The sequence below is a fragment of the Schistocerca cancellata genome, chromosome 3, assembly GCF_023864275.1.
Source record: "Schistocerca cancellata isolate TAMUIC-IGC-003103 chromosome 3, iqSchCanc2.1, whole genome shotgun sequence".
In the NCBI taxonomy this organism is placed as follows: domain Eukaryota; kingdom Metazoa; phylum Arthropoda; class Insecta; order Orthoptera; family Acrididae; genus Schistocerca; species Schistocerca cancellata.
In genome coordinates, this window is record NC_064628.1 from 479,217,334 (window position 1) to 479,289,422 (window position 72,089).

The window sequence follows — 72,089 nt, forward strand, 5'->3', positions numbered from 1 at the left end:
ACTACACGCAGCAAGCGGCTACACGGGTAGCAGGGGTTGTGTGGCATGGACTGGGCGGTTTTTTAGGTTAGATGGCCTCGGGCAAGTACAGAAAGGGCAACAGCCTCAAAGGGTGCGGGGCAAAGTCAGGACATGCGGGGACCAAGCAGCAATCGGTATTGTAACTGTAAACTGTCGAAGCTGCATTGGTAAAGTACCAGAACTTCAAGCGCTGATAGAAAGCACCGAAGCTGAAATTGTTATAGGTACAGAAAGCTGGCTGAAGCCAGAGATAAATTCTGCCGAATTTTTTACAAAGGCACAGACGGTGTTTAGAAAGGATAGATTGCATGCAACCGATGGTGGCGTGTTTGTCGCTGTTAGTAGTAGTTTATCCTGTAGTGAAGTAGAAGTGGATAGTTCCTGTGAATTATTATGGGTGGAGGTTACACTCAACAACCGAGCTAGATTAATAATTGTCTTATTTTACTGACCTCCCGACTCAGCAGCATTAGTGGCAGAACACTGAGAGAAAATTTGGAAAACATTTCACATAAATTTTCTCAGCATGTTATAGTTTCAATTTACCAGATATAGACTGGGACACTCAGATGTTTAGGACGGGTGGTAGGGACAGAGCATCGAGTGACATTATACTGAGTGCACTATCCGAAAATTACCTCGAGCAATTAAACAGAGAACCGACTCGTGGAGATAATATCTTGGACCTACTGATAACAAACAGACCCGAACTTTTCGACTCTGTAAGTGCAGAACAGGGAATCAGTGATCATAAGGCCGTTGCAGCATCCCTGAATATGGAAGTTAATAGGAATATAAAAAAGGTTTATCTGTTTAGCAAGAATAATAGAAGGCAGATTTCAGACTACGTAACAGATCAAAACGAAAATTTCTGTTCCGACACTGACAATGTTGAGTGTTTATGGAAAAAGTTTAAGGCAATCCTAAAATGAGTTTTAGACAGGTACGTGCCGAGTAAAACTGTGAGTGACGGGAAAAACCCACCGTGGTTCAACAACAAAGTTAGGAAACTACTGCGAAAGCAAAGAGAGCTTCACTGCAAGTTTAAACGCAGCCAAAACCTCTCAGACAAACAGAAGCTAAACGATTTCAAAGTTAGCGTAAGGAGGGCTATGCGTGAAGCGTTCAGTGAATTCAAAAGTAAAATTCTATGTACCGACTTGACAGAAAATCCTAGGAAGTTCTGATCTTACGTTAAATCAGTAAGTGGCTCGAAACAGCATATCCAGACACTCCGGAATGATGATGGCATTGAAACAGAGGATGACACGCGTAAAGCTGAAATACTAAACACCTTTTTCCAAACCTGTTTCACAGAGGAAGACCGCTCTGCAGTTCCTTCTCTAAATCCTCGCACAAACGAAAAAATCGCTGACATCGAAATAAGTGTCCAAGGAATAGAAAAGCAACTGGAATCACTCAACAGAGGAAAGTCCACTGGACCTGACGGGATACCAATTTGATTCTACACAGAGTAAGCGAAAGAACTTGCCCCTCTTTTAATAGCCGTGTACCGCAAGTCTATAGAGGAACGGAAGATTCCAAATGATTGGAAAGCAGCACAGGCAGTCCCAGTCTTCAAGAAGGGTCGTCGAGCAGATGCGCAAAACTATAGACCTATATCTCTAACGTCGATCTGTTGTAAAATTTTTTTGCTCGAATATCATGTCGTTCTTGGAAACCCAGAATCTACTCTGTAGGAATCAACACGGATTCCGGAAACAGCGATCGCTTTATTTGTTCATGAGACCCAGAAAATATTAGATACAAGCTCCCAGGTAGATGGTATTTTCCTTGACTTCCGGAAGGCGTTCGATACAGTTCCGCACTGTCGCCTGATAAACAAAGTTAGAGCCTACGGAATATCAGACCAGCTATGTGGGTGGATAGAAGAGTTTGTAGCAAACAGAACACAGCATGTTGTTATCAATGGAGAGACGTCTACAGATATTAAAGTAACCTCTGGCGTGCCACAGGTGAGTGTTATGGGACCATTGCTTTTCACAATATATATAAATGACCTAGTAGATAGTGTCGGAAGTTCCATGCGGCTTTTCGCGGATGATGCTGTAGTATACAGAGAAGTTGCAGCATTAGAAAATTATTGCGAAATGCAGGAAGATCTGCATCGGATAGGCACTTGGTGCAGGGAGTGGCAACTGACCCTTAACATAGACAAATGTAATGTATTGCGAATACATAGAAAGAAGGATCATTTATTGTATGATTATATGATAGCGGAACAAACACTGGTAGCAGTTACTTCTGTAAAATATCTGGGAGTATGCGTGCGGAACGATTTGAGGTGGAATGATCATATAAAATTAATTGTTGGTAAGGCGGGTACCAGGCTGAGATTCATTGGGAGAGTCCTTAGAAAATGTAGTCCATCAACAAAGGAGGTGGCTTGAAAAACACTCGTTCGACCTATACTTGAGTATTGCTCATCAGTGTGGGATCCATACCAGATCGGGTTGACGGAGGAGATAGAGAAGATCCACAGAAGAGCGGCGCGTTTCGTCACAGGGTTATTTGGTAACCGTGATAGCTTTACGGCTATGTTTAGGAAACTCACGTGGCAGACTCTGCAAGGGAGGCGCTCTGCATCGCGGTGTAGCTTGCTCGCCAGGTTTCGAGAGGGTGCGTTTCTGGATGAGGTATCGAATATATTGCCTCCCCCTACTTATACCTCCCGAGGAGATCTCGAATGTAAAATCAGAGAGATTCGAGCGCGCATGGAGGCTTTCAGACAGTCGTTCTTCCCGCGAACCATACGCGACTGGAACAGAAAAGGGATGTAATGACAGCGGCACGTTAAGTGCCCTCCGCTACACACCGCTGGGTGGCTTGCATAGTATAAATGTATATGCAGATGTAGATTAAGAGGGTTTGAAGCTGGATCCTCCATGAGTTATGGCTGGGACAGGGTTCGGCCACCTCCTCTCTGCTGATGGCTATTTCTTACGCTAAGGAACAGTATTTGTGTTATGAGATGGAGGCAGTTTACTGGGTTCATGATCTGTTCACATCTATATACAAAGTAATGGATGGGGTGGCTTAGCAGGAACATGTAAAAGGAGATCATGACGCAATGTGATTGGCTGAGAGCATCATTAGATAGACCTGATGAGAGGTTTTGTTGTTGTGACAATTAGTCTAGAGTGGTGGTTTGGGTAAATTACGTTTAAACTACAGAATACATGGTGAAAATACAGAAGCTAATGGAAAAAATAGGAAATTGAGGTAAATAAGACAAAAATGTGGGTCAGTGATGGTACTTACATGCTTGTCCGGATGTATGAAAATTATTCCATTACTCGATTGGTGCGATTAACAACTAATGGTGTGAACTACCCCTGCTTTATGGATTAAAGTCCTGCAGAATGACTTCTTGTTCCACATTTGGTTATACATTGTAAGCCGTAAAAATGAAAGGCGCAGCGCCCAAAAATTGGAAGATCATTATGACCACCACTTAGGGCACCGAAACAGTGGCCATATACCTCGGTGCAAAACGCATTGCCAATATAAGAAATCATTGGTCTTTGTCTCTCCAAAAATTGAACATCGAGACGTCTGCTACCCCATCACTGTGGAACATGAGTTTAAATGTAGAGGTCATCAGCTTTGAAGAGCTGTTGGAAATGCTCCACAATAACGCAAACTCTTCCAGTTTCCTTATGTTGCGACCTCTATCATATTTTTCTCAAGAAGAAACACTACTTCTGTCATTTATTTCAACCATCCTGTGTGTTATGGAAGCAGCTTACCTTACACAATACTATTTTCACTTTTCTGTGAGAGCCAATAGATTAATATGTGTTAATGCCAGTTTAACATCTGACTCAGACCTCAAAGTCATGGCAGAAAGACAAAATGTATGGCGCTGTACCAAGCTGTAGCTATACGCTGATGGGATGTATATCATAAGAAAAAGAAACAAAAAATAAAAATACTGCTTATGAAAGAACAGTACAGGAACGCTCTCTTATAGTCTGTGGGATATGTTCTTGCTACAGTAAAGGCGAGAAAACTTAAAACAGGGCTCTGGAAGTGACTTCAATCACTGACCTGTTGCTCCAATGGACCAATTTGCTCGATGTGAAGATCGAGAGGGTATTTGTTTTCGACATATTGGAAGAGAGAGATGCAGTAAAATCGTACCTAGTTCTCTACCAGGTAATGTTAGCAAAGATGTTGTATTTGGAAGTTTTAATCAAATGGCTCTGAGCACTATGGGACTTAACATCTGTGGTCATCAGTCCCCTAGAACTTAGAACTACTTAAACCTAACCAACCTAAGGACATCACACACATCCATGCCCGAGGCAGGATTCGAACCTGCGACCGTAGCAGTCGCGCGGTTCCGGACTGCGCGCCTAGAACAGCTAGACCACAACGGCCGGCAAAGTTTTAATCAGTTGGACGTTAGTTAGTTAGTTACGTGTTCCATTGATCAGTAGCACGGAAAAACCGTTATGATGTGGAACAGGTCAAATGTACAAGAAATGCGCATAGGAAACAAGTTTTTTGTTTTTTTCATTGTTTACGTGATAGTGTTATACCTAAATATTTCTATTATCTATGCCATTTCTGTAAATGGCACAAAATGGATATATCATATCTCCAGATTTATTTACTCATATTCAAGAATTAATCTATGGTATAGGAGGAGTTGTCAAAGAAGTATGATTTCAATTTGTTTTTGAAACTATTACTACTGTCTGTCAGACATCTTATTTCATTTGGTAATTTATAAAAAAGTTTTATAGCAGCATATTTTACCCCTTTCTGTGCCAAAGATAGGTGAAGTAAAGGATAGTGTAGGTCTTTCTTTTTTCTGGTATTGTAATCATCAATATCGCTGTTGATTTTAATCTGGTCCATGTTGTTGTGAAAAAATTTCATTACTGAGTAAATGTACTGTGAAGCAGTTGTAAGAATTTCTAAACAGATGCCTACAAGATGTGAAACTATGAGCCCCACACATTATTCTATCTACTTTCTTTTGAGCAGTGAATACCTTTCGCCCAAGTGTTGAGTTGCCCCAGAATGTTATTCCGTATGACATCAGAGAGTGGAAGTATGCAAAGCATGTTAGCTTACTAATTTCTACATCCTCAAAATAGGCAATTATTCCGATTGCAAAAGTTGCTGAACCTAGTCGGTTTAGAAGATCCAAAACATGAATTTTCCAATTAAGATTCTCATCTATATGTACACCCAAAAACTTAGTATGCTCTACCATGTCTACTAACTTATTTTGATGTGTAATGACTATTGAAGGAATTATAGTTTTTGCAGCATAAATTTGGATGTACTGTGTATTTTCAAAGTTTAGAGCAAGCCCATGCGCAGAAAACCAATTAATAACTTTTCAAATGGTTCAAATGGCTCTGAGCACTATGGAACTTAACATCTGAGGTCATCAGTCCCCTAGAACTTAGAACTACTTAAACCTAACTACCTAAGGACATCACACGCAACCATGCCCGTGGCAGGATTGGAACCTGCGACCGTAACGGTCGCGCGGTTCCAGACTGAAGCGCCTAGAATCGCTCGGCCACACCGGCCGGAAATAACTTTTCCAAAGACCTTATTTTGCATCATTTTCTATCGGACTTTCATTTACTGGATTAATAATTATGCTTGTATCATCAGCAAACAGTGTCAGTTCAGCATCTTGTTTAACATAAGAAGGGAGGTCATTCACATATAACAAGAACAGGAGGGAACCCATGATCGAACCTTGTGGAACACCTAGTGTAATTTCACCCCAGTTAGATGAAGTGGCAAACTCCTTTGAATCACCTGAGGCATATAAAGAAATTTTTGCTTCCTGTTCTGTAGATATGACTTAAACCACTCATATGCTGTTCCATTTACACCATAGAACTGTAATTTCTCTAACAATGTCATGGTTCACACAATCAAATGCTTTGGATAAGTCACAGAATATTCCTACTGGTGACATTTTACTATTTAAAGACTCTGTTATGTGGACAGTGAAATTGTATATTGCTGTCTCAATGGAACAGAATTTGTAAAAAGCGAACTGTGGTTTACTAAGTATCCCATTACTGTTCAGATGGCTAACCACTCTTGAGTACATTACTTTCTCAAAGATTTTTGAAAACGCTGTAAGCAAGGACAATGACCGGTAATAATTGACATCTGTGGTTTCCCCCTTTTTGAAAACAGATTTGACAATGGCATATTTTGACCTGTCTGGAAAAAAACCCTGAGTCAGTGATGCATTACATATGTGACTCAAAACATCAGCTGTAATTGCTCCACATTGTTTTAATAACTTGTTAGATATGTCAACTACTCCAACACAACATTTATTTTTCAAAGGTTTAATAATTTTCTTTATTTTACTAGTGGTTGTTAGGTAAAACTTAATCTGGCTAAATTTTTTTCAAAAATGACTCTTCCATGTACTGCCTGGCTTTTTCTTTTGAACTATTCTCACCAATTTTTTCTTCTACACTTAGGAACTGATTGTTAAATACTTTGGCTACCTGTGAACTGTTGGTTAAGATAGTCTCATTCTCTTTAACAGTTATGAAGAATGAGTGGAGGGAAAGAGAGATTGAGAGAAAGAGAGAGACTCTCCTGACAGTGAAGACTCTGACGCCTTTACAGTGTTGTATTTCTAGCGATGTAATCATGGGAACAGGATAAAGGAGATTAAGACGTGTACAGGGGTATATTTATAGAGAGTCATTCGATATCGATGAACTGTAGGTTTCATGCTTTCTTTGTGTGGTCCATGTATACTCTACATGGTTGTGAATTTCTTCCTGTGCGTTTGTGTACTATTTTTCTCATTATGCTAGCTCTCTACCTAGTCAGCGATGGGTGGAGGACTAGACAGCCTTCTAACTAATGAAATAGTGGTGTTGGAAAGTGATGGGATTACGAAAGAATTAGCAGGCATCTGTGAGTTGGCGGGGGACGTCTCTTATTAGTCAAAATCCGATAGATTCTAAAGCTGTATATCGAATACTGGAAGATTCCTGACAATACAGCAGATAAGTGGTATACTGATGAAAGTGTTATGGGCAAACACATTATAACCTCCCAGATACTTCTCATGAAGTAATAGCAATGTCAAAATTAGGGGATAATACAACGGTTTTTACCGAGAAACAATGAGCAGCAGATCTGTCTTTTGTTTTGCGATAAATAAGATACAACATTTCCTGTGAGTTTTGTGTGCCTGTAAACAGTGGTGTGACATCTTAATGGTAGACTAAATTCATATTTACATCCTTATGCTTGCTTTGCAAGCTTTCATATGGCGTGTGACGCAGGGTACGCTGTACCACTGCTAGTCTTTTCTTTCTTATTCCTCCCGCAAATAGAGCAAGAAGAAAAGACTATCTATGTCTCCATACAAGTGCAAATTTGTCGTATCTTATTTCCGTGGTCCTTAAGCGAAATGTATGCCGGCGGCTGCAGAAACCTTCCATTGTCAGTTTCAAATATTGGTTCTGAAAATTTTGTCAGTAGCATTCCTCCAAAAGACTGACGCTTTTTCTCCAGGGATTCCCATTTATCTATGTGCTGAATGTAATCGGACTGCAGGAAAGAACGTACACACCATGCAATGAAACTCTCGTGATCTTTTAAATTGATTGGTAAATCAATTGATGAAATTATCAATTTGATATCAACGACGTGCGACCGCGCGATGCAGAGAACCACAGATATCAATCGTGAACTGAAGTGGTGATCAGGCATTTTTTCGTCGCGATGTGGTCTTTTAACGAAATTTCAGTCTCCCGCCTACTGTTATAGTAAAATCAGCTACATTACAAGTCTAATATTTACAACTACTCTGTGCTGCTACCTTATGAGACTTCATAGGTGACGAGGCATTTGGTTACTTTAAGAGAGTTATAGAGTGAGGAGGCATCCTGTGGCAGAGCTTAGCATTGCGCATTAGGCAAATATGAGTTTAATATTCTAGCCCTGTGCTGCCTGACGTAGGCGATATTAAGCTGATAATCACAGAAATGTTTACGAGAGACCACTTAGAAGAAATATACCCTTCGATATACTATTATACATTATTATCACAACTAACGATACTTTAGCGATACCAAAATGTGTGTATGCTCTTTTTTCTTTTACCTTCACAAATAACTTGTATACAAGGGAGGAATTCACATTTCATACGACGTACATGTACAACAACTTCAATGTCTCAGATTGAATAAAGTGAATTTTTGAAACTCGGGAGACTCTATTTCGGGGTTGAAGTACAGTTAGAACTATACGTCCAAACCGCGACTGCTTATATCACAGTGTTTGTGGCGAGTGACTGACCGTAAGCCAAGGCTTAGCCTGTGGCGATCGTTAGTTACAAAGAATGATGTTCGACCTGTCGGCTCTTGCCTGCTTGCCTGCAACCATGGGGCAAGCCCAGGTGGTAGCGCTCTCTAGATAGTTTTATAGTGAACTAGGCACTACACTGGTAGAGCGGCGACGGAAGCAGATGTGTGTGTAGCGTGACAAGATTCAACATGGTGAGGGTTTGTGCTGTACGATTATTCCCCCACCACCTCCCCCATCTAAATAAATTGGTTGATGGTTGCGCGGCTGTGATGATGGTCTCTCTGCCTCTGAGCGTCTGGTAGGGCTGGAGATGTGTGTGGAAGTGCTGATGTGGCCGGCGAGGGTGCGTGTCTCAAGTTTTCTCACGGCAGGTGCGAGTGTAGCTCCTTGGCGGATGGTGAGCTCTTCGCGATCGCGAGTGTGCGAGATCGGAAGAAATTTTTTGCCATATATGTTAGTGTATATATTTGTGGCGGAAATTTAATTAGTTGTTACCGTAATGTTTGCGTGTGACATATTTTATTATGAAAATATTAATGTGGTTTTGTGTGTTTTAAGCGATCTGTTTTAGTCCCTCAAATTGTTGAACAATTAATTTGTTGTATAGTGGAAATGTAGTATTTTCCGCCAGTTTTTGCACAGTAATTCTGTAATCTTTCCCTTGGTCCCCAACATTAGCCAATAGGAACACACTATTCTGAATGGGGAATGAAAACCTCCGTCTGTGCGTCTGCACACATTGGTTCTCGCAGAAACAGAGAGTAGCCACTTGAGAGAGAGTGGTTTTGGTTTGCTGGGAGTACCCCTTATACCTAAGGGTTGCCGTCATCTGGCGCTTTCTCCAACAGGAAGAGGGGATGATGCACATGCAATCCTCCAGTGTTGTCCCAGTTGGCTACCACTGAATTCGCGATGTGCCGGCTGGCGTGGTCTGCGATGTGTGGCGTGGGTGGTGGTAGTGGTTTTTGTATAGATAACAGCAGGAATCATCACACATCTCGTAGTCTTCAAAGTAACCATTGATGAATCTGGAAAAGATATTTATTATTCGTTCAGAAATCTTTGTATTGTTTCATTCAATAAGGGAAGGATGCCTTCATTTACTTCTAGAAAATATAATATTTTTAATAATATATGTCTCGTTTTGGTTAGAGTTAGCAGAGCTCAGTTCTTACAACAGCAGCAGCAGCTTGAACTCGTTGTAATATTATTTCTGGTTCATTGTAACAGAGAAAATATTCAAGAATCAGTGGGATTCTTACAGGTAGTTTTAACAGTGTAGGCCAAAAAATAAATATGAAAAGGTAAAGAATAAGAATAACATACGACCAACAAGTTGTTTAGACATCATCTGTTGAGCAAGCCATTGACTGTCTCAGTATAGAGATCAGGTAACATTTTTTTACAAAAATTAAATTCCTAATAGTCCTCGTCCTCAAATTCTAAACAAGATGTTTCCCTCTGTCGTACAGCAAATCGCAGAACTGGCAACTCCCTCTAAGTTATTCCCAAATGGGATTCCCTGCCCCACTACCAGTTTTCCTGCTGTTTGACTGAAAAGTCAGTGATTCTTTATCAGTGACATTGAACGTTCATTGTTCGTCTCACTTTACCTGCAGGGGCGTGGAATGAAAATTAATGAGATAAAAATTGAGAAAACAGAGTATAATAAGGATGAAGAAGAAAATTATTGAAACAGGTCCGATACTGATATTTCAGCAACCTTATAAGTGGTACCTGATAATTAATTTGTATACTTACGTGTCTGAAAGAATGGACACAGTTCACGATCCACAGTTGTAGGAAATACTTTGAAATTAATTCTCTGACTGCGAATTACCAGACATCAGCAGTACTAGGTACAAATTGACTACCTAGTAGTGACACTAAAAATTTGGCCTGACCGGGACTCGAGCCCGGATTTCCCCTTTTACCAAGAGCAGTCACCTGTAGACTGTGCGACATATGGAGATTCGGCTTTGTTTGGAAAGCAAGCACGGATAGCCCGAGTAGTGACTGCGAAATTCGAGTTCCACTCCCACTCCGGCAGACCATTTCTAGTGGGATAGTAACTGCAATGTGAAAAGTGCTTCGATGGTGGCCTTTAAGAATAAACAAAAATTGTATAAATAATCTTCATAAAAGATCATTTTAGTAGCAATATGTAATAAGTGAAGTGACATGAAGACGTAGTGTCTGTATTAAATCCGTTTATCTTACAAGGAGTTTACTCCATATAATAAAGCGCTTAAAGATTGAATATAGTTGTGGTTATTTATTTTTGGGAGCAGTTTAAGGTACATTGAGATGGTTTAGAGGAGTCTTTGTGTTATTGCAATGTGATATTATTTTATTTATTACATTGTCGACAACTGATGACCGAGATTAATTTGTTTTAAAATGGAATGCTCGTATTGTATAGTAATAATGTGTTGGCCCATGCGACTGCCAATTTTGAACTACATGCCTAAGGATATTTTTCACATTGCGAAAATCGAAGGGACCAATTATATCACCCAGTTAATGTTTGTCATTTAACTAAAGTAATTATATAAACTTTTGGTGGGCGGTAGCCTAGGTGAATAGTTAAAGGCTACTTCAATGGTCTCTTATCACTGTACTACTGCACGTCACAGTTCCTTGTGTCTATGGCAACTATTACAAACATTGACAGTCACCCAAAATTTTAATTTGTTCTATCGACTCAATAATTTCAGCTCAATTTGTTTTCTTCCAGGTGGGGAAGAATTAACATTCCAGTTATGTACTCTTTTCATTACAGTCCAAAATACAAATATGAAATGTAAAGCCTCAAGCAACGAATCTCACAAACTTTAGGTGAGTGTTGGGAAAAACTCTCTTTTCTTAATAATTGTGAAAAAGGAAATTGTTAAATGTGAATCACAAAGAACATCTGAGGTGCCACTCAGCTTCGCGTTCTGCAGACTGCAGTTGTCAGAAAACTGATATGAACCGGCCGCGGTGGTCTCGCGGTTCTAGGCACTCAGTCCGGAGCCGCGCGACTGCTATGGTCGCAGGTTCGAATCCTGCCTCGGGCATGGATATGTGTGATGTCCTTAGGTTAGTTATTTTTAAGTAGTTCTAAGTTCTAGGGGACTGATGACCACAGATGTTAAGTCCCATAGTGCTCAGAGCGAAACTGATATGAAAATGTTGGAAGGTGCGCGGCAGTGATCTAAGAGGAAAGTGGTCGCAACAAACTATACAGACAGATCTCACGTCGTAATAGTCAGTCCTTGTATTTTATTCATTGTTGACTGACTTGGTTATAGCTCCATCAAGGCCATTGCAGTTATTTTTAGTTTAATGATAGCTCGTTCCGACTTCTGGGGAGAGAATAAGAATTGCTATGGAATGTAAGAACAATGGAGAAAGGAATGTTGCATAACATGTGCTACCAGGAAACGAACTTGCATGGAGGCGACAAGTGCACCGTAGTAGCTGAAGGACTGACTGCTTTTATCGACAAGGGGGGGACAGTTTTTCATGTGATATGTTGCGTTGGTAAAGCCTAATACAAAAATTCAGTAACAAATGTAACAACAAAAATCATTAATCAACTTTTACAAATCTAAGATGCTAGGGTAGGACTACTGCACGTGGCTGTCATGAAGATTTACTTGCACCAGACAGAATATTACGACTGAAGGGGAAATAAATTGGTCCGTAATAGCGCCCCGCAGGATATCGACCGCGTTCATTTTGAATCACCGGTCCAGTCATTTTTTCTAAATGCCTTCAACCACAAAGTACCTAAACCAACGGCCAAGGTGCAATGTGACATGTTCTGGCCGAAGTAACTGCATTATCTCATAGGCCACGCCTACTCTTTGGGTTATCAAGAATGCCAGCTTTGACTGACATGTAATATAAAGCAGTTCGTCGTTCTTGTATAACATTACTAAAAAATTTCTGTTGTACTACATATTGCTTTGAGTGCAAAAAAAAATTCACGTCTCTGTCTCTCTCTCTTTCTCTCTCTCTCTCTCTCTCTCCCTCCCTCCCTCTCTCTCTTTCAGTCTCTATTTCTATCTGTGTATCCCATTTTAAATACTTTTTGTCATACATCACTAATTACATTGGTACGTTTCACCAGCTATTTTTTCGATTTCCATATAAACGAAGGAGTAAATCCTGCTTGTCAAATTAGCCTTTAATGCCAAATTAATTCCGTAGCGCATGCAGTACAAAGGACAGCTGTCAGCGTCACTGATGAGGCATAAGAGGAAACTAGCCAGAAGCCGGGGGATTAACGTGTCACTGGCAACTCAGCCGTTAAAAGTCAGATAATGCTAACCCTGTGAGCCGGAGCGCCTGCGCAAGCGGCTCTAATTAACCAACCGTCTCGCCGTTTCAGCTTTTATAACAATGTGCTTCTGTCGGGGAATCCATTTGCATGAAAGACACCTCTGTTAGCAGCAAAAAAGAGAATATTACACGTTCGTGACTGTCATAATAAGATGTATTCCACTGATGAGCCAAAACATAATGACCACCAACTTAACAGGGGGATGGTCGACCTTTGGAACGCAATACGACAGTCATTCTGCTTCACAAGTATCTGAAATGTCTTTAGTTTCCCAAAGTGGCTCCAGATCTCTATGCAAAGATAACACACATCCCGCAAGTTACAGGCCTATGAGGGCGAATTCATGGCTTCCTATAGCGTCCCTGACGTGTCTCATTGGGTGTAATGCAGACGCATTTGGTGGCCAAGGCAACAATGTCTCACCAACTGCGACATGGTCGCGTATACAAACAGTGATCCAATACTGTCAAATGTTTTTTATTCCAGTCTTTGATCTCAATATGAATTCTTTAGACGATGACCGGTTTCAGTCCGTAATGACGATCCTCAGATCTATAATATACAAATATTATAGATCTGAGGATGGTCATTACGGACTGAAACGGGTCATCGTCTAAAGAATTGATATTGTGATCAGAGACTGGAATAAAAAAACATTTGACAACAATATGTGTTCAGTATCATACTCATAAAAAGCAATGCGCTTCGATCTAGCATTTGTGATACAATGAGTTATCATGCTGGAAGATGCCACCGTCGTCGGAGAAGTCATCGAACATAAAAGCACTGAAGCGACGCAAGAAGTCTGTGATAATTTTTATGTATGGTAGTTCATAGCTGTGATGGTACCTTACATTACAAACACACGTCCCATAGAATGTCTGTGTGAAATCTTACGGGACTTAACTGCTAAGGTGATCAGTCCCTAATCTTACACACTACTTAAACTAAATTATCCTAAGGACAAACACACCCACCCATGCCCAAGGGATGACTCGAACCTCCGCCGGGATCAGCCGCACTGTCCATGACTGCAGCGCCTGAGACCGCTCGGCTAAATCCGCGCGGCCGTCCCATTGAAGCCAGCTGAATATCGACTGTAACATACTACTTACCCACCCCTCTGCGTCCGTGCCATGGTGCAACCTCCAGCATCCTTTCGCCGGGATGTCGACGTTTCCTACAGGACCATGGAACTGAGGAAAAAGTAATGTAAATCATCCGACATAACGACATGTTTCCACTGATATACGGTGCAGTCTCGATGATCCTGTCTCCAATGCGGTCACAACTGAAAATGGTGTTGGGTCGACATGGGAACACGTAGAGGTTGTAACATTTTGGAAAACATTTTACGATATAGAACTACGTTGCAAGTTTGTTCATTCCGTACCGTGTTGACACAGCCATCTTCTGATTCTCCCAATACACGAAATCCGACCAACCGACAAAATGCTGCTCATTCGAAAACCCCACCTTCATTCATGATAACAATTTGATCCTCGATTGCAGTCCCTTTCCCGGCCCCCCTATGTCACCCAACCGAACGGTTGCAGCCGATACCTTTTCTCGGCAGTTCACGTTGTTCCGAAATTTCTCTGTTCAGAACGAACCTTCCTTCATTACAGTGGTTCATACATTGCCCTACCGCATCTCACACATTAGAAATTGCGTATTCCCCGCACGCATTGTTAAAACAGAAAATAATACGAAACAAAAATGTCTATCAATTGTATTTCCAGAAAGACCCAAATATAAAGTATCAGAGAATCAAATGTTGCTTTATATTCGGGTGAAAGTAAAATTCATAAAATAGAATTTGCAATTGTGTTTCATCGATTTTGTTTGTGGGTGGGTAGGCTGCACAACGTCGGCAATTATTTTTCAACAGAGAATGCGAGTCCAGCCGCGAAGATACGAAAACTCTTGTCTGAAGTTAATGTATCTGATTTACTGCACGGCGTTTGCACCGATCGGCTGACCTCAGATTGTAGAAGCATGAGCAGCCAAGAAGTTTACAAATACAAGAAAAGTTGTGTCATGTTATGTGGATACGATATCTGGCACTGGATCGTACTGTAACTTCAGGAAATGGATAAAACGCTTATTTTTATCTCTGAGATATACTGCTAAATTCATGTCTGCTGTGCACATTAAATCTCTCTCAGCGCCAGCGGCAGATGGCCATTAAATCTCTTCGGTTCAGCGATGGCGCGCATTTTATCGTTACCTGTAATCTCCATATGTCCTTGCAAATGAGCTCCGTGTATTACGTTAAGCCATTAAACATCAGTAAGTCTTGTATGCTGTTAACCCCAGCTCTACCATAAATATCCCCTTCCCTAAAATACACACGCAAACCTGCTTCATTTCAAATTGTGACAGTGTATAGCACACTCGGTTTTAGTATTAGTGACGAAGGAAACAACAAGTACGGAAAAATTGTCTCCTTAATTGCTTTCAATGTGCATTTCAATGGTAAAGTGACGATGCTTCTTGTTCGCAATCTATTAATGACAGTGCAGAGAAAATTTTGTAAGCCATTACACATCAGACAAGTGTGATTTTTCGATAACCACATTGAAAGCACTTTAGCATTAATGCCTCTAATATCACACATAAAGTATGTCAATTTTGTTTTACTACAGAACTGCTTGGAACAATCATTCATGGCTACACCGTAATTACAGCACTCAAGGTTTTCGCAAAATAAATCATAATGATATTGTAAAGGTTGGGCGATGTCGCTGTACGCCGAGTGGAATGCGCAGTTGTTAAATGTATGCACTTGTTTTAGGGACGAGTGAAGTTTAAATACCAGCCATCCACCATGATTTAAGTTTCCGTGGCTTTCCTATGGCTCGTTCTCCGATTTCTTTCCTTAGTTGTCTTATCCGAGCTTGCCCACTGTATCCAAATATTACTTCTTCTTGTCACTAAATTCACTTTTTTGTACCCCTCCCCCCGCCCCCCCCCTCGTTCCGAAACTTAACATTTCATCACGCTACAGTTTCAATAACCCATGCGCTCCCCTCCCGACGCATATGCTATCTTCAGAAATAAAACACTCAAAAACTCCGATTTGTTTTACCTGTTCTCTCGTGCATGGTCGCAGTGTCAGTGGTAAATTTTATTTTGTGAAATAGCATTTCCGATCTCATGTTCCAGTACTTTCAGCATCCTTTCGACAGCGTTCCTTGAATCTACCAAATCGCGTGGAAGAGAGCAACTCTTCTTGTGTTTTAAATGAATTTTATTTGCTGTGCATGTTGCAGATCAAACACAGATAACTGATGCTTTATCGACTCCTTTTTAATTTGTGGTTATTACGAAAGTTTAGCCTCAAGAGAATTTCTACAACGGGTTATTTTATGTTGATCGATGATCTGAATATGGTCTTACAGATTAAAATCAGTTGTCACGTAAGTGACGGGCCAACGTTATAACGAATACACTGTTACTAAACATGACAAGACGAGGAGGAGGGTATTAGTGTTTAAGGCCCCATTGTCGTATGAGTTCATTAGGGACGGAGCAAAAGCTCGGTATAGGGAAGGACGGGGAGGAAAATCGGACGTGCCCCTTCACAGGAACCATCCGGCCTTTTGCCTGGAGCGATTTAGGGAAATCACGGAAAACTTAAATAAGGATGGTCAGACAAGAGTTTGAATCGTCGTGCCTCCGAATGCGACTCCAGTGTGCTAACCACTGCGCCACCTTGCTCGGTACTAAACACCAGATGTTGCAGATCTCTTCAGACATGTGACTTCTAGTTATTTTAATTTTGTATTGTGTACCATTCACGATGATAACACTTCCTCCAATTTACAACGTGAGAAGTACTGTAGCAAGGAACATGGGATTGGGACTTCCGCGAGCTGAGCATTTTACGTTACTGTAGTGTTTAAGGGCCATCCTACTAGAGCTTCAGCCGCACGGGGTAGCCGTGCGGTCTAGGCGTCTTGTCACAGTTCGCGCGGCTCCTCCTGTCGGAGGTTCGAGTCATCCCTCGGGCATGGGTGTGTGTGTTGTCCCTAGCGTCAGTTACTTTAAGTTAGATTAAGTAGTGCGTAAGCCTATGGACCGATAACCTCAGCAGTTTTGTTCCATAGTCCTTACCACAAATTTCCAAATTTTCCTACTAGAGATTCGATTAACTTCGGTAGTGTGAACATAGGTCATTCCGAATTTTCATGTGTGAAAATCAAAAAGGCTACCATATTGACAGCAGAATACTAAGAAACCACAACAAAAAGAGTGATTAATTCCTCCTGAAATGGTACTTACTTTGCTACAAGCAAAGTTTGTCCAATTTAAATTATCGACACAGACAGACTGTTTTAATTAAATTCTTATAAAAAGGTTTACTTCTACATCGACAGAATACACAGCAGGTTTCAAGGACTGTGTAAGGTTCATAAGTAACAGTACATCGCATCTCAACAAGTCTGGAGAAGCAGTCTACTTCTTCTCCAAAACGCATGCGTTAACCATGTTAGAAAAAAGTCAACTAACGAAGCAGTAATGTACTCAGACTGTTTTTGCTGTCCTTTAAACCGTGTCGTGAATACGTAAATTTAGCAGCGTCCAACATAAATATTTAGGTATGTCTATAGTTCTAAAATGTCAGTCAATTACTGCATTCCCCGGCTAGAATGTGACATGAGCATGAATGAGAACTAAATTGAAACATACATCATATGTTGTCTGTAAACAAGTGTATGTGTTTAAAATTATTCAATTATCATAGGCGGCAGACTAAAGTGCGTCTTGCTAGCATCATGGCTGCTCGAACAAGAGGAAAGAATGCAACGAAAAATCAGTATAATAGTAATCGTTCTTATAATTAAAAGATATTAGTCAATTTTCTATGGCTTGTGAAGATACTGTTACACTGTCTCTGCACTAGCAAAACCAAACTGTTTCTCTGACAACACACTTGTCTCTCACGATATCACATATTAAAAAGTAAATTAAAAATATTTTTATCGACTCTAAAATAGGGACTTGGATGCTACACTGCCCCCTGGTCTGCTAAAAACGTATTTAGTGACAAAAATTTTTTTTAATAGTCCACAACAGCCACGACATGCACTGGTTTTAGTCATAATTATTCACTGTTCAGATATCTGATAGTCTCATTATACTTAGACTCGTAATAGTTGCGAAGTTGTTATTAATATACATATTAGATGGATCTATACATATAACAACAAGTATTTTTGAAATAGTCAGGTTTACTTCGGTAGTTAAAGATGCCTCGGAAATAGCGGCTTCTCCTCAGCCCCCCAACCTCCCGACAATTCCAGTTCGCTGCATTCGGGAAACTGGGAATAAAACCGTCCAAGGGGCTTCGAGACACCCATATCTACTTACTTTCTGAGTCTGGTATAGAATTTTGTGGTATTAACAAACATTTGTTGACAATAAGTTCATATTACAATTTTATGTGTATTTCTTATGGAAATTTCTGTTACTAGTTCATAGGAACTCATTTCTGCAACAATATTTTAAAAGTTTTGATTGAAGTACCTCATTAAAATCGTCGAGTCTCGAGAACTTCGGCAAGGGGGGGCTGCATCGAAGTTGGATCTGCTGCTGGACCAGATGCTGCACTGGAACAGGTCACGACAGCCGCCTCCCATTTCCCGTTCGTTAACGAAGGGTGCATGAAAGTCGAAAATTATGTGTCATGTATCAGTGGTGCTCTGCAAAAGAACGGTTAAATTTGGATTCGCTTTCACACGCACAGATTCACTCGATATACAGCTCAGTATATGCCCTGGAATCATAACACGGTCCTTACATTTCAATGTACTGATCCACTATTTATTTATAATATTTTGTAAAAGTCACAGCACCGGTTTGTTTTTGTGATGTCCGTCGTGATACTTTGTTTTCATCAGCACTGTTTATCATCAATCTTGCGTGACGCAACGGAGCCAACGACGTAGCCCACATTGTTTGTGCGCCTCAATAGGTACAGTCTGATTCAAAATGTCTTACTCACATAGCATAGACACGACTGCACTACTAAAGGTATTCTGTTTTAAGTTGTTAACTGAAATCAACGTCTTTTATGGTCACAACTAATATCATTTTACTCTATGAGCATCCATAAATCATTTTGAAAGTTATGATATTAATCCACGGTTTATCACATGTCTACCTCATCTTCTTTACACAGTTTTTAGTTAGACATGTTTCACTGTCCAATTCACTGCCGCTGGTTTTACATTTCACACAACAGCTACATCAGTTTCGTTTTGTTATAACATACTTAGCATCCTTCTTATTTGATTACATTTTGTGGCTTATGTCAAAGCATATTGACAAGGATCACGTAAACATTGACATCGTCATCGGACCAGACCGGACCTGTGTTGATCACAGTACATCGTCCCTTCTATATAAATACTTATTACATTCATCAGCATTCATACATGTAACATTACTTATTGAAAGTATACGACAAATGTCCATGTTCAGCATTTCAATCATAAGTGAGTTCGGAAGACTTTAGTAAGAAACACTCCAGTCAGTAATTTATAAAATACGCAGACCCACGTGCAACGTATGCTCAACACGTGTATGCGCTCAAAAGTTATTTATCCCCCGAATTATTCATTTAAAGGAACAGGATTATACATGAATGTGTATATTACGTACAAGGAGTAGAAAACAAAAAAGTCGAAAGGTTTTTCCTAATTTAGCACTAATAATAAAATTCAGTATACAAAATATTGAAATGATATAGAAATTCACTAATCTTAGAATGCGATTCACACATCTCTGGCCTGATTGGCACTAGTTTCTTTGTATATTTTTTTGCATTTTCTGGTCGTGAAATCTGTGGCAATATAACACTTTTATTTTGTCAGTGTTAACTTCTGCTAGTACATAACATACTTCATGTGGGATGGAACTAATTTTGTAGGGACCTGTATATAACAGGTGTTACTTCTTATTCTGCTTCTTTAAAAGTGATGCCTTGGGATGTGCCCGAATCAACACTAACTCATTTACAGCATATTCAAGTCGGTTGGTTAATTTCCTGTCAGACTTCATTTTACGGAGCTCTGCTTGCCTAGTAGTATATCGTAACGCCATATCCACCTTTTCTTTGTGTGACTTATCTTCGATTTGCAACTTAGGTATAGCCTTAGCCCATTCGTTCTTGCCTGACTATTACCCAATAACACATTTGGTGTAAATCCAGTTGATAGGTGTCGCAAATTATTGTATATTTCAACGAAGTTGTTCAGATATTCAATCCATTTTATTTGCACATTAGATGCGTAAGTCCGGATAAATTTGTTTGATTCCCTGAACTTTCGTCTAATGGGTTACTACTACGTGAAAATCTCGATATTAAGACATATCGTATTCCATATTCTTCCATTATATTTTTCCATCTGCGTCAATTAAATTGAAACACACATCCGTTTTCATATGTTTGTAAAAAGTATTCAGTTACATTCGTTGACTACTTTCATACAAACATAGTTCACTGTTGAATATGACTTCACTTTTATAACACGGAGACACACAACACTGGAATCGGCGAATTTTACTGAAAAGATTTCTGATATTTAGCTAAGAAAGTTTTGTGTTCCGACACCTGCAAAGAATGGTAGAAGTTTAAAATAGTTTCGCATAGCATAGATATTGATATACAATCAAGTAACCCCTACGTGGATTCTTTTTACATCGGCAAATACATATGTCTCAATTACTCGGTAATTTAAACTCGCCGCGTAACGCTTTCATGAAATGGCAGCAGATAAATGAAAATCGGTTCATCACGGAATCGATCTGGACCGATTACATGAAAATAACTGACTGAATTCGATTGAAAAAGACATTAATCAGCATTAAGTAATTGTTCTCAGCATTTTCAATCTGAAATAAAACTACAACTCTTGTCAATAAAATCATACAAATATATTACCGCTAATGGCGACGTTACAGCTCGTCCTCAGAAAACAAGAGATACACTTGAATGACATTATTCTCTATTTTCCTCCAATAATTTACAATACTTAGTCTAGGTAATAGTAATACTACCAGACCTTATCATAGGCGGCAGATTAAAGTGCGTCTTACGATTATTATGGCTACTCGAAGAAGAAGAAAGAATACAAGAAAAATCAGTGATAATAATAGTTCTTATAGTTAAAATATATCGTTGTTTTCAGTCAATTTTCTGTGGCTTGTGAAGATACTGTTACACCATCTCTGCACTAGCAAAACCAAACTGTTTCTCTGACAACACACTTGTATCTCACACTATGTCACATAGTAAAAATATAATAATAAATGTTTTTATCGACTGTAAAATAGAGGCGTGGATGCTATGTGTTGTTTTTGTGGTTGAAGTTCGAGGACTGGTTTGATACATTGATGCAGCGCTCAACACTATCCTTTGAAAGACATTTCGTCTCTGATTAACTTCTGCTAACTGCATCACTTTGAATTTTCTCAGTGTGATCAACACTAAGTCTCCTTCTGCAATTAATACCAGTCTTATCCCCCCCCCCCCCACCCCTCACATCTCCCAGAATCCCATGCACACAGCACACATACACACGCAATTTCCTTTATTAGCAAACTGACGATTCCTTGTTCCTTCCAGATGTATCCTATCAACTGAGCTTCTCGTGTTGTCAAGATGTGCCAAAATTTCCTTTTCCCTCTGTTCTATTTGATCTGCCCATCTAACCATTAGCACTCTCCTGCAAAGCCACACAGCTACTATTCCTAAAATTTTAAACATGGCTGTGAGACATAACGGTTCAAGAATATGCTATGTATAAAACAGCCAAGCAGTGGCTACAAAATTTACCTTTTACCAGATTTCGACAACGACTACGGCTGTCTTTATCACAAATTCAACAATTACCTAAAAATGTTATAATTGAACATTAACATAGAGAAAACTGAGGAACAAATAGTTTTTACTCAGAGCAAATGTATAAGAAGATTATACTCACATGTAGCACCTGACGAACAAAATGAAGACTAATAATGCTTTAGTCACATAAAATTGCATGTTTAAGAAGTTAATGTCACAACCACGTAATTCATTAAAACTGGCATAAATCTGGTAACTGACGGTAAAATAATAGGTACAAGATGTGGCATAGTGCACGTCGCTAAGGGCTGCAAGAGGAAACAGTCACTGGAGGTGGCATCAGACAGAGGCTCACATGCCGGAATCACCACAACGTGCAGACGCAGTAACTCGTGTCGTCTACTGACAGTTGAAGACATCAGCTGCTGTATTTACCAAAATAATTTTAAATAGCACACACTAAGGTAAAAAAAGTCGTGAGATGCCTCCTAATACCGTGTCGGACTACCTTTCGCCCGGCATAATACAGCGGCTCGACATGGCCTCGGCTCAATGTGTCTGCGATACATTTTGTGCCATTCAAATAACGTCTGTGATGCATAGATGGCGAACATACGTCGCAGTCCGTGGTCAGATTCTCGCTGTAGGTGCTACACCTCTAGGTGCAAGGAGGTAGTCAAATTGCGCTGATCGTGACTGTGGCCGCACCGCGAACGACGGACAATTGAAAATCGATGCGAAGCGGTTGCGGTTCACTTTACTGCGACATTCGAACCGCAAACGTCTCTTCCTACGTGTGCAACGATGCTGAAGATTACAGAGACAATAGATATCACTGAATCGTGTCTTGCAGCAAATGGCATGTAGGAGACAGTCATCGACAGTGTGCTAATCCGTTCCCTGAGAGGAATGCTCCTTCCGCAAAGGCGTTTTGCAGTATTATCCAACTGTTTCCTGCAACTGGAAGCGTTCAGCCGTCACTAATAATCCATTCACGTCCTGTGGAGAACTAAAATGGAGCAGTAGATGTTTTAGCTGCAACTGGTGCATATCGTCACATTTGTTTGCGGTAAATCGCACGAGGTGCAGGACTTTCGCGAGGAAGTTTCCGGCATATATTGCATGAACACAGATACCACCCATATCATCTGACGTTGCATCAAGCCTTATATGGGTACCTCAGGGTGATTTTCAAAGCCACTTGAACTCAATCGATTGGAACAACTAGAAGCCGAATATGTTTTTCATTCAAAGGTACTTTTCTCTGATGAAGCAACTTTCACGACTCGTGGTCACATGATTCGGCACAATATGCATTATTGGCAAACCGAGCTTCAGTGCCCCTCGAGTGTCAATGTTTGCTGCGATGTACCCGGATAACTGGTCCATACTTCATAGACACTAACGTAAATGGTCGAATGTATGACGACATTTTAGATAATATTTTGTCAATGCTACGAGAACATGCCTGTCTTCAAACAAGAATGGATATATGGTCTGACACAATGGTTGTCCAGAACATTCTTCATGGATATCTCTTGAACCCCTCCATGAACCATGGACCTTGCCGTTGGTGGGGAGGCTTGCGCGCCATAGTGATACAGAAAGTCGTGCCGTAAGTGCTACCACAACGGAGGGTTATCTGTTGAGAGGCCAGACAAACGTGTGGTTCCGGAAGAGGGGCTGCAGCCTTTTCAGTAGTTGCAGGGAAAACAGTCTGGATGATTGACTGATCCGGCCTTGTAACAATAACCAAAACAGCCTTGCTGTACTGGTACTGCGAACGGCTGAAAGCAAGGGGAAATTACAGCAGTAATTTTTCCCGGCGGCATTTAGCTTTACTGTATGGTTACATGATGGTGGCGTCCTCTTGGGTAAAATATTTAGGAGTTAAAATAGTCCACCATTCGGATCTCCTTGGGGGACTACTCAGGAGGACGTCGGTATCAGGAGAAAGAAAACTGGCGTTCTACGGAACGGACCGTGGAATGTCAGATCATTTAATCGGGCAGGTAGCTTAGAAAGTTTAAAAAGGGAAATGGATAGGTTAAAGTTAGACATAGTGGGATTTAGTGAAGTACTGTGCCAGGAGGATCACGACTTCTGGTCGGGTGACTACAGGGTTATAAACACAATATCAAATAGGCGTAATGCAGGAGTAGGTTTAATAATGAATAAAAAAACAGGACTGCGGGTGAGCTACTACGAACAGCATAGTGACCGCATTTTTGTAGCCAAGATATACACGAATCCCACGCCTATCACAACAGTACAAGTTTATATGCCAACTAGCTCCGCAGATGACGAGGAGATTGATGTAATGTATGATGAGATAAAATAAGTTATTCAGATTGTGAAGGGAGACGAAAATTTAATAGTCATGGGTGACTGGAATTAGATAATAGGAAAAGGAAGAGTAGAAAACGTAGCAGGTGAACATGGAATGGGGGTAAGAAATGAAAGAGGAAGCCGCATTGTAGAATTTTGCTCAGAGCATAACTTAATCATAGCTAACACTTTGTTCAAGAATCATGAAAAAAGGTTTGGTACATCGAAAAGGCCAGAGATTTAGGAACCAGGTTTTAAATTATAAGACATTTCCAGGTGCAGATGTGGACTCTGACCACAATCTATTGGCTATGAACTGTAGATTAAAACGGAAGAAACTGCAAAAAGGTGGGAATTTAAGGAGATGGATTCTGGATAAATTGACAGAACCAGATGTTGTGGACAGTTTCAGGGAGAGCATTAGGGAACGTTTGACAAGAATGGGGGAAAGAAATGCAGTAGATGAAGAATGGGTAACTTTGACAGATGGAATAGTGAGGGCTGCAGAGAATCAAGTAAGTAAAAACACGAGAGCTTGTAGAAATCCTTGAGTAACTGAAGAAATATTGAATTTAATTGATTAAAGGAGAAAACATAAAAATGCAGTAAATGAAGTAGGCAAAAAGGGATTCAAACGTCTCAAAAATGCGATCGACAGGAAGTGCAAAATGGCTAAGCAGGGATGGCTAGAGGACAAATGTAAGGATGTAGAGGCATATATCACTAGGGGTAAGATGGAAACTGCCTACAGAAGAATCAAAGAGACCTTTGGAGAAAAGACAACAACTTGTATGAATGTCAAGAGCCCAGAGGTAAATCCAGTTCCAAACAAAGAAGGGAGAGCAGACAGGTGGAAGGAGTATATAGAGGGTCTATGCAAGTGCGATGTACTTAAGGACAATTTTATGGAAATGGAAGAGCTTGTAGATGAAGATGAAATGGGAGATATCATACTGCGTGAAGAGTCTGACAGAACACTGAAACATCTAAGTCGAAAAAAGGCCCCAAAAGTGTTCCATTGGAACTACTGATAAACAAGGGAGAGCCTGCCTGACAAAACTCTACCATCAGGTGATGGAGATGTATGAGACAGGCGAAATAACCTCAAACCTCAAGATGAATATACAATACTAGCCATTAAAATTGCTAGACCAAGAGGGAATGCAGATGATAATCGGGTATTCATTGGACAAATATATTATACTTGAACTGACATGTGATAACGTTTTCACGCAATTTGGGGGCAGAGATCCTGGGACATCAGTACCCAAAACAACCACCTCTGGCCATAATAACGGAGTTGATACGCCTGGGCATTGAGTCAAACAGAGCTTGGACGGCGTGTACAGGTACAGCTGCCCATGCAGCTTCAACACGATACCACAGTTCATCAAGAGTAGTGACTGGCGTATTGTGACGAGCCAGTTGCTTGGCCATCATTGATCAGATGTTTTCTGTTGGTGAGAGATCTGGAGAATGTGCTGGCCTGGGCAGCAGTCGAACATTTTCTGTATCCCGAAAGGCCCGTACAGGACCTGCAACATACGGTCGTGCATTATCCTGCTGCAATGTAGGGTTTCGCAGGGATCGAATGAAGGGTAGAGCCAAGGGTCGTAATACATTTGAAATGTAACGTCCACTGTTCATAGTGCCGTCAATGCGAACAAGAGGTGACCGAGACTTGTAACCAGTGGCACCATATATCATCACGCCGAGTGATACGCCAGTATCGCGAGGACGAATAACGCTTCCAATGTGCGTTCACCCCTATGTCGCCAAACACGAATGCGACCATCATGATACTGTAAACAGAACCTGGATTCATCCGAAAAAATGACGTTCTACCATTCGTGCACCCAGGTTCGTCGTTGAGTACACCATCGCTGACGCTCATGTCTGTGATGCAGCGTCAAGGGTAGTCGCAACCATGGTCTCCGAGCTGATAGTCCATGCTGCTGCAAACGTCGTCGAACTGTTCGTGCAGATGGTTGTTGTCATGCAAACGTCCCCATCTGTTGACTCAGGGTTCGAGACGTGGCTGCGCGATCCGTTACAGCCATGCGGATAAGATGCCTGTCATCTCGACTACTAGTGATACGAGGCGGTTGGGATCTAGCACTGCCTCCCATATTACCCTCCTGAACCCACCGATCCCATATTCTTCTAACAGTCATTGGATCTCAACCAACGCGAGCAGCAATGTCGCTATACGGTAAACCGCAATCGCGATAGGCTACAATCTGACCTTTATCAAAGTCAGAAACGTGATGCTACGCATTTCTCCTCCTTACACGAGGTATCACAACAAGGTTTCACCAGGTAACGCCGTTCAACTAATGTCTGTGTATGAGAAATCGGTTGGAAACTTTCCTCATGTCATCACGTTGTAGGTGTCACCACCGGCGCCAACCTTGTGTGAATGCTCTTAAAAGCTAATCACATGCATATCACAGCATCTTCTTTCTGTCGTTTAAATTTCGCGTCTGTAGCATTGTTAATGTCCAGTAGTGTAATAATTCCAATGTCAAAGAAAGTAGGTGTTGACAGACATGAAAATTACCGAACTATCAGTTTAATAAGTCACGGCTGCAAAATACTAATACGAATTCTTTACAGACGAATGAAAAAACTGGTAGAAGTCGACATCGGGGAAGATCAGTCTGGATTCCGTAGAAATGTTGGAACACGTGAGGTAATACTGACCTTACGACTTATAAGATACATTAAGGAAAGGCAAACCTACGTTTCTAGCATTTGTAGACTTAGAGAAACCATTTGACAATGTTGATTGGAATACTCTTTTTTCAAATTCTGAAGGTGGCAGGCGTCAAATACAGGTAGCGAAAGGCTATTTAAAATTTGAACAGAAACCAGACGGCAGCTATAAGAGTCGAGGGGCATGAAAGGGAAGCTGTGGTTGGGTAGGGAGTGAGACAGGGTTGTATCCTATCCCTGATGTTATTCAATCTGTGTATTGAGCAAGCAGTAAAGGAAAAAAAAGAAAAAAATCGGAGTAGGAATTAAAATCGATGGAGAACAAAAAAAACTTAGAGGTTCGCCGATGACGTTGTAAGTCTATCAGTGACAGCAAATGACTTGGAAGAGCAGTTGAACGGAATGCACAGTGTCTTGAAAGGAGGCTATAAGGTAAACATCAAGAAAAGCAAAACGAGGGTAATGGAATGTAGTCGAATTAAATCGGTTATGCTGAGGGAATTAGATTCATAAATGAGACACTTGAAGTAGTAAATGAATTTTGCTATTTTGGGAGCAAAATAACTGATGATGGTGGAAGTACAGAGGATATAAAATATAGACTGGCAATGGCAAGGTAAGCATTTCTGAAGAAGAGAATTTTGTTAACATCGATTATAGATTTAAATGTCAGGAAGTCGTTTCTGAAAGTATTTGTGTGGAATGTAGCCAAGTTTGGTAGTGAAATATGGAAGATAAATAGTTTAGACAAGAAGAGAATAGAAGCTATCGAAATGTGGTGCTACAGAAGAAGCTTAAGATTAGATGGGTAGACCACATAAGTAATGAGGAGGTATTGAACAGAATTGGGGAAAAGAGAAATTTGTGGCTCAACTTGACTACAGGTAGGACATGTTCTGAGGCGTGGAGGGTAAAAATCGTAGAGGGGGCCAAGAGATGAATACACTAAGCAGATTCAGAAGGATGTAGGTTGCAGTAGGTACTCGGAAATGAAGCTTGCACAGGATAGAGCAGCATGGAGAGATGCATGAAACCAGTCTCTGGACTGAATACTACAACGACAACAAACATCTCTTCAAGTTCGCGATCGACACTATCCTGTTCAGTGGATTGCTCGAGGAGGAATTTATGAGTGATCTGATGCCTCCCGAGTTTTTCCTTTTGGGAACGCTAAATATTACATTTATATACCAAAATATCCTGCAAACATGTGGCAGCTAATTATCACTGAAAAGGCAAACATTAGCGATTGGACACTTGGAGGCGTAGGACAGTCTTTCAGAAATAGGACAGCAATGTGTACTACAGCGGACCGGCAACGTTTCGAGCACTAGCTTCAGTAAAACATGAAAATTAGTGAGAGGCAAGGGGACATATTTATGACTAGAATTTCTATTGTAAGAGGCAAGAAACCTTACTTAAAACGAGCATCCCGGCAGTGAGAGGCGAAAGGACTCACTCTGAAAAAGCACCTAGAAGGGAACTTAACACTACTACGTAATCGCCGTTGATCCTGGGTAACGCTAAACGTATTTGTTACTGCACTGACAAAAAACCAACGACATGTTCCACCCGCTTTCCACTACGACGCCATCTGTGAAGGCAATTGCATCAAAGACGTGGGAACCGTAATGTTTGCTATAAAACACAGGCGTCGCATTGCAGTCTGTAGGAATATCGCCCTTGTACCTTCTTGGGGCCCTAAGGTGTTGGGTAATTTGTTCACATACTGCCATGTTTCAACGGATTGTAACCAATTTTGATTTGAGCAGTTGTAGCGCCATCTATTAGGTAACCATAAAATTTTTTCATTCAAAATTTACGTACATTTTCCACAAAATCCGAATTCTTAGTGAAAATTGGGACGTCCCTATTGAAGATATCAAAGATGATTCACCTCCCACCTCCCTCCCAAGTGTAAGGCAGGGGGTCGAGTGTAGTGGCACTGGATGTCCTCCTTCGACATGAACAACTCACGTTCCAATCCTTTTTGTAATCCGATGCGCGGTTTTTCATGTAATTCCCGAAACAGTTTTAACCGCCCCACCCTGTATAAAAGGAAATTTTTTGGCTGACTGGCTCATCATCTCCCACTCCAAAGTACTAAGGACAGGAACTTGAAATTTGGAGAGGAAGCTAATTTTATAGGCGTTGATTCTATACTGTAGCCATCGTTTAAGAAGGGATTTTTCGAAGATACGCCCTTACGGGGATGAAATAAAGGATGAAAGATTTTTTGAAGGTATGTAGCTATTAAGGTGATTTTGAAACTATGACTATGAAAACTGGTATTTGGTTTTGTCAGTTAGAAATAAGGATATGTGCTTCCCGTATTATTGAAAATTTGACCCGTATGGGGTTGAAACAGTGGGTGAAAGGCTTTTTTAAATAAATTCTTATTAAAGAACTATTAAGGCTTTTTTAAAGCCATATCTACGAAAATTTGCATTGATTCCTCGGCTGTAAATAAAAAATTAAAAAAATACGTGTTACAGTATTAGTTTAAAAAGAACTCCTAGGGGATTAAATAGAAAATGAAATTTTTTTATAAAATATTTCATTATAAAAGGAGTTTTAAAATAAAATCTATGAAAATTTGAAATTTGCTCCTCAGTTGAAATAAAAATTAGGTGTGTCAGTGTATTTGGAAATTCAAATCCTAAGGAGGTAAAATAGGAGATGACTGTTTTATAAAAAGATTTCATTATGAAAATTTGTATCTGCCTTCTCGGTTACAGACTTAAAAAAAGAAAAACGATTGTTTGAATGTTTTTAGATGGGGAAACGGGGTAGGAAAACTATGAAATTATTTCGTTATATTAAAATATTTTTAAAGTTAAATATATGAAAATTTGTATTTGACCTCTAAAGAAACGTGTGTGAGAGGATGAAAGTTTCTCTGGAAATATCACCACAGAAACTCAAAAGGCAGGATTAACAAAGACCTCCGACTCCAGCTACCAGAATCGCTTTTGGTCAGAAGTACATTCTGAGAAAGTGATGCTTCTGTGGACTTAATTAGAATGAAAAGTTTAGAAGATGTTGCAGTTTGTGAACGACATAAATATACGATGAAACAAAAACAAAAATGTTTTCAGATCATACAACCTTTATGGGTCAAGCACCTGGCACTAAGCTACTCTTTAATATTTCGCACAATTAAAGGTTAATGGAACTGAGTAACATGATTGTATGATATTAAAATGCTAATGATATTACAGTGTGCATTTTACTAAAGTTGCTGTCATTAACGTGAATCTATTTTGCAATGTGTTGCACTATATATTTAATTTAATTTATTATTATTTCATTTCCAACCACATATAAATGTTTTTAGGCTTAATTATTTCACCTTTTTAAATTAATTAAGTGACTCTTACGATGTTGGAAGCTGTAGAGTGTTTACTAATTTTTATTGGTTTTTAATTGCCATCAAAAATGTATTTCTGAGATTCTGATACTTCCGGCTGTAGATTGACAGCTGTTGTAGTGAATCGTTATGCTGCCTTCTCACAAAACTGAGATAGCAGCGAAAATGGCGGTGTGTCCAGTTCGTGCATATTAACTCGACTACTCTGAATATGGATACAATAAAGACACGACTCTAAGCAATAGTTCGATGTACATTAAACGTTTTGAATAGGCAGTGGAAAACTTCAAGATATGTTTGTATGAGTCACTGTAGTAAAAACAATAAAGATTTATCTTCTAACAGTAAGTACCTGCAGCATTCTCAGGCAAAATACACGTTTATTTAGCATGAACACTTTTAGCACAGACAGTGTATACGGTGCCTTTACAGGTAATAAGGACAATTGTATTTTGTCTGCCGGTTAGGTAACTCGACGTCATAGTCAGTCATTGATGTACGCAGGTCTTTCATTTGCCACTGCCGGCTTCCACTTTGCTGGCAAAATTTTATTTGTGATTACACTTGTCGTTACAGTCTTCATTTACTTTCTCGTCCAAAGTTATCATTCAAAGTCCAAATAGCTACCCAAAATTCTACCAGTTCGAAATAGCTGACGTCCGCCATTAAAAATATTATTGATATTTCTTCTCTTGTCTCTTGGAATTCTTCATCAGTAGAATTACTCCGATCCTTCCTCCGTCTTTCAATCGGCTTTTCTTCTTTCTTGATATACCTCCACAGTCTTTGAATAATTTACATCGTAATAGTCCAACGAAAATGTCCATCTGTGCATTCTACCACGACATCAATACACAAAAAACACTCTTTGTTATACTCACAGCTTGTCCAGAAAACATTACTTCTGAATCTTCCCATTGCAATATTGCTTCAGCACTCTACTCGGTACTTCACATTCTAAACCTTGTTTCAAAATATTCCTGTTTCTGCTCATTACATAAATCGTTCACCTCTAACATACTTCCACATTCCCACTCTCCTCATCTGCCTCGATTGCCATATGGAGATAAGTGGCATAATATTTCATTACATACATTCAGTATGTTTTCATTACGCTTAGCTGCAATATAGGAATACGTTTAAAAATAAAGTTTCACCCTCTCGGTTATATTCATTGTCAGTTTTATGTTCGTATTAACTAAAATTGGTAAATAAATTACACTGTAAAAAAAAGACAATTGGAAAAACAGATTGAAATTACATAAGACAGAACTCTCCGTCACATATCGTCTGCTGACTCTATGATGGTCCGAAGAGTAGTGGCCTGCATGATAGTGTCGTATCCGTATGTGTTGCACCTCCACAAATTTCCAAACAAAGGCGTCTACCAACAGGACATCCAAGTCAAGGGACTAACTGTGGACAACTGCACGCACGAATCACTCGACGCCGTCTCTATATGCGCCGACGACGTTACTGGGTAACGGCGGAGTACCCGCTGCCTCGTCATCGTATAACGCAGATATCGACGGCGACGGCCATACATCATTTTGCTGTTCGTAATGATAATTCCGGCATGGGTTATGGGCACCAACTACGCGCAATCTTCTATCAAATGCACTATCAGCTGTATCATAAGAATTCGATACACGTATGATAGGTCCATCAAACTTTATCATATGATGTGACTCAAATTTCTCATTAATAGCGAATCACTGCACGAGAATAACGGTCACTGATCAATGAACTTCCAAAGCAATTCTTCCCGCTGGTGTCAACAAATGCTGATGCCGATCACGGTCCTGTCTCAAAGCTATACTTCGGCTAGTTACGCAGGGTATGGAAAACTGTAAAGTATGCAAATTAGAGGAAGGGGTGCGGGGGGAATTAAAGCTGTGAGTGTCGTTTTTGATTTGTGATGGGTCGCTCAATCAGTACAATATTTTCCCTGGAAATTCTTAGGTCTCATGTTCGAGTCCTAGTGCAGGATGTTTCAGATCACTGCACACACTGCTACTAAATGCAGATTCATCCTATAGATTCTGTTACTGTTTAGATAATAGTTTTTGAAGTGCAGGCTTGATGTAGAAACCAATTAATGCACTTATTTAATGTGCCAGTAAGATGATTTACGGACGGAGGAAACTTATCTTTAAGTTAGTGCCCGCCCTTAAATTCTCTCAATATATACACAGCTGTATCGGAGAGGATTGTCTAAATAGCTTTGTACAATCACTCCAATGTGAAACTATTCTCCTTTGCCATACTATACTGTAAAGGTCATGGGGAAAAACTGAATTAATGCTGTATGAGAGGGGAGTACAAATGACCTTCTCGAGTGCAAGCAGACATCTAAGGGCACATGTTGCAGATGAAGAGACCTGGTGTTCGGGCTGTATACCGTAACAGAGAGATGAGAAGAAATTTTACGATGTAGCTACCAGGGAGAATTTTTTAACTCCGTGTGGCTATCAGGTCGTTTGATTAAGGAAATACGCCAATTTGACAGAGAAAAAGTAGAAGGTAAGTTGTGGAGACAAAGTACGTTCAGTGCTGCATCAAAGGTGAGAAGAATTCAGAAAGTTTTATTTTTTGGTACTGGTGGAAGAGTAAATTTTGAATGCTGGTCACTCTAAACGGTAACGTGAGCGAAGATAGGTATTCATGATTTATTCTTCTAGACATCGACTATTGATGGAACATGCTGTAGATGAATTTGTAATGGCTATTTCAAATCTCTTTCTCTCACTTTGACACAAACTTAAGCTAACATTAACGAGATCTCTCTCTCGCTCTGACGCAAACCGAAGAACACATCAATGAGATACTATTGATTATTTTCCCGGTACCAGTACAACAAGCAAAATTACTATGTCTAATTACGTGTTTGACGAAAATGAAATCTGTAGTTTTTCACACAGCTTATTTTCCTCATGAGTCTTTGGTCAGACATTTTTATATGTATGTGAAGATTCAAAACCCTATGCTTCCTACGAATGTCGTAAAAACAACATTACAGTATTAAAGAATTCTTCGAACTTACCAACATTCAAAAGAGCAACGTCTCAGTATCTTTTTCTCGATGATAACGATGTCTTCTTAGAGGAACTTAAGAATCTGTTTACTGACTGGGGGATTACTGATAATGCATTTCTTGGCAATTTCTTTCAATAATAATTGTGTCAAAATGGAATGAAAGTAGATACAAGTGTCGAACGACTTGTTTTGTTGTAGCATCTCTTACGCTGTTACTTATAAAAACTTTACATGTCATGGAAGTGTAAACATACTGTTCACGAAATCTAAAGATCCTCATTTCTCTTTAAGATAGTGGAACTAACCATACGTGACGATGTCTTTTGCTTTCCCTCGGTCGTTTTTGCATGAACAATGTCTGGACGTCGATACACATGATCATAAAACTGAAGCCTCTAGTCGATACTAGCAAAGAAGGACGTACTGAAAGAGATACTGCACCGTGCTTTCCACCAGGCTCGTCATGACAAGGAATCCTTTTAGCAAGGCCTCCTTCACACGAGCTATGCCAACACTTAGGTGAGACAGACGCACTGCGGCGATATAATATTTCCATACATAGTGCTTGGTCAGCGAAGTGGCGTGTTTCTTCTCAAAGACGTAGACAGAGTATCCTCTGAGTTCATGTTGAGTGAGGGAACGCCGTCCATTCCAGATACGAGTAAGCCGAGAACGTGATATACACTCTTTCCCATACTACCATGCCATAAACTGTAGTGGATAACTGTTGTTTATCTGCCACGGATGCTAAAGCGGTTATTCAAAATTTTCTATTGCTGGAATATTTGCCTCTTATACGTATTGGAAGTTTGTGGCAACAACAGGCTTTCTTGTATGACAAGCAACTTATGGTCTCCGATAAACGAAAACATAATGCACTCGCGTTTTATTGAAATAATTTATAAATATTAGACCAGTACTCTCACAGGGCTTTACCTTGTCTATTTGTCAACAATAAAAGCAAATTCCTGGTATGAATAATTCATGAATAAAACCGTCTAGATCGCTAAATGAAGTGTCTTTATTTATTGTGACGTTTGGATTTATTCCATCATGAAATATATTCAGTTAAGATGAAAGGAACAGAAGGGAGAGGTTTTTTTCTATATAAAATCAAGCTCCTAAAGTTTGAAGAGTTAAAAAATGTTTTAAAAGGGCCACTCAGCAGATTCTCTCAAGTTACGAAAAAAGGTTTAGTGTCTGTATTAAACTCTATATCTAATCGAGGAATAAACTAAAATTATCTTTAGAATTTATGCAAATATATTATACGCACTAGCCGACACGTGGAGTTAGTGTGTGGGACTTTGTGTTGGAATTTTACTTTTTCTTGTTCTTCTATTTTCTCCCTTCTTTTTATAATTATAAAAAGACAGACGCACTTTAATTTACAAATACGCGCAATCAAATTAAAAACATGACAAAAATTAGTAAAGCTGGATGTTGTATAACAGACGCCTGTAACTATTTTCTGTTCCTTTCATGTCAGTTGCAAATGCCTAATCATGTCAGATGACTAAACGACGTAATAAATGAAGACATTTTATTTAGCAATCTACACGGTTATATTCATAAAATAGTACTTAGCGTAGTTCGACCATCTACACACTGTGATAAAACATATTCACACACATTCTACTAGACTTATCAGCCAAATTCTGAGCACCTATCTAGTAGCCGTTATGTCCACCTTTGGCACGGATAACAGCGGCGACACGTCATCGCATGGAAGCAATGAACCTTGGTGGTTCACTAGAGGGAGTTGGCACCACATCTGCACACACGGGTTACCTAATTCCCGTAAATTCCTGGGAGGGGGACAATGAGCTCTAACGCCATGTTCAATCACGTCCCAGATATGTTCGATAGGGACAGATCTGGCAAGTTATGGGGGGGGGCGGGCTGCACATAAACTGAAACATTCTCCCTGTGTTTCTCGAACCAGGCCAATGCATTGCATTCCTGGTCTTGTGACATGGTGCATTATCTTGTTGAAAAATGCCACTGCCATTGGGATACACAATAGTCATGGACGGGTTACGCGGTCTGCAACCAGTATATGATACTTTTTGACAGACAAGATGTCTTGTACAAACTCCACTAGACTCATGGTTGTACACGTGAATGTTCCACAGAGCATAATGGATCCGCCACCAGCTTGTATCCGCCCCACAGTAGAGGTATCAAGGAACTGCTCCCCTGGATGACGACGGATTCGTACCCTCCCTTCGATGTGGTGAAAAAGGTATTAGGATTCATCAGACGATACAAAGCTCTGCAACTGCTTTATTGTCCAGTTCCGATGGTGACGTGTCCATTTCAGCCGCAGCTGTCGATGGCGTGATGTTAACATTGGCATATGCATAAGTCGTCGGCTGCGGAGCCCATCGTTGGGAGTGTTCAGTGCAATGTGTGTTAGGACACAGTTTTAGTCTGCCCATCATTAAATTCTCAAGTTAGTTCCGCCACAGTTCGCCGCCTGTCTGTTTTATCACTCTACCCCCCTGCGACTTCCGACATCTGTAATGAGGGGAGGCCGCCCAACCCTACGACGTCTGAACGTGGTTTCACCTTGGTTTCGGCACGTGCTGAAGACACCCGCTACAACACTTGTCGAACATCCGATAAGTCGTGCAGTTTCCGGAATCTCGTTCCGGGTCTCTGTACCATCACAATCTTCCCTCGGTCAAACTCAGATAAATAGTGGACATTTCCCATTTTATACACAGACAGCACACTCACTGTGCTTGTGTCTAACTAGCAGTCATTCCTTTCCAGGTGACGCTGCTTTCTCCTGGACGGGTTTATGTCAGTAGTAGGTCGGTAGTCACAATGTCCTGGCTGATCAGTGTATATACGTATTAGAACCAGCTCACCGAAAAGTGTAACTTGCAGCTGTTTTTACATTCACCTGATCCTGCTACTCTCTACTCAGTTGTAGAATTTAGGTACACATTCTTGCACAGAAGGAGGCGAAGTATACTACACACATAGGTTTAACCATGTACTAACGACCTATACCTGCTATGCATGAGTAGCAGTAAGTATCCATGGCTGGGCGGACTTGTTTAGTGCGGACTTGTGTAACGTGGACTTGTCTAGCGTGTACTTCTCTAGCGTGTACTTGTCTAGCGTGTACTTGTCTAGCGTGGACTTGTCTAGCGTGGACTTGTCTAGCGTAGACTTGTCTAGCGTAGAGGAAAATTTGTTTATCGGCCACTATATAGAGCTATGATTAAAATTGCGGCAATGAAGTCAAGTACCAGTCCGATATTTTCCGTACGAATTTTTCCCGCATTTCTCAACGCAATGTCAGAAACAAACACTCACTGCCACATGACTTTTCTATGAGGAACTGCCTGCCACAAACAATTTGTGTGAAGCCCCCTCTGACAAGCAACGTGAGTACAAATTGTTCTTGACCACAATACGTTGCTATGGACAAATTTTGTCACAAAGCATCGTTACCAGAGCACCTTGTGTCACGTAGGAGTGGTGAGAAGCTCTCTTCGCAACGTAACATAGATGAAGGGCAACCTCCGCCACGAAATATACACACAGAAAAAAAAGTTTTGCATCACCCCGGTTCCGAGAACTCCTGAAGATAGACGTTGACTGTGGATATTGTACCACAGACACAGTCCCTCTGACTGTTCAGAAATGTCACTTAACACGCCCCGCTTTTACGAGTAGTACGTGACCATATAGAATCGCTGCTGCTTTCCGGAGGCAGGCCGTCACTCTATTTACCTCTTATCAATTTTCCGTTTCTTCGGCATTTTTAACAAAGAAGCCGTTCTAGACAGTTTCCATAGGCCGAAGTTGCTTCATAATTAGACGTGTCATGATGACTCCTCCCTGTCTCCGGAAGGTGCTCTCGGGCAACTTAGGTATGGTCACTAGCCAAAACCGATCATTACTGCACTAAAAATCTTTGAATGGTTTTGGTTGACTGATGTTTTTTTCTCAATTAAAAGGAAATTGAGGAAGGTACTCTTACAGAAACGAGCAAAAATTGCATACTCGAGAAAAGCTTATCAGCCACGAACCACAGGTGACGATACATCATTTCTGCTTGAAAATGGTGCACCAAATTTACATTTTACTAGCCTGCAGAGTGCTAAAAAGAATAACAAGAGTGTAACCCGAATCTTCTCTTACTGAATAAATATATTAAAAGCGGTAGGGCGAATGATTTACGATTGTTTTGTGAATAAGGTTGTATATATAGGTAAATCAGATTACGAAAATTACCAGTCCAGCACTACTCTACGTCATTTCCAGCATGAGGAAACATTTCTGACACTCTATGATAATCATTTCCATGATGCAATGGAAATGTGCTATTGGTGTTCCTCTATCTCTGTAGATCATCCGCATGAAAGTTATACTTTCTGTCAACTGTTAGAAGCACCAGCAAACGTCATAATGACGAGAATATAATTATTAACTTTCTTTAATATATCATTAGTGGAAAAAACATTCAGCAGAGCTCTCAATATGTGAGTAAATGTCTATTACATGGATAAGACATTACTGAACCACCTTGGTCACAAAAAAAAAACTTACTTGAAGATCCTAACATTTTTTACTTCTCGTAAAAGTTAACAGACGTGCACAATTATCATCTAAAGCACTTCCAACAGACATTTTATTACTATGTCTTCACAGATTATGATTATGTACTGATCCCTTTTGTGTCACCAGCTGACTCATATGAAATTTTAATAAACCTATAGACCATTATTTTACAGATGAGAGCTCTTAAATGCTTATGTAGTCTTTTCCCTACTAGACAAAGTGGCCGATTATTCGCCTCTAAGGTTGAAAGCATTACATCATCTAATAGTAATTCGCATGTAACCTGTTGGAAACCTACTGGAGGAGGGTTATTGGACTCTGGAACAAGGAAGGAAGGAAGATAAGGTTTAACTTCCCATCGACATAGAACTCATTAGAAACGGAATGGTGCCAAGGATGGACAAGCAAATCAGCCATTCCATTGAAAAGGAACCATCTCAGCATTCACCTGGAGCAATTCTGGGAAATCACGGAAAACCTAAACGAGATAGACGGACATGGGTTTGAACCGTCGTCCTCCCGAATGCAAGGCCAGTGTGTGAACAGCTGCACGACCTCCAGCGGTTATTGAGCTCTGACTGCACTTCAGCTTCTGAGCCTATCCTGCCCTAGATGCGTTATTATTATATTTCTCAAGAACTGAAATTTATGTTTGATATTGTCGACAGGTCGTCTGAATTACAGGAACAAAACCTCCCAGATATGTTAAGTACTGTATTATTCGAATGGTGCATGAAATAAACCATAATCATGGAAGAAAATTAAATTAACTATCCGGTATGGCTATTTGTTATATAATTAATGCTGTGTAATTTACACATGTCGTGAAATAATGAATAGTATTATGATAGATATGCCTGGAATATAATCGTAGCATTTCGTAGGAGGAACACGAATATGTAACTAAACAACAGACTAAATCTAGATGTTACCTTCTGAAGATGTACCCTTTACCGTCTTCTAGAGGACACGTCTGTACGCAATTCATTCCCTGCGAGTCATAAACTCGTGTCGGAGCCTCGTTTACAGGCAATAAAACCAAGCAATTTGTGGAAGTCAACGTTTGTGGCTGTAATTTACTTTTTGGCAGTTGCTCCTCCTATATTGTATGTATCTGTATGAAATGGATGATGAATAAATCAATTACATGCGTGAATCCACCAGATCTATTATGTAATGAATATTCGTACTGGTAGATAAAACATATTTCTTCCATTATAAGATTCTAGGTGCGAATCCGGTCAAATAATAAAAATTAAAACACACTTGTGGGAGTTAATTGAAACAAATGAAAAAATGTTCCAATCACTTCACAAAAAAGCGAATAAGGTCCTCTTGAAAAGACTCTGACAGAAACGCTAGGAACCTGCTGTTTAATCTTTTATTTCTCCTTTTTCACCAAAAATTTTTGCATGCAAACATTGTAACCTACCCACAGAAAAATATTTAAATTATAATATGAACCAAGTGTAACCTCCCCTGGGAAATAAGAATTAAATGAATTTTAAATATTGTATCCCCTGAACAAAATTGGTTCCCATTTATAGTCTCCGTGCACAAATGCATTCACACTCAATGTAACCACAAAATTCTTTTCTCATTTAATGTTAAGTACGAAACAGAAAAATTCCGAAACCACAAAATAATAAAAAAGATCAGTAACCTAGTAGATTTTATGACGACAGCAGCGCTGCGCCTCGGCCCTGTATTCTGAATGAAAAAAGCAAAAATTCTTACCTCAATAAAAACGGCGAATATATCTGCTCTTACCGAAAAAAAAAAATCGCCACAGCTCCGTGCAATGCTGGCCTTAGCTTTGCGACTCGTGAAAGGAATCAATAATTCATTGGATAAAATCTTTAAATTCAAATGAATGCTTTTTAAAAAAAAAATACTTCATATTATAAAAATTATTATTGGGGCATTTTTTTTAAAGAGATTGATGACAGTTAACATCCATTACTAGATATGCGCAAGGCTGCTTCTTTACCTTCTACAATAATACTCATCCTCCAGAGTTCCGACCAGAGCAGACTGCCGACACGTGCCGACTACGGCCGACTACCGCAGACTACTGTCGACTACTGCATACTACTGAAGACTAACGACAAGCAACAACTAACTACATACTGCTCTCTGGTCAGAGACCCTCCTAAGTCTTGCCTGTTGCAGGCAGCGCATATATCGTATACCTCTTACATAACCCTCCACTGGGGGGGGGGGGGGGGGGGGGGCAAAAATTTGGCAGCGATGGTGAGTCAATTGGACTTGCCATGAGCAACAAAATTTTCTTAATTAACTAAGTTTACTATCACAATATATATACATATATATAAGTGCAGAACATGAAATAAAATATAGTGCACATGCACTGAGTACAGAACATATCAAGCAATGACAAAATGTATACACAATGAGTACAAAACATATTAACAAATGACAAAAGTGTACACGCACTGTAGTACAGAACATATCAGAAAATCACAAGATGTTTAGGGAATGAGTACAAATCATGTTAACAAATAACATAAAGTGCACACGCACTGTAGTTCAGAATATATAAGCAAATCACAAAATGTATACGCAATGAATACAAATCATATTAACAAATGACATAAATGCACACGCACTGTAGTGCAGAATATCAAGAAATCACAAAAATTATACGCAATGAGTACAAATCATATTAACAAATGACATAAAGTGCACACGCACTGTAGTTTTTTTTACTATTTGACAAGAACTAGGATAGGAAAGGGAAGGATTGCATCATGGTTGTAGCACATTAGGTTGCACGCATCTGCACTGAAAGTCCATATCTTTCTACCGAAGCACAAACCCAGTCAGACAATCTGAAGTTCTTTTCTGTGAAGTATTAATCAGTGTAGCCAAGACACTGAAATGTCGTAGTAATATTCCATGTTATCATTTTGGTAGTGCATTAGGTACACCAAACAGTGGGACCATAATAACATCTCCATCGCTCAAGGTGGTGGACAGCATGTCGTGTCAACACCACGTTCTTGTAAGGTACACCAACGTAGAATTAGTGCAAAAACCAAATATAGTGCTCCATGAGCATGAGGATAGACAGGACAAACGGATATTGTAGTAAATTCTGGTAATTAGGTCAGAAGGTGAAGGACATTAAGTCTTATGCCAGTCATCATTGATAATTACTAGTCTATCAACAGATTTGATTAATTGGAGGTACTCATCGCCCAGGTACTGAACATTTCTGTACCATGTATGAAGTATTACAGAATAATGTTCGTAAGTTATCTATTTACAGAGTACATTGGCACTCATTGACCAGTTACAGACCATCAGAAGTCATCATGCAAAACAGGAGCTAATGAGTGTAGCATCAAGCTACTAGTATTCATATATATAGCATAAAAGTGACATAATACAAATTTTAAAAAAAAATAAGAAACAGTGGCATTCGTTGGCCAGCAAGTATTGAGTATTACAAAACATTTTTCATCATTCAAGTGACATATTACATATTTAAAATAATTATTGGCACTCATTGGCCAGTTACAAATCATCAGAAGTCATCATTCAAAACAGGAGTTAATGAGTGTAGAGCATGCATGCATTATTACAAAATATCATTCACTGTTACTCAGAACTCATCATTCAAGTGCCATAAGACATAATTAAAATGTAACACTCTGTAACTATTACTCAAAATCTGTGATTAGAAAACATTATTTAGTATTACTCACAACTCTTTTAAATTGGTAGCATTATTTGGGACTGGTAATACATTTTTTTTTTGTGCTAGCAATGCATTGCGTTGGGATCGATATTTAATTGCTGGGGCATAATAATATTTGCATTTCACTTATTGCTGCAAATCAAGATGTGTAACGTCATTAGTCATGAGTCAGCTGTAGCAAGGTTATGAAACAAATAGAGTATATGTGATCACATTCATGAATGACACAGGTTTAATGACCAACTGCTTATAGCACATTAATTTCATGAATAATTTCTCCTGCAAAAAATACAAAATGGATTATTAAACTGAAAGAAGAAACGCATATTACGCTGAAAAGTAGTGAACTTTGAATTAACAGGTAATGAAATGTGTATAAAATATATATGTTCTCTAGCTGTCCTTTCCACAACCTTCAGTCATCATACAATGCGACATAAGACATACTGTCAAAACGAACTGCAACAAATACCTAAATAACTACATAGCATTTCTTAACTAACAGTAAATATATAAACTTCATCATTTTTTCATCTGCAAAGAAAAACTTCATTATCAATACTATCATCACCGGCAAAGAAAAACTTCATTATCCATATCACCATAATTCCATTATTATCATCACCTGTAAAGAAAAACTTCATTATCCATATTAGCATATTCTGCATCACTATTCATCTGCAAAAAAAGTCATTTCATTATACAACTATTCATAGTATAGAGTTCCTTATTTCTAGCATATTTCATCACTAAAACTAAGATATTTAGTTCTGTCGGACAGCTTGCATCAATCGCCTTGTATTCTGAAAGAAAAAATTAGTTAAGACTGCTGTCATGCGATGTGTATAGTATATTGTTGTTAATGCTTGTTAATTCTGATCCATTTACTCTTCGTGACGAGGTATTGTATCTTCTTTCGTTCCTTCCGAAGGTGAAATTCCCATAATTTATTTCTTTTGCACGTTATTTCTTTCTGAAAATGATGAACAATGATTAATGTATTGTATTTAAATCATATACCTATTAAATAAAAATTGGTTTATAGTGATATAATTGATCATACAGCATAGCATGACAGAAAACGTAATATGTCAAAAACATAGACAGTGTGCAGGTGCAAAAATGTACACAGAGTATCACAATGTAGCAGCAAAAAAAAAAAAAAAAAAAAAAAATTGTCACTATGTTGAGATATCATAAGGCAAAATGTCAAAAGCAACTGATGTTTGTTACATCTTAAATATCTCATAGTGCATACAAACAAAACAGGAAAACAATCACACATACATGAAAAATGGATATTGTGCACAGTCTGATGTGTAACGAGAAGAAAAACGACCTGTTAACCTTACCTTGCCGGGCACATGCCAAGAAAAAGTACGGTAATCATAAGTAAGTGTTCATGTGAATATAATTGCAGAAGTGGTCATAAAAAAAATCAGGAAATGGCATTACAGTGTGATAAATCATAAAGTATGTTCATTCAATAAAGGGTTTGATGTGGGAGATATGATGATTCCCTTTGGTTTTTCTGGTTCTCAGAGTTTCGACGTGTACTACATTGGGGTGAGGAATGCTGCGAATTCGATATGGACCTGTATATGGAAGCTCAAATTTACTACATCTACTTTTTCCTCTATTAGATAAATAATCTGTGCGTACTGATATCTTCTGTCCAATGTGAAAGTCACGGCGTGTACAAACCTGTTTTTGCTGTCTTCTCCGGTGCTCTGCGGCACGTTTGATGTTGTTCAGCGCAATGTCAATTATTTCATGGTGTCGTAGTCGACGAGATCTAGGAAAGGTTACTAATTCTTTAATTTTGTTAGGTGGTTCAACATTTTTCAGTATAACAGACTGAGATAGCATAGTAGATTCATTTGGTATGGAATTAATTACATCCTGGAATGAGAGTTTGTGTGTGTCCCAATCAATATGTTTTTTATGGCAGTATATTCTACTCAGTTTTCCAATTTATTTCATTAATCGTTCACAAGGGTTCGATGAAGCATGGTACCTGGATGTATAGATCGTAGAAATGTTTCTAGTTCGTAACATACGTGTCCACATAGCAGATCGAAACTGAGATCCATTGTCGGAAATTATTTTCAATACATGCCCTACATGAAATAGAAAATATTTTACAAATGCTTTCGAAACAGTTTTAGCAGTAGCTTTGCGTAACGGAGTGAAGGTAACAAATTTTGAAGTTAGTTCAACAACGACAAAGATGTAGCAAAAACCCCTATTAGTTCTGGGAATCGGACCAAAAATGTCTACAGCGGCCGTGTGTCTCCATTTAGCAGGTACAATGGGATGTAATGGAGGAATATGTGACGTCGTGCCTGAATTAGCTTTCTGGCAGATTTTACATGACGCTAAAACTCGTCGAATACGTTTCTCTATGTTGGTAAAATAACAGTTCTGTCTCAGTATAAGAAAACATTTTCTGGCTCCGTAATGTGCGTAACTTAAATGAGTATACCAGATTAATTTCTTAACAAGTTCGTCAGGAATGCATAATAACCAATTGTTGCTGTCAGGGTGAGAGCGGCGAAACAGAATGTTGTTGCGTACAGTGTAATGGTTTCTAATGGTAACATTATTCCTATCTTGCCAAAGGTGTTTAATTTATTTCCACACGTTGTCTTTACTCTGTTCTTGTGCTATGTCTTGTAATGACGACGAAATGAAATTTTCAAATGCAACTCGTTGAATGTACATGACGCTGAAATTTGCTTTGCGGAAGTTGGTTGCGATGTCTTGCTGATTGTTGCTGAGAGAACGGGATAGTGCGTCAGCTACAATATTTTGTGTACCGGGAATGTGAACAATTGTAAAATTAAATTCCTGCAAATAAAGTTTCCATCTGCTTAATCTGTCGCGTGTAAATTTAGCGGAGAGTAAAAACTGTATCGCTCTATGGTCTGTGTAAACAGTCGTATGTCTTCCATAAAGAAAATGCCGAAATCTCGTAAATGCCCATACAACACATAATGTTTCAAGTTCTGTAACAGAATAATTGCGTTCAGCAGGTGACAAAATGCGACTCGCAAAGGCTATGTTTTTAATCACTGTACAACCATCTTCTTCAATTTCCTGAAAAATGTGTACGCCTAAAGCGGTGCTAGAACTGTCAGTGGCAATGGAAAAATTTCTAGTAACATCTGCGTATGATAAAAGAGGTGCATTCAACAAAGCATGTTTCAAATAACATTCTCGTGAACAAGATTCTGCGTGTCAAAAGTATTGCTTGCGTTACTGGAAGATGCAACCTGTACTGTATCTAGTCAAATTCTATCTGACGTGCTATTATTTTAGGGAGGATACTGTGGCATTTCCACTATTTGTACTGTTCGGTTATTTCTTCCTGACGTATTACGTTCGAGATGATTTCTACTGTCTGGTTCATTCATGATAATATGTTGTTGCGGATGAGTCTGCTGCTGATAAGACCAACTGTTATTAAACGCACGCTGAAAATTGTGCTCATTACTTTTACGTCTGTCATGATAGTCATTTCTATACGGTGCATTGCGATAGGAATTGAAATGGTGTGTTTTCTGTATGTACTGATTTCCTTGTTTCTGTGCATTACAATTTGTTGGAGCTGAAGCTATACGTGCAGGCGGCGAAACATTAAAGCTTGGTTGACCTTGTACATTACATTGTTGGTTAGGTATGCTAACCGGTTGGCTTTCATGCTGTTGCGGTGAAAAACCTCTATTGTTACCAAAAATATGGTTTGCGAATGCGGAAATTTATACATACTGATGATTAAATTTTGTCTGTTATTAAAATTCTCGTGTTTGTCATTTCTGGAGCGTCTAATGAAAAATGTGACTTTCGGTAAAACTTGTCTTATCGGGTTATCTTTATTCATTCTTAATCCTAGATAGAGCGATAGTTGAAGAGCTGTTTTAATAGATATAAAGGATAGTAGAAGAGAAGGCAGCAGTGCAGAAAACTAAAGATGAAATAGCACTACTACGGCTCAGGGCCCTGTGCACGCTACGGCACATATTCATTAGAGCGTAATGAATCCCCTGAGGTTAATTACGCACTGCAAATAAATTTTAGCTTTTGCGTTACAGGCAGTGGCGCTAAAAATTAAAAAGCAAATTGCTGTATCCATGCTAATTCTAGTTTCTGCATTACAGGCCAAGCTGGTGAAAGTACAAAAATAAATCGACGTATCCAGTTCATGGCATGTACCTGTGCTCTGTCATTTTTAAATACTTTATTTTTTCTCACGGATAAAAATTGCTTATAATCAACGTTATCGTCTCTGAATGTGTGAACAGGTTCAGGATTGATTGAGAATCTATTTGTCTGTGTCTTTTCGGATTCTAAGTCGCTTGGTCTCTGTAAATTACCTAAGTTACACTGGCTGTGTGAGTGTGTCAAATGTTCGGAATGTGGCGTATGCTGTGCCGTGTTAGAGCCTAAAACATTTTTCATTTCTGTCACTTTAATACGTTCGTCGATTTGGTTGTTCTGTTGTTCACATTTCTTATCGACTTCCGTATCCAGAGTGTGTGAAAGTTCTGGTGACTTTAAATTAAACTCGTCGCGTATCTGTGTTGCGTTTTCTGAACATTGTTCAGTGACTGCACTAATTTCATCTCTAAGAGATTCTGTTGTGCCTGCATGTCTATTACCTAATTCTTGTGCAACAGATCTAATTTCTTCACTACTATTACTAGCACAAGCCTTAATTTCGTCACGTAATTGTTCTTTAGTATCATGACGTTGCACGGTAACAGCTGTAATCTGTTCACTAAGTTGTTCGTTCTGTTCATTAAGGTTGTCGTGTCTTTCATTCGACTGTTTCAAATGGCTATCTAGTATTTCATTCCGCTGTTTGAAACTTTCATTTAATTGTTTGCACGATTCATTAATTTTGTCGTATTTTTCATTCAACTGTAGCAATACTGCCATAATTTGATCCAAGCCAATATTACCTACTCTATTCTCTGTGCTGTTTGATGACGTACATGCAATTGTCACGCTTTGTGTAACCATTTGGTCATTCTGCGATTCTTGAAAATGTTTCCCAATCGGATGTGCACTGTTAGTCACTACCTCGGAATCAAATAAATCTGCCGTACCTTGAGTACACCGTTCATTTTCGTTAAAAAAAATTTATCTGTTCAGTACGTAAATTTTGCAAACCGGGTGTGTTAACCTGGGCAGCGTTCATTGCAACAGAACGTCCCACGTCATCAATTGTTGTTAAATTAACAGAGGACACAATTGAATTTGTTTGCTCATCATTAGGATCAAAATCATTACTAGTGGTCGGTACGCACTGATTGTCTACAATTAGGGGATTATCATCATTACACTGAGTGTCGCAAGTACTATCGGTCAAATTATTCGAATCAGCTATTTCACTCTTGCACATCGCGATGTACTGTTAACAGTTTTTCGCGGCATTTTTCACAAATCAAAATTAAGCACAAATGAAACAAGGACAATTCAAAAATGCAACAAACACAATTACAACAAAAAGCAACAAATTGCCGATGATCTGTAAAAGCAAAAGTGAGAAATTAGTAAATGTGTTGCGGCAGATGCAAACTACGTTTAAGTAAATAAGAGCAGATACATGACTACTTACCAGAAGATTCACAAAAAATTCGATCCTGGCCGGATGTCGCCAAGTGTAACCTCCCCATGGAAAAATATTTAAATTATAATATGAACCAAGTGTAACCTCCCCTCGGAAACAAGAATTAAATGAATTTTAAATATTGTAACCTCTGAACAAAATTGGTTCCCATTCATAGTCTCCGTGCACAAATGCATTCACACTCAATGTAACCACAAAATTCTTTTCTCATTTAATGTTAAGTACGAAACAGAAAAATTCCGAAACCACAAAATAATAAAAAAGTTCAGTAACCTGGTAGATTTTATGACGACAGCAGCGCTGCGCCACGGCCCTGTATTCTGAATGAAAAAAGCAAAAATTCTTACCTCAATAAAAACTGCGAACATATCTGCTCTTACCTAAAAAATTTTCGGCACAGCTCCGTGCAATGCCGACCTTAGCTTTGTGACTCGTGAAAGGAATTAATAATTTATTGGATAAAATTTTTAAATTCAAATGAATGCTTTTTTTTAAAAAAAGTACGTCATATTATAAAAATTATTAATGGGGCATTTTTTTTAAAGAGATTGATGACAGTTAACATACATTACTAGATATGCGCAAGGCTGATTCTTTACCTTCTACAATAATACTCATCCTCCAGAGTCCCGACCTGCCGACACGCGCCGACTACCGCCGACTACCGCAGACTACTGTTGACTACTGCATACTACTGAAGACTAACGACAAGCAACAACTAACTACATACTGCTCTCTGGTCAGAGACTCTCCTAAGTCTTGCCCGTTGCAGGCAGCGCATACATCGCATACCTCTTACAACATATTTCCACTCATATAACACACAACATTCTAAATCGTTTTACCAGTCCTCTTTGTAGATAATCCTTCATGATCAACGTTACCCTCTCACTGACAGTGTCTCCGTTTTTTCTACTGATTTACAGTGGACTAAATCCCACTGCCACTCTCTCACTTACTCTTTCCCCTGTTGTCTCCCTTTCCCACTGCCGCTGTCTTCACCACACCACGGAAACTCAAATATTCTGGGATGGGAGATGGGACGATGTCCCTTTTATTTTTCTCTTATACCCTCGTGTTTAAATTTCGGTCCAGAATGCGCCCTGCCGCGCGGGGTTAGCCGAGCAGTCTGAGGCGCTGCAGTCATGGATTGTGCGTCTGGTCCCGGCGGAGGTTCGAGTCCTCCCTCGGGCATGGGTGTGTGTGTTTGTCCTTAGGATAATTTAGGTTAAGTAGTGTGTAAGCTTAGAAGCTTAGGGACAGATGACCTTAGCAGTTAAGTCCCATAAGATTTTAATGACAATCGACATATCCTCTCTCTTTAGTTTCCAGTCCTATTATCTTCATTCACCTCTCTTCCTCTTTCACTGCGACTTTTTCTCTTCCCCAATCACTGTCTCTCTTTCTCCCCAAGTGGCACTGCCACGTACCTCTTCCACCGTCACTGTCTCTCTATGAGGTAGCCTGTTCCCCACTTTTTTGTTAAAGTCTTTTCAAGAGGAACATATTGGCCTTTTCGAGCCACGCATATAAATCGCGTTCTATAGGTCGGCCAAGTTTGGTACTTTATTTATATACTTAGACACATTTACATAATCTGACGTATATAGAAACAAGAAAGTATACGTAATATAAGGTTAACACAAATCGTATGCATTACATTTTTTTCTGGATACTTTTCTCATCGATCGCAATTCATCAAAAACACCCAGCTAGTGATTTGTATCTTAAAAGAGTAACAATGTTATTAGAAATATTTTACTTAATTTGCAGTCTTTCGAGTTTTACATAGTTATTGGAAGGTATTTTAAGCTGTTTACAGGCATGTTAGGGCACCTTTTAGCCAATTTTTGACACTGCAATTCCATTTGAGCATAACAGTAAAGACGTGATGTGCCCATTACACAGTGACAGCGCATTGTGAAGTACTGGTGAAAAACATACTAATCAAAGAAGTGGCCTAGTGACCTCGTAATTCTTGTGACGATCCTAGAAATCTTTCCATGTGTTCCCGACGGAAGTTAAAACTACTCTTACGCCTCGGACCGGACATTGCATCTGTACTTTACCTGTATAAGTACGGTAGATTTCCTCCTCTGGATTTCGATAACGTGCAATGATACCGAAAAGGATGCAACATTCCCAAGAACGACATATTAAGAATATATGGTAAAACTTTGGGCGATTTGTCATAAATAGAAGTTATCGAAATCACTACCTCCACAAGTAACACTATTGGTACCCTAAAATCACGCTTTTTTGGGTGTATCTTGATAACGGATACAGATTTTCTGAATCGGGGATGAATGTCTAGAGAAATATTTGAACCATTTGCTGTTAGTTTTTTAAATAATTGCGGTCTACGCTGCAAAAACGGCTAAAAAGTTTTTGCCATTTCCTGCTTTAGTACAGTCTTTTTAAATCTCTGGATTTCGATAAACAATAATAATGTCGAAAAAATTTCAAAGATACTCGAGAACATCATCTTAAGAACATACCATAAACATTTCGACGATCTACCATGAATAGAAATTATAAAAGAGGCCGTCTCAACAAAATCATGGTTTTTCGAGGTTTTGTGAGAAACCGCCCACGAACAAGTAGGGCTTTTTCAAGTCGCCTAAGGTCCATCGTAGACCATACCAGTACATAATGCAAAATAGCCAACCGCTTTTGCTCAGTCTGTCTGTGCTGGAAGGAAGTGTACAATGTTTGAATTTTGACTCTGTGCAGTAGGATAGCTATATTATGCCAGTTCTTGCGATACCTATACGAGGCCGAGGACTATCCAGAACACTTGATCACTTATCTCTGTGAAACAGAACCCGAGATGTGACACGCTGATAAATCTCATTTTAGGGCGCGGCTTTTTTTGGGACATACCGGTAACGTTCACTTTCGTGCACGGACTGATATACACTCATGTAAGACCTTCCTTTTGAAGAGTAGTCGACTGGATTTGAATCTGAAGGTGGTATCAAGAGGAATACATTGCCGACTTGAAAAGTCAGAAACGGTAGTATTATAAATGATTTTTAATTTTTATTTTTTTCGTAAATAATACGGAAGGATCTGAAAAATAAATTCATATTATTTGTTGAAGCAATAGTCTTTCGAAATACACTAATTTCTTGAAGTGCTAAAATATTGTTTATTTCGTTATATTGTCAACGATAATTTGTGTCAACTTGATGAATTACCATAAGAAGTCTGCTACCTTACTTCTAGAAGTGAAGCAGTAGGTAACTAAATTTCAATTTCAATTACCGTAAGAAGTCTCCTACTTTACTTTGAGAAGTGAAACAGTGGGCAACTGAATGAAATATAACCGTTCCCCACCTGAATCTGATTCACGAAAGTGACATCCAGAATTTGTAACCACAGATGAAACCGTATACAAAATGGTACTGGACGACATATGACTAAAAAAGTTTAACTACCAACGATGAAGAGAAATCTAGTTCAAAGTTTACGATACATTCTCCGCAAAAAATCAACTGAGAGAAATATTTGTGGAATTATTGGGATCTGAGGAGAGTTTTAATTCAATGCACCAAATTTTACAGTTATCTAAGCCGTAATTGTAATTCTGTCAAAGACAGCAAAGGACTTGGAAGAGCAGCTGAACGGAATGGACAGTGTCTTGAAAGGAGGATATAAGATGAACATCAACAAAAGCAAAACGAGGATAATGGAATGTAGTCAAATTAAGTCGGGTGATGCTGAGGGAATTAGATTAGGAAATGAGACACTTAAAGTAGTAAAGGAGTTTTGCTATTTAGGGAGTAAAATAACCGATGATGGTCGAAGTAGAGAGGATAGAAAATGTAGACTGGCAATGGCAAGGAAAGCGTTTCTCAAGAAGAGGAATTTGTTAACATCGAGTATAGATTTAAGTGTCAGGAAGTCGTTTCTGAAAGTATTTGTATGGAGTGTAGCCATGTATGGAAGTGAAACATGGACGATAACTAGTTTGGACAATAAGAGAATAGAAGCTTTCGAAATGTGGTGCTACAGAAGAATGCTGAAGATAAGGTGGGTAGATCACGTAACTAATGAGGAGGTATTGAATAGGATTGGGGAGAAGAGAAGTTTGTGGCACAACTTGACTAGAAGAAGGGATCGGTTGGTAGGACATGTTTTGAGGCATCAAGGGATCACAAATTTAGCATTGGAGGGCAGTGTGGAGGGTAAAAATCGTAGAGGGAGACCAAGAGATGAATACACTAAGCAGATTCAGAAGGATGTAGGTTGCAGTAGATACTGGGAGATGAAGAAGCTTGCACAGGATAGAGTAGCATGGAGAGCTGCATCAAACCAGTCTCAGGACTGAAGACCACAACAACAACAACATCTAAGCCGTTGCGCAATAAGTCACAACTACCCTCAAGTAAACTGCTTCATCAGTCAGTCGTCTCAAATCTGTGGCGAATCGAATTGTGATAAATAGTTCACATATTGTGAGCACCATAAAGATCATTTGAGAAGTAATCAAATTTAAATTCATTCAAGTTGACAATCTGTTATCCATTATGATTTATTACATTCAATTGAAGATTCTTTGAATCTATTGTAAAGGTGTGTACTTTTACTTACAGTCGACAACTCCGTACAGTCAAAGACCGAATCATTCTGGCTTCTGATTACTATTTACTGACTGCACATTAACTGTGCTCTGCGCTTTTAAACTTTTGAGTAGCCAATGGTTGAAATCTGGTTCGATTGTAATTCTATTTCTAAATTATCATTGGAATGTTTACTTCTTAAAAATTATGTTATATCTCTTTCAAATATTTCGTTGTTCTTTGCATGCCACATTCTACCAGTAAACATGTAGAGAAATGGTTACGAGATTGAATTTACGTTGCAATGTTCACCAACAATTTCATTTCTTTCACTTTGTGCTCGGAACGTCGTATATTGTGGCTGGAATTTATGGAATTCATCTGAATACGTTTGTGCAATGGAAGCCGAATAGTTTTCCGATAACCTCGCATAGAGATACACATTGAAACTACATAGAAACACTTTTTCCCTGTGTAAGGTAACGGACGAGTGGCGGCGCCCTGGAAATATTCTAACTTCAGAGTCGGCGGGCACCGCCCGGGCCGCTGGGCAACCCGCGGCTCGTTAGCAACCGCGTGCTGCCGCACAACGGCCGGGCCACGTGGTCCATCGGTCGTGTGGCTGGGAATTCCATAGTGACGCTGTGTCGGTGAAGGAGACACGCCGGGAGTGCCAAAGATGGCGGACTTTGTGAAACCTTAATGGCAGACATTTCACAGTTCGTACAGAAATTAATAGCAGCCAGATGAATCATGGTACCTAAAAAAGAAACGTGTACATTACTATTATTTGCACGACTATTTTGATAGTGTAATCAGATTTTCAATATCTTTATTAGATTAAAGTTTATTATCTGACATAAATGACACAAGTAACACCCAGTAACGAATTTCCGAAATACAAACGCTTCATCCGATCTTGTCGATCGCCATGTATTTAAAAAATTACTAGTGTAAACCTAAATTGGTATGAATTACAGACATGTAACGTAAATAGTACGTGAGTTATTGGAGGTCAAAGTGGCCGATTACTATCGATCGCGTCAGGCCATAAGTACTCCACAGTTACACGAAAAAACGGTAGCAGCATGCTTATAAATATATTTATTCATCTATTTCTCTGTTTATATCCGATATGTACTATTCACGAAAAAATTGGTTAAATATTTATTGTCTTTAGAAAGCGCAGAGACATTAGGCTACTGGCCTACCTTTTGCACTATTCCTTTGATATATGTTTACTTAATTTGTTTATGTATCTAATAATGTGTGTTAGAGCGTGTTTATGGTCCAACTGTAGGAATATTTATTTAATTTCAAGTATTTACATATAACTCCAGTATTTCGTATGTGCTTAAATATGTACGTGGGTGCGTTGGCGCGAGCGCTCTAGCCAATCACAGCGCTTGTGAATGGGGAGACTGGATAGAAGCATGGTTTTTGGAGAGGACACGAGGTAGTTTGGAACGGTGCGAGGGACAGTCTCCCAGGACACGGAAACTGCTGAATGCAAGAGTCGCGAGAGGCACTTCGAGTGTGTGGAGCGGTTTGCGCGTGGTGGCGGCAGACAGAAAAACTTCAAAGTGCCGACTCGTGCACTTGTGGTATTTCCGTGGTTTTCACAGTGAAGACGTAGTATGTGTTCAGAAGTGAATATCTTGCGAGCTATGTTGTTGTTCATGACTAATTACGTGCTGTAGGAATCTATTGTTCCCTGTTATTCAACTTATATTTTATTTAATTGCTGGACCATCTACACCAGTAAGTGTTTTGCAGAAATATTCCGCATTCTCAAAAGTACTTTTACTATCGTACTCATCATTTAGAGTAGTTAAGATGGTACTTGCAGATTTTATTTAATTACAATCTTTCATTAATAAATTTATATTTTCCATTCATAATTCGCAACTGACGAGTGATAGAAACCTTCGACCATTCGGTTCATGTGTGTATTCTTATCGTATACTCTAGACTCAACAGTATTTCGCCTGTAATGCGGCAACTACGTGTCCCAGCCCGTAGACAACGAAAACAGCCAAAACTTTTAATATCGCAACTCTGAGTCGGAGGGTACGTAGTTGAGGGCCTCCTCGTTTCATTCTCATCATTATTTGAAAGCCCGTACCTGGAACCAGCGCTGTTTTTGTGCTGTAATATGCGATGCTACTATCCGAATGTACTGTAATCTTTTTAGACCATGCGGCATCGGACGTCCGGAAAGCGACTAACGCGTGTAATAAGCCTGAATAGCTTTGCTATGTAGTTCAGACTACTACACGGAATTACGGAATAAATATTGGCGATGGCGTACAAGAAATCGAATGTTAAATGAATTCTGATTTTCATTAACAAAAATAACCTCTTTGAAGTGACTGAACAGAATGCGCTAACTGGTGTACGTTAACCACGTCTAGCAGGCGAACAACATTTACGTAATACAACACACATACACATATGATAAACACTTGAACTTGCTGTAAGTTAGATTCATCTACACCAACTGTCAGTAATGATTTTAATGTTACTGAATTTGCATTGTACTGAAGGTACAATGAGTACTGTGGTGGCAATAAATTCTTTAACTGAATAATCAATGAATACTATAGAACTCATGGTTACTTTAGAATCATTTTGCTCTAATGAAACTGAATGAGTTTTTACGTTGATAATGTACTGAAAAGCCACCACATCGAGTTGAACTGGAATTAATGTGGCACAGTACCTGGCGTCTTCTGTCAGTTGTATGATCCAGCGTTTGTTGGAAATTTTCGGCGTTAACTCCGATTATATCCTATTGTTGCATTAATACGCCGATCCTCACGTAATATAGCCTTTTTATTGGTATTGCTGCACACACAGTGATGGATTTGGGATAATAATTAATTATTTTCTGTAAATAATTGACGACACTCGTAGAATGCACTTCAAATCACAAACTTATTATTTCGCTCAGACTTTACACTGTGAAGAACTTGACTTGATAAATACATAAACTGGTTCACTACGTATAAATGCACTTGTTATGGCGGCGGTATAAAATGCACTGTTAATAAAAACACTGTCGTACGATAACTACTAGTTCGTTGCTTGTGCTGACGTGAGCTCATCAATGGATGAGTAAGTAGTAAGAAGTAGTAAGATCATATTGCATCATTAGCTGCAGACAGTCACTTCATACCTTGTTGCTGGTCGCTGCAGTCCGTCGTAAATTACGCAGACTTCCACAAGGCGTGCCATGTGCTTTTTGAGCGGGAACAGCCACTATGTCGCTCACAAGCCGTCTCCGTCGAAATGTTGCATCCTGATAGGCTTATTGTCCATTTGACTTGCTGACACACCATAAATCCAGTTCGTGTTTGTTGTAAGCTCACTTTTAACTGTCTATAATCAACGTTACCGTACCGTACTTAACCCGTCACTTTCGCGCCATGTAATCTCGGTTCTGCATCTGAACAGTTCCAGAACACATCTCTCTGTACTGCCAAATTCACGCGCCAACCTGCATTGTCCACGTTCTCGGGGATTTTCCTCACATTTAAACATTAATTTACACTATCCCAAGTTCTTTATTTACAAATGGACATACCATACCATTACCATATTAATTACAGTCATTTTACATATACATATATAGTAAATATATAGTAAACTAATATTAAATTAAAAAAATTTACTAGACGTAATAATATTATCCTAGTTTAATGCTTCTTTATTTCGTCATCTGAGTGCAGCACTATTCAGATACTGTCTTACTCGTTGCGCTATTTCATTTGACCGCCGCCAGGCGGAAGCACCTGTGCTTTTGTTTGCGCAACTATCCAACACATGGCATGAGCGTTCACTTATTCAACTGCTGCGCCTTGGCTATGCTTCGTTGTGGCATTACAAATATAACTAGGGCCTATAACCTACGTTTGTTGTTACATTCAGTTCTTCTATATCCTTTTTCATAGTGGTCGTAATCAAACAATGATTTGTTAGTAAAAAATATTAATCTGGAGACCTGGCTGTCAGCAATAATATTAATTTTCCAAAAATAGGAACTCCTGTGTAGTCTGAGGTATCTGACTGTACTCTTCTTTTAAGTTAACGATCCGTGAAGTTGAAAGAAACCACTCAGAAAAGTGTAGAAGCCATAAAGAACTGATCTAAAGTAATACGAAAATTTACAGGACGTTTAACTGTAGTTGGGCCGATGGACTTAACATCATTGCCTCTCCAAGTATAAGTCTTATCAGTGAATCAGTGCACTATCCCGGTCAGCAAACAAAATAAATATTTAGTACCTCCAATCCCTTCGACCCGCTCTAATGATCGCTTCGATACTGACTGTCTCTTCTCGAACTTCTCGTGAAACTAAAATTCTTCTTGTTTCTCCACATTATCTTACATGTACAAGTTCATACACTCAACTAACGAAGAGTCCTCAGCTGAGACCATTCAAATGTTAATAAGTATTTCCCCATATTTTTAACAATTAATGTATATAATGCAGTCCTTGAGTCGAAAAATTTTAAATGCAGTAAAAGGACGGCTTTTTAAACATGAAATGTCACGTTATTTTGCTCGGGTATTGTAATAAAGTGACAGTATTTGTGAAAATCGAATTAGGAAATGGGTATAGTTTCTTTCTCATTGAGCTTTGGAGCAATTATCATTATTGATTGTGATGGGCATTCTTCCTACACCATCTCATATGCATTTGGAAAGCAACGATTTCAAAATAAAATTGAGTCCTGAAGTTTTTACCATTTACGAGCCGTAGTAAATGAATACCATCGTCAGTTCCGTGGGATCTGTATCTGAAAGGAGCGAGAGCAGCAGATTCACATTTCGGAAAGATTTACCAGATCGTACTTAATATGTGCTTCCTCAAAATGATAGCAAGTCACTGTTACATTTCTCACAAATAATCTCAGGGACGTGCTCTACCTATAGCATAATTAAATCAATGAAAGCGAACTGTATTCGGGGCATTGTTTTGATCTGTTGTAGTTACAGTTCCAGCTAGCTATTCAGAAACAAATATTACAAAAATTATAAATCATGTACGTTTCCTTCTAATTTAAATATAAATATAACCAGTTTTTAACATATTTAATCATGTTGTTGTTTGTTGTGTTCTTCAGTCCAGAGACTGGTTTGATGCAGCTCTCTATGCTACTTTATCCTGTGCAAGCTTCTTCATCTTCCAGTACCTACTGCAAAGTACATCCTACTGAATCTGTTTAGTGTATTCATCTCTTGGTCTCCCTCTACGACTGCCCTCCAATACTAAATTGGTGATCCCTCGATGTCTCACGATATGCCGTAGCAACCGATCCCCTCATGTAGTCAAGTTTTGACACAAATTTCTCTTCTCTACAATTCTCTTCAATACCTCCACATTAGCTATGTGATCTACCCATCTAATCTTCAGCATTCTTCTGTAGCACCACATTTCGAAAGCTTCTATTCTCTTCTTGTCTAAACTATTTATCGTCCATGTTTCACTCCCTTACATGGCTACAATCCATACGAATACTTTCAGAAACGACTTCCTGACACGTAAATCTATACTCGATGTTAACAAATTTCTATTATTCAGAAACGCATTCCTTGCCATAGCCAGTCTAGAGTTTATACCCTCTCTGCTTCGATCATCATCAGTTATTTTGCTCCCCAAATAGCACAACTCCTTTAGTACTTTAAGTGTCTCATTTCCTAATCTAATTCCCTCAGCATCATCTGATTTAATTCGACTACATTCCATTACCCTCGTTTAGCTTTTGTCGATGTTCATCTTATATCCTCATTTCAAGACACTGTCCACTCTGTTCAGCTGCTCTTCCAGGTCCATTGCTGTCTCTGACAGAATTACAATGTCATCGGCGAACCTCAAAGCTTATATTTCTTCTCCATGGATTTTAATTCCTACTCCAGATTTTTCTTTTGTTTCCTTTACTGCTTGCTCAATGTACAAAATGACATTGGGGAGAGGCTACAACACTGCCTCACTCCCTTCCCAATCACTGCTTCCCTTTCGTGCCCCTCGACTCTTATAACTGCCATCTGGTTTCTGAATAAATTGTAAATAGCCTTTCGCTCCCTGTATTTTACCCCTGACGCCTTCAGAATTTGAAAGAGAGTATTCCAGTCAACATTGTCAAAAGCTTTCTCTAAGTGTACAAATGCTACAAACGTAGGTTTGCCTTTCTTTAATCTATTTTCTAAGATAAGTCGTAGGTTCTGTATTGCCTCACGTGTTCCAACATTTCTAGGGAATCCAAACTGATCTTCCCCGAGGTCGGCTTCTACCGGTTTTTCCATTCGACTGTAAAGAATTCGTGTTAGTATTTTGCAGCCGTGGTCTGTTAAACTAATAATTCGGTTATTTTCACATCTGTCAACACCTGCTTTCTTTGGGATCGGAATTATTATATTCTTCTTGAATTCTGAGGGTATTTCGCCTGTCTCATACATCTTGCTCACTTTATGGTAGAATTTTGTTAGGCCTGCCTTTACCAATGCTGTCAGTATTTCTAATGGAATGTTATCTACTCCCGGGGCCTTGTTTCGTCTTAGGTCTTTCAGTGTTCCGTCAAACTCTTCACGCAGTATCATATCTCCTACTTCATCTTCATCTACATTCTCTTCCATTTCTATAATATTGTCCTCAAGAACATCGCCCTTGTATAGACCCTCTATACACTCCTCCACCTTTCTGTTTTCACTTCTTTGCTTAGAACTGGGTTTCCATCTGAGATCTTGATATTCATGCAAATGGTTCTCTTTTTTCCAAAGGTCTCTCTAATTTTCCTGTAGGCAGTATCTATCTTACCCCTAGTGATATGCGCCATACATCCTTACTTTTGTCCTCAAGCCATCCCTCCTTAGCCAGTTTGCACTTCCTGTCGATCTCATTTTTGAGACGTTTGTATTCCTTTTTGCCTGCTGCATTTACTGCATTTTTATATTTTATCGTTTCATCAATTAAATTCAATATCTCTTTTGTTACCAGAGCTTACATTCTCCTATAAAACATCCTAAAATACTTTTCCAGGGATTCGTTTCGTCCATAGGCTAATTTGGCTGATTTGCCTAATACACTCCTGGAAATGGAAAAAAGAACACATTGACACCGGTGTGTCAGACCCACCATACTTGCTCCGGACACTGCGAGAGGGCTGTACAAGCAATGATCACACGCACGGCACAGCGGACACACCAGGAACCGCGGTGTTGGCCGTCGAATGGCGCTAGCTGCGCAGCCGTCAGTGTCAGCCAGTTTGCCGTGGCATACGGAGCTCCATCGCAGTCTTTAACACTGGTAGCATGCCGCGACAGCGTGGACGTGAACCGTATGTGCAGTTGACGGACTTTGAGCGAGGGCGTATAGTGGGCATGCGGGAGGCCGGGTGGACGTACCGCCGAATTGCTCAACACGTGGGGCGTGAGGTCTCCACAGTACATCGATGTTGTCGCCAGTGGTCGGCGGAAGGTGCACGTGCCCGTCGACCTGGGACCAGACCGCAGCGACGCACGGATGCACGCCAAGACCGTAGGATCCTACGCAGTGCCGTAGGGGACCGCACCGCCACTTCCCAGCAAATTAGGGACACTGTTGCTCCTGGGGTATCGGTGAGGACCATTCGCAACCGTCTCCATGAAGCTGGGCTACGGTCCCGCACACCGTTAGGTCGTCTTCCGCTCACGCCCCAACATCGTGCAGCCCGCCTCCAGTGGTGTCGCGACAGGCGTGAATGGAGGGACGAATGGAGACGTGTCGTCTTCAGCGATGAGAGTCGCTTCTGCCTTGGTGCCAATGATGGTCGTATGCGTGTTTGGCGCCGTGCAGGTGAGCGCCACAATCAGGACTGCATACGACCGAGGCACACAGGGCCAACACCCGGCATCATGGTGTGGGGAGCGATCTCCTACACTGGCCGTACACCACTGGTGATCGTCGAGGGGACACTGAATAGTGCACGGTACATCCAAACCGTCATCGAACCCATCGTTCTACCATTCCTAGACCGGGAAGGGAACTTGCTGTTCCAACAGGACAATGCACGTCCGCATGTATCCCGTGCCACCCAACGTGCTCTAGAAGGTGTAAGTCAACTACCCTGGCCAGCAAGATCTCCGGATCTGTCCCCCATTGAGCATGTTTGGGACTGGATGAAGCGTCGTCTCACGCGGTCTGCACGTCCAGCACGAACGCTGGTCCAACTGAGGCGCCAGGTGGAAATGGCATGGCAAGCCGTTCCACAGGACTACATCCAGCATCTCTACGATCGTCTCCATGGGAGAATAGCAGCCTGCATTGCTGCGAAAGGTGGATATACACTGTACTAGTGCCGACATTGTGCATGCTCTGTTGCCTGTGTCTATGTGCCTGTGGTTCTGTCAGTGTGATCATGTGATGTATCTGACCCCAGGAATGTGTCAATAAAGTTTCCCCTTCCTGGGACAATGAATTCACGGTGTTCTTATTTCAATTTCCAGGAGTGTACCTTTGATCTGAATTTGTAAGTAGGGTTTTATGTTGGTAACGCCACGTACCACTCTGTATGAAAATCACTGACTTCGCTGTATGCAGTCTGTGGCTGGTTTGCATTGTTAGAATATTTGCTATTGTAGTGTTGGGCAGTTGGATGTGAACAGCGCGTAGTGTTGTGCAGTTGGAGGTGAGCTGCCAGCAGTGGTGGAGGTGGGGAGAGAGATGGCGGAGTTTTGAGACCAGATGATCTGGACATGTGTCCATCACAGACAGTAAATTTGTAAGACCGGATGCCATGAACTGATATATATATATATATATATATATATATATATATATATATATATGTGATGACTTTTGAATATTATTAAGGTAAATACATTGTTGATTCTCAATCAGATTCTTTCATTTGCATACTATGCCTTTCTGTAGTTAGTGCCTTCATTAGTTAGAATCTTTTATTTAACTGGCAGTATTGGCGCTCGCTGTATTGCAGTAGTTCGAGTAACGAAGATTTTTGTGGTGTAAGTGATTCATGAAAGGTATAGGTTATTGTTAGTCAGGGCCATACTTTTGTAGGGTTTATTGAAAGATTGCGTTGCGCAAAAAAATTATTGTGTGTCAGTTTAGTGATGATCAGAATAAGTAAAGAGAGAAATGTCTGAGTACGTTCAGTTTTGCTCAGCTGTTTGAAAATCAAATAACGTAAGAGGTTTATCAGCACAGACATTCATTAAATTTTCTAAGGGGATGTTTTAAATTCACAGTTCATAAACGTTTTATTACATTCGTCATCGACAATATGAAATATTTCCCTTAGAGAAGAGCGCGCTTCGCGCAAGAAATGACTTCTAAATATCTTTTCTATGTCTAAAAGGAGATGACATTCTTCAAGTAATGATTCAAAGTTCATTGAAACCCAACCATTCCTGAAAGACACCTTGATTTTCTGAAGATGTTTCATACGTTTTAGACTTATCCACCAATGTACAAAGGCTAATTAGCTCAGGAGTCTGATAAGAACTAGAATACATCTTGGAGTACACTTAAGAAATTGCCATCTTGGATCTCCAGATGTGTAGGTCGTGTGGATTTGTGTGTGTGGGGGGGGGGACTAGGTGGGGGGGGGTTCGCTAAGTGTGTGGCTGACTAGTTCGGTGAGGGCGTGTGCGTGGAAGAGAGAGTCTAAATACTCAACCATCACATTTAAATAATAAGATACCTTAAGAATAGTGTAAAAGTCATGTAAATTTTCGGCATAGGACCTTATTTTGTTCATTGAGGAAGTATGTAATACTTAAAAAATAGAGGACATTATCCAGATTATAGCCCGAAATCCCAACTGACATGCAAATAAACTAGACTGAAGGAAACTTGACATCTCAATCATTGTTCGAAGAGGTCATAGGATACGTAAGAATGTACTCCACCTTCTTAAACTGACCTTTTCGGATAAATCTGGAGTATGCTCCAAACTCAATCTAGTGAATAGGGATATTTATTATGGATAGTATTTGTATGGACGTAATAGTATATCACGTCGGCTTCTCAAGGAATACGATGCCACTTTAAACTTACTGCACTACACGAAAGACTTTATGTGCTCCGGGATTCTGGTACAAAGGCTATCATTAAAATGAGGTACTTTATATATGGCGAATAGTGACGTAACAGTCTAAGCACTGCGTGTTCCTGGACAGCACTGTGTTGTTCCGTAATTGTGTTCTGACGTCACACACTCCTAGGGCGAAAAAATTCTATCGCCACGTCAGACTTAAATTAACTAGAGATTAACAAGCGTTTCATGCTAGGAATGATGTCTCGACATGAAATTTTATAATTGTAGTGAAAACAGGCGAGGGTAAGAAACACACATTAATGATGCCCGTTATACACATATTAAACATAATTTTTTCTGGTTGTAATTGCAGTTGATTGAGAAGTTAGTAATTGTAGCCAAGATGTCGTTTTCTATTATAAGGGATCCCTTAGTCAGAAATACAGCTGAAAGTTTCGTGTTAAACTGCACTATCATTTTTGCACACAGGTTTTAATTTTCTTTAAATGAAGATATAGATATTGCGACAATCAGTGGTTTACTTAGATTTGTCTTGTAAACGCTTTGAGTTACCTGTGATGTGCCCCTTCGGTCTTCCGTCAGTTTAAGACGTTTGTGATTGTATGGACCATGAGATCAAGTGCACTGGTTTTCGAAAGTGGTGTCTCCAATATTGGAGGTTTCAGTGAGGTCGACTTCAGCGATTTTACTGTTGTTGCTTATGGACAATGCTTACATCCTTTCAGTGGTGTCATACAAATGAGATATTTGTTTTGCAATGATTCCGGGTGCAGAAATTCTAATGAATTGCGACGTGACTTAGTATTCAGGCGTGTGGCATCACAATCTTTTTTCGTAATACTGAAGCTGATTACGGTATAAAGTCGTGCTCATTCCATCCGTCGCACTACTCACACAATTTCATCATTCATCATGCTCTACTGCATTAAGATTAGTTTATTGCTTTACTGGGAGGCACATACAGAACAGTCTCAGCGTTTTTACTAAATCCTCGATTCATCCTACGTTTACTGAGGATCGATGTGATTTGGATTTAAAAAGTCTGATCAATTTTAGAAGAATATAGTTACAATATTTAGTATTCCTACAAGTTACTTTGTCTTTCTACACCATTCCTTTGTTATTTGTTGTAAGTAATACAGATTGACGCTAAATGTCTTACTTTGCCGACTCCTGTTGCTAAGATCTCTCTTGGCCCCATCAATGATAAATCTTTGTGAAAATGATCTAAACATTCCAACATACATAGCTCTTTAATTTAGTTAATTGTTAATATCCTGCCCTATGGATGAGTAATTATAGGAGCATAAAGGTAAGGTAGAGCTGTACCGGATTGTTGATTGCGGTGATAGACTATGCTGTGTATATTTAGGTAATGACAATAGATTTTCTTAACCAAATTATAGCAATACTTCACTCCATTTTGAATAGTATGTGCAGCTTTTGTCTTTGAAGTACTTTGTGATTGTGTTGACTTGACGATGTACTCCAATGATAAATCTTTTCGAGTTCAAATCTGGTTATTACTGCAGTCACGAGGAAAAATCCTCGTTGCACCACGTTTGACTACGAACTGGACGTTTCTACGTTATATAACTTTCGAAGGACTTTATGAGTGATTACATACTGTTATGTGATCAAGTACATATCTATAGAAGTTTCGTTTACCGTTGCCAAAATTTATGTAAATGTGTGTGGGTGTGTGTCTTTGACAAAATTCTAGAACTGGGTGTGGTCAGGTTGCATTTTCAATCTAATAGTGCGTCAATAACAGTCACATAGTAGACATATCATTTACACATTTTGTGGTCTCGTTGCCGCCACACGCCGTTGGGTGGCTTGCGGAGTATAAATGTAAATGTAGATGTAGAACTACAATGTCAGCTCGTCAATACGATGCATCTGGACCATGGAGGCCTCAACTCTTCTCTTAGGTAACTGTGACCAACTGCCATACGACATCATTAAATAGTATTTTCGTCGCTCTCCCTCAGAAACATGTTTTGTTTCTTCATTTTGTATGACTTCCGTGATAGCTTATGTGGTTAGTTTCCTTTGACTGACCGAGCGTTGTGTCATGGTCCCGTAATAATTTTACCATATACAAGCACTTTTGCTATTTATGTGCGTTTTCATTTTGTTCTTTACTATAAACTTCATTGCTAATTTTTTGTGGCTCTTTATGAAACTACAGACACAGTTCAGATCTAAGGTATGCAGATACCTACTAGTGCACATTAATTTGAGGTGTTCAGGTCGGGACACAGGCCGGGCTATGCGATTTCAGGAAAGTTAAGGGACCGCAAACCATTGCTTCACAAAAGCTGCTTTACCATAGGGCTCATTGTCATGCAGATACAGCCATCTTCTCCGAATTGTTCCTTACCGTACACAATACATAATTCTGTAAAATGTGTGCATGTCATAAGACATTTGGCGTTTTCTTAAGCACAAGGGGGAGACCAAAACGTAATAACGAATAAAGTGCCAATACCGTAATACCACCTTCCCCATAGATCTCTGTTACCAACACACATGGTGGCAGGCAACGTTCTCCAGGTATTCGGCAAACACAGACCCTTCCATCGGATTTCCACATGATACAGCGTGACTAATCACTCCCAGACACTTGTTTTCAGTGTCTACCGTCTGCTGGCGTCGCTGTGTAGACCGCCTCAAAGCGTCGCGCAGCATGGACTGCAGGAGTGTGTGGCGCATGAGGAGCTAGCTGCTCAAGCATCGTAAGCAATTCTTTTTAACCCCTTATGCACAGTCGATGTGCTAGCTGGACTACTGGTTGCTCTCTGGAATACACGTGTTATTCCTTTTGCTGTTTCCATGCAATTTTTTACTGCCACCTTGAGCAACGGTCGAAGGACCGTATCTGTCAATAAAGGAGACCTGCCTGGCCTTAGTTTGGCGGTGACTGTTCCTTCGCGTTTCCCTCTCTCAATCCTACCACCAACAGTCGAGCAACCGGAGAAGAGTTGAAATGTCCCTGATGGATTTGCTACTCAGGTGATATCCAATGACTAGGTCACTGAGCTCTCCCACCAACTATGCTGTTACTGCTCCTCTACTGAAAACGCAGTACTTCTGCCTTCTTTTATAATGGCGTGCCCAGCACATCTATTCGTCAATTTCAAAGTACCTAGGGATTAGCCGATAATTTTAATGAGGATGTTTATTTAACTGAGTCTGCAGTCAACATTTCAGCACAGCAGTGCAACACGCTTATGTCATTAACCCATCATCACACCTGCTCTGTTCCATTACACGAAGAAAAGGATGCATCACACCTGTAGTAAGAAATGAATTCGACGTTTTAAGCACGGTGAGGACAGAGAGAAAGGTATAGGGCGCTCGTTTGCATGTCATACTGTTTTAGAGATCTCATCACAAACTGAAAAATAGTTGTTCAGGACTATCTGTCAAGTAACATGTGATCGTGTCATGATATTAGGCACTGGTTCGGAATCCGTGAGCCTCTGAGCGTACCCACACGCTTGATAAATAAAAGACCAGAAGACGTCATCCGTTGTATTCCAGGGTGCCTGTAACCTTAGGCAAAAGTGTTAGCTGACCCTACACCAGTCAATACGTTGGTGTCAATACCAAGTAATGTGCAGCAGCATTAAGGCAATGAACTTGCTTCTGCATCTACATTTATACTCCGCAAGCCACCCAACGGTGTGTGGCGGAGGGCACTTTACGTGCCATTGTCATTACCTCCCTTTCCTGTTCCAGTCGCGTATGGTTCGCGGGAAGAACGACTGTCTGAAAGCCTCCGTGCGCGCTCTAATCTCTCTAATTTTACATTCGTGATCTCCTCTGGAGGTATAAGTAGGGGGAAGCAATATATTCGATACTTCATCCAGAAACGCACCCTCTCGAAACCTGGCGAGCAAGCTACACCGCGATGCAGAGCGCCTCTCTTGCAGAGTCTGCCACTTGAGTTTGTTAAACATCTCCGTAACGCTATCACGGTTACCAATTAATACTGTGACGAAACGCGCCGCTCTTCTTTGGATCTTCTCTATCTCCTCCGTCAACCCGATCTGGTACGGATCCCACACTGATGCGCAATACTCAAGTATAGGTCGAACGAGTGTTTTGTATGCCACCTCTTTTGTTGATGGACTACATTTTCTAAGGACTCTCCCAATGAATCTCAACCTGGTACCCGCCTTACCAACTATTAATTTTATATGATCATTCCACTTCAAATCGTTCCGCACGCATACTCCCAGATATTTTACAGAAGTAACTGCTACCAGTGTTTGTTCTGCTATCATATGATCATACAATAAAGGATCCTTCTTTCTATGTATTGGCAATACATTACATTTGTCAATGTTAAGGGTCAGTTGCCACTCCCTGCACCAAGTGCCTATCCGCTGCAGATCTTCCTGCATTTCGCTACAATTTTCTAATGCTGCAACTTCTCTGTATATTACAGCATCATCCGCGAAAAGCCGCATGGAACTTCCGACACTATCTACTAGGTCATTTATATATATTGTGAAAAGCAATGGTCCCATAACACTCCCCTGTGGCACGCCAGAAGTTACTTTAACGTCTGTAGACGTCTCTCCATTGATAACATCATGCTGTGTTCTGTTTGCTAAAAACTCTTCAATCCAGCCACACAGCTGGTCTGATATTCCGTAGGCTCTTACTTTGTTTATCAGGCGACAGTGCGGAACTGTATCGAACGCCTTCCGGAAGTCAAGGAAAATAGCATCTACCTGGGAGCCTGTATCTAATATTTTCTGGGTCTCATGAACAAATAAAGCGAGTTGGGTCTCACAGGATCGCTGTTTCCGGAATCCATGTTGATTCCTACATAGTAGATTCTGGGTTTCCAAAAACATGTTCTAAAATTCTACAACAGATCGACGTCAGAGATATAGGCCTATAGTTTTGCGCATCTGCTCGACGACCCTTCTTGAAGACTGGGACTACCTGTGCTCTTTTCCTCATTTGGAACCTTCCGTTCCTCTAGAGACTTGCGGTACACGGCTGTTAGAAGGGGGGCAAGTTCTTTCGCGTACTCTGTGTAGAATCGAATTGGTATCCCGTCAGGCCCAGTGGACTTTCCTCTGTTGAGTGATTCCAGTTGCTTTTCTATTCCTTGGACACTTATTTCGATGTCAGCCATTTTTTCGTTTGTGCGAGGATTTAGAGAAGTATCTGCAGTGCAGTCTTCCTCTGTGAAACAGCTTTGGAAAAAGGTGTTTAGTATTTCATCTTTACTCATCTTTACACGTGTCATCCTCTGTTTCAATACCTTCATCATCCCGGAGTGTCTGGATATGCTGTTTCGATCCACTTACTGATTTAACGTAAGACCAGAACTTCCTAGGATTTTCTGTCAAGTCGGTACACAGAATTTTACTTTCGAATTCACTGAACGCTTCACGCATAGCCCTCCTTACGCTAACATTGACATCGTTTAGCTTCTGTTTGTCTGAGAGGTTTTGGCTGCGTTTAAACTTGCAGTAAAGCTCTCTTTGCTTTCGCAGTAGTTTCCTAACTTTGTTGTTGTACCACGGTGGGTTTTTCCCGTCCCTCACAGTTTTACTCGGCACGTACCTGTCTAAAACACATTTTACGATTGCTTTGAACTTTTTCCATAAACACTCAACATTGTCAGTGTCGGAACAGAAATGTTCGTTTTGATCTGTTAGGTAATCTGAAATCTGCCTTCTATTACTCTTGCTAAGCAGATAAACGTTCCTCCCTTTTTTTATATTCCTATTTACTTCCGTATTCAGGGATGCTGCAACGGCCTTATGGTCACTGATTCCCTGTTCTACGCTTACAGAGTCGAAAAGTTCGGGTCTGTTTGTTATCAGTAGGTCCAAGATGTTATCTCCACGAGTCGGTTCTCTGTTTAATTGCTCGAGGTAATTTTCGGATAGTGCACTCAGTATAATGTCACTCGATGCTCTGTCCTTACACCCGTCCTAAACATCTGAGTGTCCCAGTCTATATCTGGTAAATTGAAATCTCCACCTAAGACTATAACATGCTGAGAAAATTTATGTGAAATGTATTCCAAATTTTCTCTCAGTTGATCTGCCACTAATGCTGCTGAGTCAGGAGGTCGGTAAAAGGAGCCAACTATATAACCTAGCTCGGTTGTTGAGTGTAACCTCCACCCATAATAATTCACAGGAACTATCCACTTCTATTTCACTACAGGATAAGCTACTACTAACAGCGACGAACACTTAACCACCGGTTGCATGCAATCTGTCATTTCTAAACACCGTCTGTACCTTTGTAAAAATTTCGGCAGAATTTATCTCTGGCTTCAGTCAGCTTTCTGTACCTATAACGATTTCAGCTTCGGTGCTTTCTATCAGCGCTTGAAGTTCCGGTACTTTACCAACGCAGCTTCGACAGGTTACAATTGCAATACCGATTGCTGCTTGGTCCCTGCATGTCCTGACTTTGCTCCCCACCCGTTGAGGCTGTTGCCCTTTCTGTACTTGCCCAAGGCCATCTAACCTAAAAAACCGCCCAGCCCACGCCACACAACCCCTGCTACCCGTGTAGCCGCTTGTTGCGTGTAGTGGACTCCTGACCTATCCAGCGGAACCCGAAACCCCACCACCCTATGGCGCAAGTCGAGGAATCTGCAGCTGGAGGAGGATGGGGGCTGCCTTTTAAATGGCTGAAACTCGACATATATCTAAATGAGCATGCTACACGTTCGACAGTGGTATCCTGTATTGAAGTTACTGGAAACGGTACCAACAACGCCTTGTGGCTGCCTGCCAATAGCGGCCGATCCTACGACGGCGATCAGTACGACGAGTTTGTAGCTTAATTATACTCACCAGGTATTGCGCACTGCGTTCCACACTCCTCCACATCAAAAACGCCTCGAATGGGCACCCCAAATCGAAACAGGAACATCCTTTTTTATGAGGTAGGGACGATAAATCAGTTGACCAAAGAGGTAACCTCAGGAAAATCAAGGGTAGGGTTGGTACACAGACTACAAAGGGACAATGAAAACTCATCAGGTGAGATAATATACGCACAGGTGGTGCAAATCATATTACGAAAGCCGGACAGTCAGTTAATACTTGACGTATAGTCTATGTCGAGGGCGTTATGGAGAAACTCTAAGCCAGACGGTCAAGATAATGAAGACAATAGGTTATAGTCTTCTCAAAGAGAAAACGTAGTTGACTCATGACCTTTAGGGAAACTACAGAAAACGTCTACTTCATGGAAAGTCTTTAATTATATTTCTCTTGTGCCACACTGCGTGGTTCAATTTTCAATATCATTATATTTGAGGTGCAGGGAACGGCGGGAGTGGAAAGTGGATGGGAGTTATATCGGCGTAGTCTTAATCAAATGTTAATCGATTGTATTAATCACTTTAAAGTAATATAATAACTCTTAGATCTTGTAGCCGAGAGAGGAGAAATCAGGAGTAGTGCTCAATTTATCAAGAGGGCCTTGATACCTAGAATAATAAAATAAGTATAAAACTCTTGCTCCTTGAAATAATCAGCTCTTAAAATGGGCACGGATAAATATACAAAAAGAAGGAAACACTACCCTAATACGCAACACCAAATATCAGTATTAAGCGCCTCTGAGATAAAAATTTTATAAAAATACGGAAAGAGTTATCATACGTAAATAACAACACACTTTCGAGTGGGAGAACACTAGGATGTCTAATCATTAAATGCACAACCAAACCCGAAACTTTGATCTAACCCTAGGGAGACAACACAAATGGACGCAATAAATAATGTGACAATTTTCATAAATACACTGTATCAAGAAAAATAAAGCAGACAACAGCAATAATCAGTAAAATTCTCTCTAGAATACATCTCAATGAAACCCAGCTACGTTCTACAACTCCAGGTCTAACTAGTGCCTTGTAATGCTTCAGCAACATTGAACTTTTGAGGTAGGCTACCACCAGTAAAACCGTTACCACGATGAGATAGCTCAAGTCACCTTAAGGCACTGTCTTTGAATTGTCGTGCCAGGAAATGGAATGCACTGTTTAGTAAACACTTCTTCGCTCCCAGCTGCCTCCTATCCAAATGCCAAGTGAAACAAATTCTGCAGCTCCAGCAAGCCATCCTTAGTCTGCCCAGCTTCCTTGCTGCTCCGAACCGTTTTCATTTCCATCTCCTAGTCTCTTCTCTGTAACTCCATCTTGTTTGCTGTTTTCGCTTTCCCTGGACCTTTCCAACTAACTCCGCAGTATCACGGTTGCCTCACTCCGATGGTAATAGCAGCCACCCGTCCTCCTACTCCAGTGACGTGAAAAAATTTAGAGTCGCACCTTCTGTTTCTCAGCGTTGTGCAGCAACTCCCTTTTGCATGCACTCAACAAGTTGTTGGATGTCCCTTGCAGAGATGTTGAGCCATGCTGCCTTTACACCCACCCACAATTGTGGAAATGTTGCCAGTCAGAATACTGTGTGCAAGTTGATCTTTCGATTACGTACAATATGTTCGATGGGATTCATGTCGGGCGATCTGGGTGGCCAAAACGTTACCTAGAATTGTACAAAATATTCAAAAGGCTCTGAGCACTATGGGACTTAACATCTGAGGTCATCAGTCTTAGAATCACTTAAACCCAACTAACCTAAGGACATCACACACATCCATGCTCGAGGCAGGATTCGAACCTGCGACCGTAGCAGTCGAACGGTTCCGGACTGAAGCGCCTAGAACCCCTCGGCCACCGCGGCCGGCTCCAAAATATTCTTCAGATCAACCACGAACAACTGTGGCCCGATGATATGGCATCGTTGTTTCGGAACAAGAATATGAATGGCTGCAAACGGCCTACACCCAGCAAAGCATAACCAGTTACTGTCCATGTTCGGTTCAGTTGACATCAGGACACATTCCATTCCATTGCGGAGCCACCACAAACTTGCTCAACGCCTTGTTGACAAATTGGGTACCTGGCTATCTGGGGTCTGCGCCACACTCGAACCCAACCATCCGCTCTTACTAACTGAAATCAGGACTCATGTAACCAGGCCATGGGTTTTCAGTCGTGTAAGGCACAACCAATACTGTGACGAGCACGGAGAGGCGTACACGAGATGTCGTGCAGTTGTGAAAGGCACTTGCGTCGGTGATCCGCTGCCATAGCCCACCAAAGCCTAATTTCGCAGCACTGTCCTAACGGATACGTTTGACGTACATCGCAAATTAATTCCTGTAGTAAGTTCGCGCATTGTTGCTTGACTGTTAGCACTGGCAACCTTTGCAAACGCCACTGCTCTCAGTCGTTATGTGAAGGCAGTCTGCCAGTGTGTTGTCCGAGTGAGAGGTAAAACCTGAAATTAGGAAATTTGGAACTCTCGGCATCCTCTTGATACTGCGGATCACAGAATTTTAAATTCCCTAACGACTTCCGAAATGAAATGTCCCATGCTTCTAACTCCAACAACCATTCCGCGTTCAAAGTCTGTTAATTCCCGTCGTGCGGCCATTAAGAGTTCGTAAACTTTTTCGCATGACCCATCTGAGTACAAATGACAGCTCGGCCAAACACTGCCCTTTGATGCCTTGTGTATGCGATACCACCCCCATCGGTATATGTACAGTCATGCTCAAAAGTATCCGAAGGACCTGAATTGCATTTCACCTGATTCGTATGCACCCCACATAACGCAGCTGTCTAGCAGGTCCTCTAATCACTCCTTGGTACAGTCGTTTGACTATTGAAAATGGCTCCAACAAGTCACCACTAGTAAACACTGCTCTGTATGGCAATAACTCAAGATGTAAAGTAATACAACGATACTACAAATATCAGGGAACGCCGTATCACAGATAAGACTGTCCTTAAGGCTTGTAAGCTCACATTTATTACAATTAATGACATACCTGAAATCTTACCACTCTCATTCTACGTCAGACAGGTAACGCACGTAGTAAATTCGTCGTATTCGTCATTTTCTCTTCAAAGAAGCATACCGTAATTATTATTTAAAACAAAATGACATTAAAAATTTTAGGTATTCACGAGCAGCTAGTTGAGAATATGTATTAACTTCAAATGACACAACGAACAGTCTCGTTCTGCATATGGATTCAAACTCAGGTCATGCAGACTAAGCAAAGATTTCGTGGCTGACGGAAACTAACAGCCATTCCTGATTAGACATACAGAGAGTGATATACCTCGATTTTAGACAGTATCAATTAGCAAATACCAACTTTAAATTACACTCCTGGAAATTGAAATAAGAACACCGTGAATTCATTGTCCCAGGAAGGGGAAACTTTATTGACACATTCCTGGGGTCAGATACATCACATGATCACACTGACAGAACCACAGGCACATAGACACAGACAACAGAGCATGCACATTGTCGGCACTAGTACAGTGTATATCCACCTTTCGCAGCAATGCAGGCTGCTATTCTCCCATGGAGACTATCGTAGAGATGCTGGATGTAGTCCTGTGGAACGGCTTGCCATGCCATTTCCACCTGGCGCCTCAG